This window comes from Epinephelus lanceolatus, chromosome 7, assembly GCF_041903045.1.
Source record: "Epinephelus lanceolatus isolate andai-2023 chromosome 7, ASM4190304v1, whole genome shotgun sequence".
Classification (NCBI taxonomy): domain Eukaryota; kingdom Metazoa; phylum Chordata; class Actinopteri; order Perciformes; family Serranidae; genus Epinephelus; species Epinephelus lanceolatus.
The window spans coordinates 21785841-21857929 of NC_135740.1; the positions used below are offsets into that span (position 1 = coordinate 21785841).

Below are 72089 nucleotides of genomic sequence, written 5' to 3' on the forward strand. Positions count from 1 at the left end.
CACCTTGTATGGCAGCCTCAGCCACCAATGACTGAATGTGACAAGTAGTCATCGAATGACTAGAAAGCACATTTACCATTCAAAAGTTGCCCTCACTCGTGAACAAGACCCCGACATACTTGGACTCCCTCACTTAAGGCAGTAACTCACTCCCAACCTGGCGGGGGAGATCCACCGTTTTCCGGCAGAGAACCATGGCGTCAGATTTGGAGGTACTGACTCTCATCTCAACCGCTTCACACTCGGCTGCAAACCGCCCCAGTGCATGCTGGAGGTCGCGCTGTGATGAAGCCAACAGAACCACATCATCTGTGAAAAACAGAGATGCAATTCTGAGGTCACCAAACCCCTTCCTCCCCCCTAGTTGTGCCTCAAGATCCTGTCCATGAAAATCACAAACAGAATCAGGAAGCCGACACCCACTGAGAACGTGTTTGAATTTGTGCGCAATTTGTGAACGCAACTCTCACTTGGGTTATACAAGGACCAGATGGCTCGTAGCAGCGACCCCAGTACCAGTATTCCTGCAGTACCTCCCTCAAGTCTCCCCTTGGGATGCGGTCGTAAGCCTTCACCAAGTCCACAAAGCACATGTAGACTGGATGGGCAAAATCCAATGACCCCTCCAGCGGCCTCACAGGGGTAAAGAGCTGGTCCACTGTTCCAGACCAGAACAGAATCTGCAATGTTCCTCCTGAATCCAAGGTTCAACAATCTGTTGGAGCCTCCTTTCCAGCACCCTGGAATAGACGTTCCCAGGGAGGCTGAGCAGCGACCTATGGTCATGAGCTCTGGGTAATGACTGAAAGAATGAGGTCACGGATACAAGCAGCAGAAAAGAGTTTCCTCCGTGGGGTGGCTGGGCTGATTCCTAAAGACAGGGTAAGGAGCTGGTATCTGATCAGGATGCTTCCTGGGTGCCTCCCGTTGGAGGTGTTCCAGGCATGTCCCACTGGTAGGAGGCCCCAGGGCAGACCCAGAACACGCTGAAGGGATTACATGTCGTCTGGCCTTGGAAAACCTTCAGGAATACCTGAATGCGTTGCTGGGGAGAGGGACACCTGGACTGTTTTACTCGGCCTGCTGCCCCCACGATCTGGCTTCGGATAAGCGGTTGGAAATTGATAGATGGACAGATTCAAAAGTAGCATTAACACACTATAATAATGCTCCATTAGAACAAGTAAAACTACTGCAATTAAAGTTTTAGTTAAGAAATAGCAACAAAATGTATCTGTAGTAACAAAAGTAAAAGTGCTCATAATGTCAAATACTCTCTGTTAGTGTCTGTTAGTGTTGCATTTAAGGGTGCAGGTGTTTTTGTCACCTTAGAACGAGCTGTTTTTATCTTCATATGGAGTGGGTCCTCTTCCATAGAGTCTGCCATGTTGTTTCTACAGTAGCTCAGAATGGACAAATCAAACTTTGGCTCTAGATAGGGCTATTTGTGATTTTGTGTTTTTGTGTTGGCCACCACAGTTCCCCTACACACTTGGCACGCAGGAGAAGTTTCAGTTGGTTGCAATCTGCAACACTTACCTCTAGATGCCACTAAATCCTACACACTAGACCTTTAAAAGGTAAGAAGTACATTTTCTGTCTCTCTGAGATGTAATGGAGAAAAAGGAAAACTTGCACCGAAAACACACCAAGCAGTGGTAAAGAGTGGCCTGTGGGGAGCTGCCACGCAATTTCTATGGAAAACTGCAGCAGCCACTCAGAGCTCAGCGAGCTGCAGCTGTTTGATTCTGTGGTGAAGTGCGGCCAAACTTAAAGTGGATGATAGTTTCATTTTTGGCTGCAAATTGCGGCCAGAGAATACCCACAGCCAATCAGAAAACAAAGTCCTATGACCCCTGACATGTTGACTTGCGTTGCAAAGGATTTCTTCCAACCTGAAACACATGAACACTTCTCGCAGCCGCAGAAGAATTTGTGGCGAACCACGCTTTGCCACTGCTTGATGTGTTTTTGCCATTAGTATAGTGCAAGTACCTAAAAGTTGTCCTTGAGGGCACTTGAGTAAATGTGTGCAATTACTTTCTGCAACAGTTGTGAAGAAAAGAAAAAGAAACAATAAAATGCTCTCCACATACTTATAGCAGCATTAAAATCGGACTCAGTGTGGCGCTGGGGTTTGAGAGCTGCTGAGGTGACTGAATAGGAAGCTGTGGTCATCTTAATAAAACATGAGTAAACAGCAAAGAGATGGTATATAATCTGCTCAGGTAGCACTGCAGCTTTAAAGCACACACACACAGAGGTTGGGGATGAGAGGAAAGAGAGGCAGGGATGTTAATCTCTCCAAAACACACCTGCATGCTGGAATACACCATCGCATTACAGACAAACTGCTTTTTTTTCTTATCTCGCCGCTCTCCTTAACGGTGTCCATGTAGCTGCCTATCTGCTCGACTCCTCGTCCCTCCTCCACATCACATCCACGGCTACACTTTTACCTGATTTCTCTTAGTTTTACACCCTGTGATGAATCAGTATGGTGGACTATATGTACCTTATGCCTCCCTATAACCACTTGGCAGTTAAAAGAGAAGCTGGCTGTGTGTTGCCCTTGGAAGCTTCGCCTGTTAAGCAGAACCTGTCTCTTGTTAACAAGGGCCCTCCTCAATTACTCTCCATCGAGACACTTGCTAAAATAGCCACAGAGCCCTTCTTCTCTCCACACCCCCACCCCCTCCTCCTCCTTCATCCATCCACCTTTATTATTTAGAACCATGGGGATCTGTGTTGCCATGGATTCTGTCGTCATGACTACAAACAACTACGCACATGTACAGGAAGTGTGGAGAAGGACGAATGAGAAGGGAGGGCCGGGGGGTTGATAAAGGGTCTTGGAGGAAGCTTAACCTCTGCGTGCTGGCGATCCAGCTGTGATAAGTCACGGGGTTCAGGGTGAGGGGGCAAAGATGGCGAGGCTGTCCATCAAATGTTCAATGACAGATGGAGGTCAGGGCAAAGCCTCAGAGGGACACGAGTGTGATTAAAGCACATGTGTAGTATTCCAGTTGGGTGTTTCCTTGTGTCAGAGGAGACATGTCAGAGCATTTTCTGCGCACTACAACAACAACAACACCTTTCCCATATTCCAAAAATACCTTCCTGCATTAATGCAGGATGGCACGAAGAGGCAAACTCTCTCCACATTTAAATCCTTCTCTGTACGTGTACAAACAGATAAAACATTGTGATTCCTCCAGTCGGTCTGTGCAGCCTTGAAGGACGCGGGGTGATTTACATAGGGTGCAGATAAGAGCGGAGTTTTATCAGCGTTGACGGACAACTGACTGTTCAATGCACCCGTGCAGAAATGAAGTTTGCAGCACGTCCTTGACTTGTGAAGCATTGCAGTGACACTCCAAGGCTCTCATGGAACAGTTTGTACCCAGGGCGTAGGTTTTGTTTCAATACTGGTAGGGGACACATATGAAACACAGGGTTTGGGGGGCTCCTCTGACACTTATTTTCCTGCATTTGCTGAATTTTTAGGCAAATATGTGTATTTTCTGATGCAAAACCCCTCTGCTACTTCCATGTTTTCATTCGGGCAGACAAATGCACATGTTCAAAATGTTGAGAAGGTTGTGCCGCCTGCATTCCCCCCTGATATCTAACCTTCTTCTCAAAATGAAGCACTGACAGGTGGCACGTGTGGTTAAACGACGGTTTGAGAGACGTCACTTCCTCCATGCTCTGTGCAGCCATTTGACTGGAGGGGATTTAAGGACAAACTGCTTGTATGGATGTTTCGTCTGATCAAGAGGAAGTACCTTTGATAGTAGTTCCTCCATTGCATCACGCTAATGAGGGAGTTCTTCACCGGGCTGTTGGATCAATGGTGGATCGATAAGTCATATCTGATCTTTATAAGGCTCCAACTAACTCTCTACGGCCCAAACACGGACTGAAAAGGATAGATAAAAACAGAAGTTATAGGCAATTAAAACATAATGCATGGGAGGCAAACACAATTACAATGATGTTATCTTAAATTTATATTTGAGCTGCAAATTAAATCACATTTATCGGACTGGTGTAGCTCTGAATCATCATCCTTGTCTCTACACCGCCCATTTACAGTACTTCAGCATGTTGTCTATAGCTCCACCTTGTGGCTTTATGACACAGTGACCATGACAGCATGAGGATTTGTGTGTTGTTTCTCCTCTCCCTCTGCCTCTGTCTTATGCAGACTCTTCCTTTCATCAATAAAAAGACACATTTTCCTCTCTACCACACAGTGGAGGTTAAATCTGCAACCTTTATGATTTGATAATACCAGGTGACACTATATGATTTGTTGCCTGGCTGCTGTTGTTGACAGCATTTCACAGGTTTAAGTGCTGAGCGGCTCTCAAAGGTAAGTGATAAATGCACTGCAGCAGATTCCGCGGGGTGAACTCTTTCTACAGTACAAGCACTTGGCTGTTAACACATCCTACAGTGTTAATGTAGACAGAGTGCATTACGGGAGAGAAGGGAAATCAATGGACCAGCTGAAGCACTGGCCCATGCAAGCAGTACACATTAAAAGTCAGAGTAATCCTGATCTGCACTGTGGAATTTCCTCAATGTTAACATTTTTATATTCAGTATCTGTGTCTGACAGATATTGAGTGCAGATTATGGGGTTCATTGTGTGTGCTTCACACTTTGTGCCTGTGGCCACTGTCTATTTCTGTGGTTGCAGTTATGTGTGACTGTCTTTAGGAATGAGCCAGACTATATTACACCCTGGTCCCTCCCTCAGAAGCTCTGCTAAAGTAACAGCTGATGTCAGTCCTGCTTAAAGACACACACACACACACACACACACACACACACACACACACACACACACACACACAGAACTGCAACCTGTCTGCCATTAGGCAGCAGCTTCAAGGGCACAGCCAAAGGGGAGGAGGGCTCCTACACCTTCCTCTCCCCACGACACATCAGCACTTGGCACAGGCGAGGCTCCATAGCTCGCTCACAAATCCACAATCCAAGGCTTGAATCCCAAGTTGCAGCAGACAGAGGAGGGGAGGGCAGTTATCTAAGGCTCTCAGCACCCCCATGTGCCTGCTTGGATCATGGAGCTGCACTGTCTTCCTACTGAGACCCCCACCTCAGCCAGCTCCTGCTCCACGGACCCCCTGTACGACAACTGCCCACCTTTTGCCCAGCGAGGGAGGGCCGGGGAAAGGGAAATGGAGAGTAGGGTTGTGTGCCCGGCTGTAACCAGACTCCCAGGCCCCTGCAGCCCTCAGCCTGGTCTGGCCCCAGCTGTGGCTGAGGTTCCCACACTAGTCGGTGGGGGAAGAGTGACTGGCCCCTGGCCAGATCACAGCTACTGCAGCTGGAGAGGAGGTCTGAGAAGACAGGGCTGGGAAACAGAGCTGGGCCCAGGCATAAACAGAACAAGAGGGGGAGAGAGAGGAGGAGGAGAACAGGGCGGTAGCTGGGGAGTTAAGGACAGAGCTCATCTGAACCAGAGCCCCAACCCATCACAAAGTGAGGAGCACAGGAGTGCTCTCTCTCTGTATGATAACCTCCCCGATGCTGTCACTCCTGACAGCCTCCAAGAAGTCTTTGACATGGAAACAAGCTTCCAGGAGCAGATGTACCAAGCATGGGCCCCTGACCAGATCCAGGGAGTGATGGACGGCGAGTGTGTGAGCGAAGACAAGAGCACATGGTCCTCCTGTGAGATCATCCTTGCTGAAAGCCGTTTCAGTAACCAGGACCAGAATCCAGACCAAGACAAGAAACATGAACAGGAGCCAGAGCTGGACTCAGGATCCTTTGGATTTAAGCAGGGGGACCCGATGCTGAACCTCCAGCTCCAGATGCCACCTCCTCAGCATCCTGCAGCAAGTTCCCCTCAGTTATCCCAAACTGCGTGCCAAGTTATGTGGCCCCCAGCTGAAGCCCAGCACCCAGAGCAGCCATCCTGGTCTCCCAGGGTGCCCCCTCCGGTTCCCTTGGCGGACCCCTCGGCCAGTGCCCTTCGCAGCCTCCTCACCAGCCTCCAACAGCAAATAGTCAGACAGAGGGAGGAGTACGAGGCACGCATACTCAGGTAATGTTCAATTTGTTTTGTCTTGCATTTCCATTTCAAACTACACAGCACGCGTAATCACGTTACAGAGATTAGGCACGCTGTGTGAAAAAAGACAAATGAAATGTCCTGAATTTAATGTGCTTTGCTCTCGGCTTCAGTATTACACTTTCAGTTCACTGATTCGCCTGTGAGATTTTCCCAGCCCTTGGTGTATTTGCAGCGGAGGGTGACACAATGTTCCCAGGCCCAGAAAGTGTGTGTGTGTGTCCGCTCAGCTGTGTTGCTCTGTTCACTCAGTTGACCCCGAGCTTCACCCGATATCCTGTTTAGTTCTAAGCTACAGACAACTGTTACTAGTTTGCTTTAAAGTTTCCCAAGACAGGAACATTAAGTCCTAATTATTCATGTTCTGTTTATGTGTTTTCACTCAACTATGGCAATCTCAGACTATCACAAATTTCACTTGTGCTATACACTGCATGTAATTTTTCCACTGACCTACACAAATTCATGTTTCCTGTTTCACAGACAAAATGCACAGCTTGTGTGGTTGACCTATAGAGACAGCTCATGGCACTGGAAAGTGAGCTAATTTAAGGGGCCATGCTGCTGACCTAGACACAACACATACCTCATTTATTACCAATATAGATAGAGCAAGTCTCAGTGTACTGGTACTGGTTGGCAAGGGCGACAGGAAAACGACAATTCTTTTGGCTTTAACATAGACTATAGGAAGCAGATAAATTTAATTATGTAAATTAACCCCACCTTCAAAGCAAATGCTGCCTTTTTTTTAACTATATTAGGCAAGAATCAAACCTACACACACCAAACAATCAGTGTCCAACAAATACACTACTCTCCTCTCCTCTTTCACTCTGTCCAACCCAGTTCTCCATCTTTTATACACACCTTGTCATTCTGATATCCTTTCCCTCTTCTTCCTCATGTCTTTACCATCAGCCTGGAGCAAAGAAACGAAGAGCTCCAGGTAGAGGTCGTTCGGTTGAAAACGAACCTCGCCCAGCAGCGGCACTGGTACCACGCTGTCCAGGCTAAGATTGCAGAGTCTGAAAGGGGCCGGGCCGCCGCAGAACTTCGCAATGCAACTCTGCAGAAGGAGATGGAGCAGTTCTTTGACACTTTCGGAGAGCTCAACAACGAGGCCAAGAAGACAGAATATATAGTCAAGAGCTTTTGAGAAAAGAACGTATGAAATGTGTGTGCTGATGTGAACAGTGTGTGCTAAGAGAAGTACAAAAGGCACAAGACTGGTTAGTCTTTAAACTCTAGTTAGGATCATGTTTAATAGTTTGTCACCACCTATTCAGAATACTTTCTTACCTAATTGGGAGAGGTTTAAAGGGACAGTTCAACCAAAAATATTCATATTTTTCCTCTTACTTGTAGTGCTATGTATCCGTCCAGATTGTTTTGGTGTGAGTTGCTGAGTGTTGGAGATATCAGCTGTAGCGATGTCTGCCTTCTCTTGAATATAATGGAAATAGATGGCACTCAGTTTGTGGTGCTGAAAGCACCTAAAGATAAATTTGGAAAAACTCAACAGCAATGTCTCTTCCCCAGGAATCATGACCCGGATACTAAAGATAATCCACAGACTTTGTTGTGAGCAGTTTCATCTAGGAACTATTTTCTTTCTATCTGACTACATCGGCAGACCATACCATTGCGCAGAAGGAAGGGTGCATCTACTGCTAGCTCTCCTAGCACCACTGAGCTAGCTAATGTTGCAGTTCAGCCAAGGAGGACGGCATTAATGTTTACATCTCGCACTGTCACAAGCAGGAGCCTCTTATCCATGAGTAGATGCACACTTCCTTCTGCGCAGTGATACGGCAGGTGTACTAGTTCAACAGAAAGAAAATAGTTCTAACATGAGATTACTCACTGTACCCGACTCAGAATTACGTCGATCAAATCAGATTTGGCCAATTCGTTGTTGTTTTTTACGAATAAGGATTTAAAGTTTGAACGGGCTCAGCGGGAGGTTCAGTGTGACAACAGCATTCATGTTATATAGTAACAAGCTAACTATGCTAACGACGGATCGGAAACATGCAACAATTTTTGCTGACACTGGATATTAAACAAAAGCCAGAGACTGTGTTGTATTAAGTATCAGTGAGCTGTAAATACACCACTTCAAAGCTGAAATGAAAAGATAATGTTATCTCAGAATCTTCCCTCTGTGCGTCTGCAGCTGACTGTACCAAAGGGTAGTGTGAGAGTCAAGAGCCCTTACACCACACCACACCAAAATCTGGGCAGCAAAACGTCCTCAGAAATGCACTGCACAACACACTAACTAGCAAAACAAACAAAAAACACAGATTCAACTTGAAGCAGTCTTAGTTGACTGAGGGATCTCCAACTGACGATTCGAATCTCCAACTTTTAAGGGGCAGTCTTAACAAGGTCTGGGGATTATCTTGAGTAACCAGGTCATGATTTCTGTAAAGAGACAGTGCTGTTGAGTTTTTCACATGCGTTTTTGGTACCACAAGCTGAGCGCCATCTAGTTCTATTACACTGGAGAGAAAGCAGACATTTTTACGGCCCATACCTCCAACACCAAAACAACCTGGTAAGAGGGAAAACATGCGTTACGTATTTTGGGGTGAACTGTCCCTTTAAGTGATGTGTGGTTATGTCTTCTTTAAGAATCTGAGACAGATACAAAACATCACTGAAAGAAAATGAATCACTGATGTCCACTTTATTAGTTACGTAAGGGCAAAAGATGTTGGCCGGGTGATTATATTGTGGTCATTGCAATCACACAGGACATCTCTGAAAACAAAAGGCAGAATAAACTGAACCGAAATGTGAGATGTACAATGTATACAATTGAGCTTTCTTTTAAAAAAACAACAAAAAAAAAAAAAAAACATGGTAAACATTGTAACAGAGGTTCTGAGCACTGTAACGCTCAGTCCTTATCTGATCAGATTTGTGGGAGTGAATTGGCCACTCCTCGGGTCACTTAAGGCATGGCTAAAAGAATATGGTCATGGTTTTAAAAAAAAAAATATATAGTGTACAACAATTCAGTCCTCTGTGACTCCATAGTGTCATATCTCTGCATGTCCATCACACTGTGCAATCAGTTCTGCAAAAAGCAGCTCCACAGTCCATTTCTCTCGTCTTTAATTTTCCATCTCAGGTTCCAAGGTCCGGATTTTCATTCACGCTGTCCACAGTCACATCCTCATTTTAAACCACGACATGTCTGCTTTTTGTTGAGGGGGGCAACTTCCTCCTTAGACTCTGCCCTTACAACCAGGCGACTGCTGTCTTTAAGGATGATTCAAAGGAGATTATGAAAGAGAGTGCCGCACAGCACATTGTCATAACACACACGCGCACACATATATAGGTTTACAATGCAAAAAAAAAAAAAATACAACATCTGCATCAAACAGGCTTTCAGAACCAAGAACATCAAGGTACTGTAGGTAAAAGAAACAGACCTGAACGAATTTCTCTTGATAAGTAGAACTACGGTATCTTATTGGCATCTTTAATGCCTTCATGCAAGTTAAACACCATTATTTGGGTTTTACTGCCTTAACATGTGTTCTATGTGATGTCTTATTCATGATGAATTGTGTGACTGTTCCAGTACTAGTGGAATGGTTTAGAAAAGGATCAGCCAATGCACTGGTTTGTCAATGAAATGCGTTGACGAGAGGCTTATTTTACACTGGCCTCGACGTGATCGTGTGCAACATTTTGCAAGAACACAAAAATAAATACATGTATCTTTTTTCCTCTCCAAAATTTACAGGATTACGATGTTCTTTTGATATACGCATTGTTAGTCGGTACCTTTTGTCCAATGGGGGTGCAATATATAGCTCTACAGGTATGTTGAAATTTTTAACAAAATGAGCACACCGTATCTATTAGTAATGAAATGGTCTACGGCCACTATGAGCGTCAGATCATCTTTACATACAGTACATTATATCAGGAAATAAAAGTGTAACACTGCAACCACAGCTTCCCCCAGCTGTCAGGAGGAAAAGCTCAAAATCCACATCACTCGAGGCAAATAATTAAAAAAACAAAAACAGTGCAGAAAGCACCACTGTGGAGATCTGCGTTTGATCGTCAGATGGACATCACGTGGTTGGCGCCATCGACTCACGGTAAGCTTTTGCTCTTATCGGCGTAACATGCATGAGAGCAGCTGGCAGCTGTGGTCTATGTTCAGTGCGCGTCTGCTTTGATTTGATAACCTCTGGACTCAACGTAATATTCGCTAAAAAAATAAAACTATTAAAATACAGGCATATGGAACAAACAACAATCCCCACCTACTCCTTGTAACCTGAAAATTAACATGGATGCATACATCATATGTACTTGATGAAGGTAAACAACATCCACAAAGAAGAGAAAGATAAACGTTTGACCCAACCGACAGAATCGACAGCTCTGACCACCAGGCAACAGTCCAAAACAAAGTTTGATGTTGAAGACGTTCGACAAGATCCGCAACATCACACATGGAAAAATTAGAAAAATAGACCTATTCGCTGACGTTAAAGAGGAAAGAAGAAAAACACAGGACAAAAAAGGGGGAAAAAACAAACAAACAAGAAAACGGGGGTCAGATGGCGTAAAGAGAAAAGGGAAGGTGATGGGTGATTGATATTTGGATACTGTAAATGGGAGGGGAGGACTGAGGCAGGCAGACGCACGTGGCCACGGACTGTGTTCACTGACTCTCGTCCAGCGGTCCCGTCAGTGTGTCGATGCTGCTGCTGTCTGTGTCCGAGGCTAAGGTGTGCTCCGTGGACATGGACGAGATGTCATTGGCTGATGAGGACTGTGAGGCCGAACCTGACACCACATCTGATGGATGACACGAGGTTTAGGTAAGTGTACAAGTAAGAATAACATTTAGAGTTAATGCAGTGCATCTCCTATATATTTTTGTGGGACTACGACAACATATTACAGGGAACTGGTTTTAGGCTAAAGCTAATTATGCTTTGACACCTCTCCTTACAGCAGTTAGGTGTCCAGTCCTGTACATACCTGAGCAGTCTTCTTTCATCAGTCCATTCTTGTTCCTCTCTTCCCAATCCATCACCTCTTCATAAATGAGTTCTGTAGAAAGGCAGATGCAATGTTAGGTGCTCTCAGTCTGCATTCACAATTGGGTTGCAACTTAATGAGATTTTCACGGAAGAATTACCATCTAAAAAATATCACAGTTTCACGGTATTACACTGCTATCACTATTATTGTTATTACTGTTAACTGCTAAATGAAAAACATCAGCTGTGAGCTTTCAAATTAATGTCCCATGATTAACAATTCACACTTACTGTAGGTACGCAACAGCACAACCAAACTGTCTGTATCTTTTACTCACACACACACTCACATATGCTGTCAGCCAGAAAGTGAAATTATTTACAATTCTTGCTTGACATACAACTTCAATTTCTCAATAGTCTGAGGTCCCTGTTGTCGTATTTTGTGCTTCATATCGTGTCACACATTTTCAATAGGAGGTCACACACATTCAGAATATGGCTCAGTGGAATAAACAGGGATGTCCCTGAAAAAGATGTTATCTGAATGGTAGCATATGTTACTCCAAAACCTGTATGTAACCCATGATGCCATGGGGCACTAACACACCCCCACAGCACTGGTCACAGATGCTGGCTTTTGAACTTTGTGCTGGTAACAATCTGGATGGTCCTTTTCCACTTTAACCCAGAGGACACTATGTCCATAATTTCCAAAGCAATTTAAAGTGTGATCTTGTCAGACCACAGCACACTTTCCCACCTTGTGTCAGTCCATCTCAGATGAGATTGGATCCAGGGAAGTTGGTGACATTTCTGGGTGTTGATAAATGGCTTTTCTTTCGCATGGTAGAGTCTTAACTTGCATTTGTAGGTGCATCCACAAACTGTGTTTACCGACATTGGTTTTCCAAGGTGTTTCCGAGCCCATGTAGTTATAGGCTTTATACAATCTTGTCAGTTTTTCATGCAGTGAAGCCTGAGAGACTGAAGGTCACGGGCATTCAATATTGGTTTTCAGCTTTGCCCCTGACCTGCAGATATTCCTCTGGATTCTCTGAATGTTTTGATGATATATGAACTGTGGACGGTAAAATCTATGAATTCCTGCAATTGTGCATCAAGAAAGGCTGTTCTTACACTGGTGGACTGTATGGCCACACAGTTTTCTGTGTCCGTCATTGCTTATGAACAACTGGGCCTTTGAGGATGCCATTTTCTTACCCAATAAAAACACTTTAATCTGTAATTAATTAATCTGTTGACCTGTGGAACATTTCAGGTGTTTTTTGAGCCTTAAAAAGTCTTAAACCTTTGCCGGCGTTTTGCTGTCTCTGTCCCAACATTTTGGAACGTGTTGCAGACATCAAATTCAGAATGAGTGTGTATTTCACAAAAAACAATAAAGTTTATCAGCCTGAACATTAAACATATCTTGTCTCTGTGCTGTATTCAATTGAATATAGGTCAAAAAAGATTTGCAAATCATTGCATTCTGTTTCTCTTTACATTTTACACAGAGTTCCAGCCATAAATGTACAGGGAATTCTGTGCTCATTGTATCAGCTCTTAGAAATGTCATTTAGTTAGGATCAGTCTGCTGTAACTTTATAATCTAAATGTGAAGGAAGTGAAGCTGCACTGCTGATAGATTTCCCTAGAGGGCAGTGCATCCTACCTTTCCACTGCTCGATGGTGTGCTCCCTCTCCTCCAGCTGCTTATCTGAAATCTGGGGAGGAGGCTGTGAAACAAAGAGAAATGCATATAAATATCAGCAAGGTCACACACAGCCAGCTGCTGCACTGGTAAAGAGAACCACCACTGGAACAGTCTCCTCACCGCGTCGGCCTCTCCAGGGTCGTACCACACGTGAATGTACGGGTGATTGAGGGCTTCTTCTACGGAGATGCGGCATTCGGGATCAATGACCAGCATTTTGGACAGCAGGTCCCTTGCTTGACCCGCTGTTATGGCAACAGAGGAAGGGCAGTGTTACTATGGAAACAGGCCCATGACATCATTTAAGCGGTCCTCATAAGAACTGATTACTTCCCCTTGCGGTGTTGGGCAGCATCTCTGGAAATGTCAAGATCTGTTCTCTTGTTTCAATGATATGATCTCTAACTCTAAATGCCACAGAGGAGAGCAGAGAAACTTTTGACCTGCATGGTCATTCTCTAAACTAGTTGTATAAGGGATCCAGTTTTCAGTCTCTGTGCCTCTAATTTTGTTGGGAAATGTCTTGTTACATCATCAGTATACTGCAGGCAAATGCCTCTGACTAAACTCTATTTTACATGGTACTGTCCCTAAAAAGATTTTCTTTTAAAAACCATGAAACTGGACAAAATGTAAAATATCTATGCAAGGAAACTGCAACTATATGCATTTAAATTTGTATTTTTGTTTTCTTACTCTTTAGTTTGTCATGTTCTGAGTCAGAGGGAAAAGCCCAGTCTGGGAAAAGCTCGGCAAAGCTGACACCAGGATACTGCGGCTTGTTCATCACATAGTTCCTCACGGTCTCCATCAGTCGGTTCATGAACTCCAGACTGGGCGTGCCCAGAACCTCAATCACCTTATTCCACTGGTCGATGTCTGGACAACACGCTTGTTAAGGGAAACTTAGCTGCATTATGTGCATATGCACGTGTCAGAAAATTAAAGGAACATTTGATAAGGCACAGAATCAAGAGACACATACATGAAATGGATGCACGTTACATAACATATAAATATCCAAGCAAGACAAAAGGTAGGCTCTAATTATGCACACTGGTGCTTTGAGCTAAATGCTAACATTAGCATGCTAACATGCTCAAAATGATGATGATGTTATGCAGGTATAATATTTACCTTGTCCACCATCTAAGGTTAGCATGTTAACTTGCAAATATTTGCCAATGAGCCCAAAACAATGTTGTTAGCTTGGCGGGTATTTGGTCATAAACCCAAGTATGAGCTGGAACCTGATGATGGTTCTAGATTACCAATGTCATCATAACAGGGTTCCTACAGCTTAAAGTAAGTTAGATTTAAGACTTTTTAGACTTTTTTAATGACAAATGGAGTGAAATTTACGACAAATTTGACAGTAAGAAAAAAAGGTTACTGTTACTTAGGGTTTGGGACCATTTTACTCAAATGCTTTTTATAACATAAAGCTTGACTCTTCTGTCTCGGAGGGGAGACAACGGTAGAACAGAACTAGGAAATACCTTTTGTTTCTTGGCGGGCTTTCTGTGGGATTCCACTGCCTTGATTCCCATCGTGCTGAGTTTGGAAAACTTTTTGCATAAAATAAATGTAGCCTGTTTCGGCCATGCTGCAAAATCTTGATTAAATAGCCAGCTTTCCTTAAATTTGCTCTTCTTCAGGTTGTCTAGGGCACAATGATGGCTAGCTGGCAGACAGTGGATCATCTGCTCTAAGCATCCCAGCTGGAAACAACATATAAGTGTTGTTGCTTCTGCTATCCAGATCTGCACAAACCCTACTTCCCTACATCCCTTAGAATTTTTAAACCTTTTGAGAGATTGATTCAAGATGTTTTAATACCAATTAAGGCCTAATTTTTACATGAACGCATTCAAAGCCTTTCGAGACTTTTTAAGGATCTGTGGAAACCCTGTATCATTCATTTAATTTCATGGAAATCTATCCAATAGGTGTTAAGACTTTTTAAAACACTAAAAATATAGATATGCACATTAGGCCAACCTGCTGCTTTACAGTCGCAGTGGAAGGCTATTACTTCCCTAGCTGAAAAGCAATCTATCCTTGAATCCCACTGCGCCCTGCGTCCATTCTCAGCTACTCAGGTGTAAACGGTGCCACTGAAAGGAGCCGGTGAGTGAAGAGGTGACCAAACCCATTAGAAACAGAAACAGCCAATATAAATGCAAATGACATGAATTGCTTCGATTTGATTTCCTCTATCAATTAAGGGGATTATCGCCATCTGAAAAACAACTCCACAGATTAATAATAATCGTCGAAGAGGGCAGGAAACACACAAAGCGTTCTGATTAAATTGGGGTGAGCTGGAAATCTTGAGTGGTTCTATTCAACAGATTGCATTTAGAGGACGTAACTGGGAAACGTCTGGGAGAGTGTGCGTGGGAGAACTATAAGACAACTGTGAAGACAAATGAAATGCTTTGTGTTAAATGGAGGTTTGATGGAGGGTGAAAGATGGACAAAGTGGAACGACGACAGTGACTGAGAGAGCGGTGAAGGATACGGTCGGTACCCTGGAAGATGACGCTGCCCTTCACCATCTCTCCCATGATGCACCCCACTGACCAGATGTCCACTGGGAACAGAGAACAAAAGCAAACATAAATACACACACAGACACGCACAGAAAATCTATCAAACAATGACCACGTGATATCAACCACATAATATAATGCACATTAAATATACAGTACGACGACATGTCAGATGTTGCCAGATGAACCACATGCTCCAAACACTGACATGCAGAACACTAGCTCTCGTTATTTTTGTCCATCCTCTGGCTGTGTCACGGCCTGATGCTTTCATCATATCCATCTTGAGGCTGGCTTTCTTCTTCTCTCTCTGGCTTGGAAACCAGACGCAGCCTTCCAGGCCTTTCTCCTCGCCTCTGCAGCTCTGCTTATCAGTTTACACAGCTGTTTCTCTCTTCATCACTTTCCCTGTGTGTGCGCGCTTAGCAGAGTAGGATGTATGCAGTTTCTCTCTCTCTCTCTCTCTCTCTCTCTCTCTCTCTCTCTCTCTCTCAGAGTTGTTTGCTTTAGAGCCGTGCATATGTGGCAGTCATTAGCAGCCATTAACTCCCCTCTTCCTTCTATTTCAGTTTCACTGAAGCTGAAAGGTCTGCATGCTCTGCTAACTTGCCCAGATAATCCAGACCATTTTAGGTAAAGTCTGCAAACACAATGCATATATCGCACATTTATACTTTGGACAGGTTACACTATTCATTGTGACTGCTTTAACAGGGTAGTTATGCTGATGACTGGGCAAACAGGCTTTCCTAAAAGCCGATTACTTCCTTAGTTCCTAATCCTACCTCTATATGATGTCTCATGTTTCATGCATCATCTTGTAATTAAGCTAGTTTAGAAAAGATATGAACAACTCCACCGTACTTTGTAGCACAAACTGACACTTGTAACTTACAATGGACCTATTGTAGACTTGCATGGCACACTGTAGCAACTGCTCTTGGCAGTAAAATGACTCTAAAAACTTAAACAAACTGAACAACTGATTTTTGTTCTTTTCTCTTACTGGGACATGCTCTAATGAGCTAAATAAACAATTCCTGATTTGAAAAGCGACAGCATATATGTCCCCTGAGGCTCTTCTGCCTCCACTGAGAAAAACTGAAAAGACTGAAAAGGAGTCAAACAGGGAAGGATACAGTCCTTTCCAGGAAAGAGGACTTTGTGGGAGATCATTTCAGCCATTATGCAGCCAACCGACCACAGGTCCACTGTAGCAGAGCAGTGCCATGGTAGGGACATTCAGTGTCATCATCAATAACAGATAAACACAAATTAAATAAAGCTTCAAGCAACGTCCAAACACACTGTCCGACATATGTGCACTCTACAGTTTTCAGAGCCACAGAGTGTGAACAGTAGGGTTGGGTACTCTTCACGTTTAAACCAATACTGGTACCAGTAGCTGGAATTCAGTACCAGTGCCCAACAGTGCCTTTTTTATCTTCACTGTAATGACAAAAATATCATTTCTGAAGAAGCTGCAGCAGTGACGTAGCAGACTAAAAATCAATTCTGCTCCTCTACTCTTGCCTAATCACACAGAGCTAATCTTCTGTCTCTGTCTGTCTATCTGCTTGTGTGTGCGTGTGTCTGCTTGTCTAGCAGTGATACTAGGCTATTACTAAAATACTAAAGAAAAGAAAATAGACCAGACGGCGAAACTATCGTGGCAGATCTGCACTGCAATGATAGTTCTGACATGCTGGGAAGCCGACGGAGCTGCCCACGGAGCTGCCCACGAAGCTGCCCACGAAGCTGCCCATGGAGCTGCCCACGGAGCTGCCCATGGTGCTGCCCATGGAGCTGCCCACGGAGCAGCCAACGAGCTCTGTGGGCGGTTTCCCAGCTTCTGGGCACTTCCACCTCCTGTCTTAACCCAGCATTCTCACTCAGATGTGCTCTACAGTACCGAAATATGGCACATATGGAGTTAACATGAATCTGTACTTGTTACCATCAGCCGAATTCGGTCACTACCCTTAAAAGTACCCAAGTCGGTACCCAACCCTAGTGAACAGATTGCACAGCAGAAGAAGAAACAGGAGGATGCACATATTAAGGTTTGTTAGCTGGCTTTGAACCAGTGACCCTGAAGTCACAGGTTATTTGTCTTCAGGACACCTCAGTCTTTTTGACAGCAGTCGACACTAAATACTGACTGAATTCTACATACAATCAGGTTACTTACTCTCCTGGACATTACCAATTACCCATGTGCTTGTCAGTTTGTCATAGTGACATTGAAAAAGGTTAACCTTTTGGGACTTTTTATGCCTTTTCTACTAAGTCAACAGAGGAGAAATGACTGAAAGTCAGGAGGAGAGAGATGGGGAATGACATTTAACAAAGGTCCCCTTCCGGATTCACAGACCTTATGGTTCACAATCAGTTACATATCTGCTAAACTACCTCCTGTACTGGGTGTCTTTGCTCCTGCAGGCTGATTTATAATATAACAGAGGTCTACAAGAATTGATGGAGCAGAGAGTTTGAATACTCACTGAAGTTTCACATTTACAGATAAAAATCTAAAATAAATTAGGTATGACTGTGATCAAAAAAGTAATGTTGGGGTGTCGGTGGCTTAGTGGTTAGAGCAGGCACCTCATGTACAAAGGCTCAGTCCTTGCTGCAGCGGCTGTGGATTTGCCTCCAGCCTGTGGCCTTTGATATGTGTCATCCCCCCTCTCAGGAAGAAGAGAAGAGAAGCCTCTTGGACCGTGGTGGTGATTTGTGATTTGATTGTATTGCTACATTTTAATAACTCACTAATAAAAACCACCCACTTTGATGAATCAAAAATAAGTTTAATCTGCTGACTGGGACATGACCATAGACCATGTCATTTTAAATTACAGAAAAACAATCCGTTTTTTGAATGTCCCAGGATACAAGCTCAGAGCTGACATCTGGTCAAGTGCACCAAATATGGTCTCAATAGCTTAAACAAACTCTGATTCACTGTAGCATATGCAAAATGGACCTTATCGACTCAACTTTAAAAATGCATGTACGACTAATAATAATCCGCTCCAAGCTGGATCCAGCCCCTGTGGTGCTGGGATCTCTAATAACCAGCTAGAGCCTGACTAATACTGGATCAAAGACTTGTGACTGTGCACTTATTATTCTTAACAGCCTGCACCATCTGTTCAGCTGTGATGTGCTTCTTTGTTTACTCCAATGCTGCTGTGTACTGTAAACAATCGAGTCTGTTGGACAAACGATGTAATGATGACACTGTTTCTTAATTACCTCATGCTGTCCTCTGCGTTATGTGTTATAATATCGTTTGTGCACTAGCTGACATACATGGGAGATTCAAACAAACGTATGATAAGCAAATATCCACCAGTTATGACGGTGTATTGGACAAAGAAAAGAGTGTTAGTTGGTCGCAAGGATGAATAAGTGATGTAAGAAGGACGTGACCAGTTCCAGAGTTACTTCCTGTACACACGTGACAGTATTACATTGGTATATACTGCAATTTTAATCAAATTATCACAATACCTTTGTTGTTAGTAAATTTTAAGATAACTGTAGTGGGACAGAGCAGTGTTACATGATGATGTGATTGAAACAGTGGAGCTTAATTCCTTCATCTACCCCTCTCATTTTGGAGATATAGGAACCTTTGAAGCGTGTCCTTACCATTCTCCTTATACTTCATGCCCAGTATGACCTCTGGGGCGCGATAGTATCTGGTCACCACGTAGGGGGTCATCATGAAGTTGGTGCAGGCTGTCCGAGCCAGGCCAAAATCCAAGATCTTTAGAGTGCAGTCTGACTTCACCACAATGTTACTGGGCTTCAGGTCCTAAGGGGAGAGAAAATATATAACTCTATATAAACATATACACAAAAATACAACCCTCAAAGCATTTATTTCTATGGAGATGATAGCTGCAGAAATATTAGAGTGGATGCTAGTTATTTAGGAGAAACTTATTTTATTTAAAGGTGCTGTATATGCCATTCAGAACATTAATATAACAGAGAAACTACTATTTGCTTTGTAAAGATATAGTGGTCTCCTGAGCACAGAATGAAGTCACACACTGTATGTCCCGCAATCTGAGCTTCTCTGTCCAATATTGTGGTACACAGTCTGGCCATGCACGCATGTTAATCCGTGTGAGTCTCTGTGAATGTATCATACTAGCTAGCAACTTGCCACCACTCTGCACTGCGCTCATACAACGGTTAACACTGATAACGCCTCCATGTTAAGAGCCATGTGCAGACAATCCTGGAATCATAGATATGCTCTGAATATCACATACAGCTCCTTTATACAATTGGTCCAAATTGGTTTAAGACCTCCACATTCCTTCAGAATTCACAAGGTACTACTATGAATAACTCTAAACAAGCAGATATTCTTTAAAAATTCACATTTTCTAAAGTCACGTTTTTACATAGCAATAAATATTTAGGACTGGATACTTGATTAAATGGCTAATTAATGAGCAAATTACCACCAGCTGCAAAATCTGCCATCTGGTGGTGCCTCATAGCAGTGATGTGTACATATTCTCCACGGTGTGCAAGTACACTGTGACATCATTGGTGAGTGTGGTTACAGGTGCTTCTGAAACCCTGCTTGTCAGTCTGATATTAAAGGGACAGTTCACCCCAAGGTCAAAAACACCTTACCTCTTGCCTGTAGTGTTATTTATTAATCTAGTTTATTTGGTGTAGCTGCAGAGGGTTGGAGATATCGGCCGCAGAGATGTCTGACTTCTCTCTAATATCATGGTACGATAATCGTCTCAAAAAATATCGTGGTTTCATGGTATCATGGTATACAGAATTATTATTACTATCAGTTACAATGACCCTCAAAAGAATGAAAACAGAGGGCTTTTTTCCTTTAGTTGAACAAATGTTTTATTACTATATTTAAAAACTTGGAACCATTATCGTGATGAAAGTGTGTGTACTTTTTCAGTACCGTAGATAAACAAATATCCACAATATGCAACCCTCACTCTTCATATCACAGTATACCTTGAGACTGGTATACTGCTGCAACCCTAGTTCCATTACAGTGGAGAGACATCTCTATGGCTAATATCTCCATCACTTGGCAACTCACACCATAAAATTAATAAATAGCATTCAGGTAAGAGGAACATATGTGTCATTGATTTTGGGGTGAAGTGTCCCTTTAAGAAACCGTACTGTCTTATAAACATTTAGCTCACAGCACAATCATTCCTTGTTGTTACCCTGTGGATGATGCCGGCAGAGTGCAGGTGCCTGATGCCACAGAGGATCTGGTAGAGCAGATACGACATCCTCTCATGGTCCAGGTCCATGTGGATCACCTGGCATAGGCTGGCATCCATCAGCTCCATCACCAGATACCTAAAAGCCAAGGAAGGGATGAAAAGGAGTGAAGCAGAAACACAAAATGGCAGAGTGGTAGATAAGAGATGCAATGGATAAGAGATAATAAGTGGAGCAGTCAGTAAGAAGAGGCCGAAAAGGTAGTAAAGGGGTTCATAAAAGGACGGTGACAAACTCCAGGAAGAAATTAAAGCTGAGAGAGCATATAAAAGCTACTCAGTACAATAGAAGACAGGTAGATAGAGGGATGCTAGTTAAATGCTAGCTTCAGCTAAAATCTTGCTAAAGCACAGAGTAGGTTGCTGCAGCCCGAAAAGACTCCACTGCCACTCACAGGTCCTGGAATTCCTCCAGGGACTTCTGAGGCGTGAACACATTGATCAGACGGATGATCTGCAAGCAGAGAGACAGGCCATTAGTCCACTCTTTTACTCTCCCATCTACGTCCACTTCACTGTGGAGAGTTAGCCAACTGAGGGCAGAGCACTCAAGTAGGTTTGTCTGGATTCTCTCATTCAAGACATCACATCCACACTGCACCCTTTCTTTTTCCCAAGTTTGTGCAAGACTTCAATATTCTTTTCAGAACAACACACAATTTAAGTCATTGTCTGCCAGTCATATTTCAATCGTACTGTAAATCACAATCAGCCAAAAAATAGAGTGGAAGGCATATAATTCTTAACTCAGATGTGTCTTAGTCTTACATTTTTGTGATTGACGCATTTAAGCAGCACCAGCTCCCTATAGGCACGCTTAGCATGGGTCTGGTTCTGGAAGGGCCGACAGAGCTTTTTCACTGCCACAGGTATACCGAGGTCTGTATCTAGAGCAGAGCTGGTCACACATGGTATAGAGGAGGGAACAGACAGAGACAGAGATTATCAAGGAGGGAAAAAAAGACATCCTGCAGAGCAAAGCTGCTGGTTGCCTTGGCATTAACGTGATGTGAAAAAACCTAGTTACGTGTCTTGTCATTTATCTTTTAAATTTAGGTTCAAGATAGGGCTGGGCGATATGACCTAAAAAAAATCTCCTATTTTTTCACAAAAAATCTGATTCACGATTTAAATTGATTTTCCCCCTCCTAGTTTAAAAAAAAAAAAATTGCGGCCTGGTAGCACATACCTGGGGTCCAAAACTTTCAGCATGTGAATAAACCCCAGCTTTTCCACGATAGCCTATATATGGGCACCATATCTCTTGCAATATACATGGCGACTGCATCTGTGATCGCTTTCCACCGGACCCCTTTCTTATCATACAGCTGTGTTTCCCCTACCATTATATTGGATCACAAGAGAAGTCATTGAAGGTTACCTTTGCTATAGAACAGGTCTATATCTTGTCCTTTTATTAAACAAACTAAATAGCCTTATGTTACAGGCTGAGCCTGATGTGCGTGGCTTGTGTGTGGCTTGTGTGTGTGTGTGTGTGTGTGTATGTGTGTGTGGAGCTGTGTATGTGTGTAGCTGATGTAGGAGGTATGAGACGTTAGCGCGCCAGGTGTGGTGTGTGACGTCAGACGAATGCGCCCCAGGAAGAAAGTGAGACATGTGTTATGTTGTTTACATGGAGCAGCCACAGTGAAGAAGCCTACGCAGTTCTGCATGCTGTTTTTGAGTTATTTCCCTCTATGTACAAGTCAGACACTGATGAGACAGGCCGTGCATCATCCCTGCAGTGCTGAAAATAAAGTGCCGTTCTTTAAGGCAGACGAAGTCCCGTTGTTTATGTGTTGTTGCCACAACGAGCTAACACAAGCTAAAGGAGCTAATGGTCTTCGGAGGTTCCTTTACTACGGTTCGGGGGTCTGCCAGCTTGGCGTTGGTAACACTTATATTTATCTTGTTTACGCAACGGCATGTCATTTATGTCCCTACACGGTGCGCGCCTAAAATCCTCTGCTCTCTGTGTCGCGCACAGCGTAGTTCGGCCCTGATGCGCACATGCACACACACACACACACACACACACACACACACAGGCACAAACATGCACACAAAAGCGCTGAAGAACTCGTTCCCTTTCTTGAGAACAAGTTCTTCCCCGCTTGCTGCCATGTTGTTTGTGTATCAAGCGCGCAGGGGTTAGAGGCTGACATTTTTTCGGGAATCCCACGGGTCACGTGATTCCCGTGGGATTCCCACGGGATGGGAATCAGTTTCACTATTCTTCACGTGATCGGGACGGGATGGGAAAAAATGTCAACGGGAGCAGGCGGGACTGGGAATCATAATTAGGCCTGTGGCGATATGCCAGTCGGTTAATTGCACGGTAAATTAAAAGGGATTAATTGCTGTATTCATGCATGTTTGTTTTCCTCGTCTCTCTCCACCAAAGAGACTGGACGACAAGAGCGTTCACTTCCGTGCATCGTCTAGCAGCCAGGTGAGTTGATTCATTAGCATAATGAACGGAGGGAAAGCTCTTGTCATCGAGTGTCTTTGTCTCTGTGGGGGAGGCGGGGCTATGGGCTACACACACACAGTGCGATATCCATGAGGGGGAGACGAGGCGGAGAAGAAAACAGAGAGTTGAGCATAAGAGAAAGACACGGAACTTGTTCCTAAACCAAATGCCACAGCCCCTGTGTGGGAGCATTTTGGATTTAAACCAAATGACAGAGGGCAGCCCAGTAATTTGGACGAGCCGGTGTGCCGGGTTTGTTCTAAAACCATCTCAACAAAAAGAGCGAATACGACCAACTTAACTGCACACCTGCTACAACAGTAACATGCTGCTCTAACACTGATGCTTCAGTATTAATAATGTAATGATGCCATATATAATCATATCAGTGAAACCAAACACTACTTCTACTGCAATACTTTAACTACATTTTTCTCTCTCAGAACTGGTTCTCATGACGTGTTGTCTGACCACATCAGAAATCAATTGTGTTTGTCATTCTGAACAGCATCAAGGTGGAGTGAATGTTAAAATAATTAGGCAATAAACATCAAAACACAACATTAGATGTCATATTTGGGTTTATATTCAACTAAGGTAGGCATTGTGTGATCCATGTACTATATATATATATATATATATATATATATATTTTTTTTTTTTTTTTTTTTTTTTTTTTTTCACGGTAACTGAAACACAACACAGGAGTGGGATGGGACGGGAGTCATTCTTGTGGGATTGGGACGGGACGGGATTTTTTTTTTCCTTTTTCATGGGATTGGGATGGGATGGGATTATTTTTGTGGGAGTGGTATGGGACGGGACTGAAAATCCACTCCCGTGTCACCCTCTAGCGGGGGTGAGGGGTGAGCCCACTCTGAACTACATGAGCCCAGCGTGGAGCGGCGGTGGCGGATTTTAAATAGAAACTCGATTTTCATTAAAACAAACTGGCCTAAACTACACATTCGAATTAATCACTAAAATCGATTTATCGCCCAGCCCTAGTTCAAGAGATTTTTTTTCTTTGCATTTAGGGCCCAGACACACCAAACCGACACTGAAGAACTAGTGCGTCGATGGCTAATTGTTGCATTGTCTCACATCACCTGTGTACCTGCGAAAAGTTGAACTTCAACACACCACAAAGACTACAGCCAAGTGCCAAATAGCATATACGTTCTGTGCCTGCATTATTCCAGTAGACGGCAGTAGTCTGTATTTGTCCTTCAAAAAGGGAAACCAGAAGACCAATAGGATGAATTCAAGATGCTAGTTAGCCAGTTCGCACATTAACAATACGACCCAATGCTTACAAGAGCAAAGAATATTAACTGTGCATTAGCAAACAATAACACAAACAATTATGAACAGTTTCTGCTAAAGAAATGAATGGCTAAAGATACTCTTACCTCATATAACAAGTTTGTTTCAATCTTACAGTCTCTTGGCTTTGGCCATTTGTTTACTTTCCTCACCTCCATTTGTCTTCTCAAGCACTGAGCTGAAGTGCCAGTCACTGATTTCATTTACAGAAGGGCTTCGCCAGCTCCGACACTAATTCAACATGCAAAATTGGCCGAAAAACAGGCATCAGGGCTGACCAGTGCCAACTGTTCCAGATACACCGCAAAAACTAGGGCAAAGAACCAACAGCCCAACACTGACCGACGGCCATGTTCATTACAAGCCACAATACAAAAATGTTGAACTGAAATAAAACATATGACGGTACTCAAAATTTTCAAAATGACCAAATGTGTTTGTCTAAATATTTGATCAAATTTGACCAAAATTATATATATCTAGCATATTCTCAATTAATGCAACGATACAGCTAAAAAAAGTGTTAGGTGCGAATATTTTACTCAATTAAACATCATATAGCTTCAACGAAGAGTGCGAACAAGTAAAGGCACTGACATATCGAGCCAAAAATCGGCTATCGGTCAAAGTTGGGCCGTTGGTGAGCATCTGCTGCCCTCGTCCGCGCTAGTTGGCCTATATTCCGCCAATTCATCATGGTAAATGAATGAAATCTTTCTGATTTGGCAGTTCAGCTCAGCGAACAACGAGAGAAATAAAATGGAAGTGAGGAATGTAAACAAAGAGCTAAAGTCGTGAGGGAGTGAGGTAGAAACAAACTTGTTATTTGTCTTCAGGTCCTGAGCTCTTTAGCGGATACATTTTGTGTTATTGTTCACTGGTGCCCGGTATACATGCTCTGTTCTTTCAAAATTGCATTGTGTTGTTAATATGCTAACTGGCTAACTAGCATCAAGACGGTTTTCCAGTTTCCCTTTTTGGATGACGATTACAGACTACCCCCATTTGCTGGTATGGAAGGGTATGTCCTCTCAGACAAGCATAGAAAATATGTTTGTTGGCATCTGTTTAGTGTGATCATGTGCAACTTTTTGACCAAGACACAGCGACAAAAGGCCGCGCAGCGGAGGGCTCTCGTCGCCGCTAGTTCTTTGACGTCTGCCTGGTTTGTCTGGGCCTTATCAAAGAATATAGAAAATATGTCACACTGCCAGACAATTGGAATAATGTCAACATTTCTAAATGGAAACTTTATCACTGCAGATACTTTTACTTGTCATAGTAAGAAAGCATAGCTGTTACTAATGTCATTAAGAATACATTACAGAAAGCACAACACCAGGTGCCTGAAACTGAAGCAGTTAAATGATATTCAGCCACCATCATTAATTTGATTATTTACATCTGTGCTTCTCTTGCTGTGACATGTCGAAACTGCCTGTGGTGAAAAAGGACTACTCTGGCCCACCACCAGCAGGACAAAAGTTTATTTTTAGTTTTACTTTGCTCAGTGGTTGAACTCAGAATATTAACTACAACCTGGGCTGGTGACAAAATCACTGAAATGCTAATAAAAGCGCAGCCTCTTACCAGACAATGCCCTGGGCCCCGGAGCCAATGGCACGGAGCTGCTGGTAGCGCTTGAGTACAGTGAAGGTGGAGTCTCCCACCTGAACGCTGTAGAACTGGCCCTCCGCCTCACTCATCCTGCTGAACAGTCAGGACCACCAGCGCTGTCTACAGGGGGCCAACAAAGCACACAGAGGACAAAAAAAGAACAAAAGATAAACACCCAAACAGCATGCCTATACACAAAATCATCTATCTCCTAATGGTGGTACAGAATGGTAAACAATTTAAAGCATGCTAATAGGCCTACGTCAGCATGATGAGGTTATTACGCTTATAAAAAGGAACCTGAAACCATTTTTTCCAGTCCACTGAATCACTTAAATGATCCACAGTGAATGGCAGGGCCTAATATGGTTCCATCTGTCAGTCCCTGGCATCACTCGCTTCATTTTCAGCCCCGTCCCACAGCCAACCAATCTATGACTGCTTTCTGCCCAGTTTGTTCATCTGACAACGGTAACAGTGAATTGGAGCTGAAGTCGAGGCTGTAAATGTTTTGGTGTGTGTGTAGTGGAGAACAGAGGCAGCTGACAGCTTGGAGTTCCCGAGGCTCTCACTGCCATCTCTAAACTCATGCTGACACACTCATGCTCAGTAAACACATACATAACACACACACAGATGTAGGCAGCGTGAGGCTTAAACATGTTCATCATTCTTTGAACGGCATCCAGCTCTGCGACAAGTGTGTGTACAGTCATCAGCATGACATGAGCACATGGTAACTGATACATGTTGATGTTAACACGTGATGCATTAGTGTGTTCATAAGAAAATGTCAGTATTTGCATTGATTCCTCAGGCAGGAAGTGGAGGAGGAGTATTATTCTTGGCCAGGGTTTGTGCGTATGTGTGTGTGTGTGGGCGAGGGCCCACAATTGTGTAGCTATGCAACAGCGAGCAGTCATGGCTGTTTGTCATTCCTTCAGAAAACAGCCACAGGTTAAATGGAGTATGATATTTTAGCCTTGTCTGTTTGACGGGCAACAAGGACACGAACACTCGCTGGTTTTCATGGTCAGGGAGACAAAGCGCTAAAAAGAAAGCAGCAGTGGGGGAGAGGTTAGAATCAAATAGAGCCAAAAAACACCTCCAGCCGCGTGAATTATAAAAGCTACTCAGTCTCAGCTTTGACACTGTGACAGCATTACAAAGAGCTGAAGTGGGTGAGCAGTGAGCTACATCGGTAAGTAGACGTGGACCAACTGGCAGCTACAGACTTCACTGTTAGTGACCTTTAATATAAAATTATTAATGGAGAGAAGGAACACTGCACAATGTACATTATTACCAAATTAACTGACAGTGTATATCACTATCACTATTATATCCTAAGTAGTAGCAGTAGTATAATTATAGCTGGTGATTAAAGTAGTCTTGAAGTTCAAACTTAAAGCTCTTATATTGGGATATGTGCCATTTCAAAAAATAAACGAGTAGTTAACAAATAAATTTTAAATTAATAAATTAATAAAACAAATATATTGTTGCAGCCAAGGATGATTAATTTTTCATAAATAAATCACTGTTGGCAAAATTAGTCTTAAAACTCTATGGCTTTTGTAGCAATTTTATAGAAAACATACAAATACTCTACGATTTTATCAAAATATATTATTTGCTTAACATTTTATTCCTTCCCATTTTGTACACATACCGAGTTCCTACAGCTCAAGGCAAATTAGACATTTGAAAACTTCTTTTAAATGCCACTCATAAAAATTTAAGACAAGAAAAAGGCACGCCACTGATTACTTAGGGACAGTTTTGCTCACATTTATTATATTAAACATGACTTTCTGGAGACATTTTGGATTCCACTGCCTTGATTTCAATTGTGCCAGTTTGAGCCTCATATGCATTGTCTTGTACCGGTTTTAGCCATGCCACAAAGTCTTGGCTAAAGGGCCCATTTTTATTTGATCTGCACTTCCCCATGTCTTCCAGGGTACAGTTACAGCTTACTAGCAGACAGTGGATCCTCTGCTTTGTGCATTCGTGCAAATGAGTTATTGGTTTTGCTATCTGATCTGCGTGACATTAATGCAACAGGCATTCAGTAAATTATTTTCATAAAGTAGATGCTACCAATTATTTTGAGATTTTAGAATGCATAGTCAGGAAAAAAAGGATCCATAAAACCGTTCTCCCTGTGTCTTAGCATTTTAAGACTTTTGAAAAATTGATTTAAGCCATTTTAATACATTATTATGTGAAGAATTTAATGCCTTTTAAGATTTTTTAAGGATCTGCAGGAAATCTGATATAAATAAATGCAATATAACAGAAATTGGCAAAGACAGGAATTAGAAACTATTGACAGTATTGTCAGTAATAGTTTAATAATGCTTATCTAATGTTTATCTATAATAATGTTTATTTGCAATCTCCATTTTGACCCTTTTCTTTGTATGTATGATTGTTGTTATTTAATAGAGGAGATATCTTCATAAGCAATTTTTGGCTTCTAACCTCTCCTACACAATATTTTAATTTATTTTTCCTGTATTTACTATGTATGTATGTGCTAATAAACTAAACTAAACTATCATGGTGCAGTTAAGTCTGTCACCATTGTCATTCAATCATTTCAATATTGATATGGTTAAATACTTAAATTAAAAAACAGTTAAATGAACTCCACACAGTCTCTCGTCTGCCTCTTCAGACACACACATTAGCATATGCAACCACACATACGCAAACTTCTTCATCACCCAGTTCATCTTCATTACAACAACAATCATTTCCCTTGTTATTTTATGCATCATGTTGAGGTATTTCCCACTGTGTTTATGACTTTATTTGATTGTGTTATCTAATCCCACAGAGTCTCTGCTTTTCATCTTGTTTATTTCCTACATTGGTTTATTCTGAACAGTTTGTTTTTAAATCTCTCTTGGACATGCCATCTCTCTCGCTGTCTGTGTTGCCTTGTAAATGCATAAAGACTGAATAAAAAAAGGGCTTTAGATGTAGTAGGTGTGGGTCTGCAACCACAAGCATTACTCAGATGAAAAATGAATCCTTCTCATCTCTATCTACTTTCTTCCTCTGCCTCCCCGGCTTTTTCTCCTCCTTGCGCGTCCAGCTGGCTCCCTCGCTACACCCAAAGGGAGAGCTGCAAAGACCTTTACTTTCTTTGTGCCTCGCTCACTATTTCCATTTTCCGTGGCTTTGTCTTTCTTTTATGCTCCTGACATTCCCTCACTCCTCTGCCCTTTCCTGGGCTTCTTCCATCTTCCCCGTGGCCTCCTCAAAGACATCCCCACCGAGGGACTGACAGATATATTTTTGATGAATATTTTTATCATGGCATGCGAGCAGAGCTTTTCCCGCTTGATTGCATAATTGTTTGAAATGCAGGTGCTGCAGAAACAACATGCTAAGGCCTTGGCTGTGCTTAATTTGAATAAAATTAAAGCTTCCCTTGACACGCAGGCAGCACGGATTTTAGGCCACAAATTTAACACAGCACATAAACACCTTGTGCAACAAATATCCCGCAACACCTTTCCCTCTGAGAAAAATACAGGCTCTGCTGTGTTAGCTTGGAGGCTGCCTTGGCTAACAGTGGCACTTTGATGTTTCTCTCCAGTATCTTTTTTACCTCACCGTCTGGTGCACTGATTCACAACACACACATCAAGCTAAGGAACACTATGAAGGGGCCATTAATCATAACCAAAACCCATTTCAGTTGCAGCAGGCACAGCGTATGTACGATCCTTCACTTGCTGCCAAGCTAGGCACGACTATAGGCTAAATGTACAGTTGACTCAGCACAGATATATGGACACTGACAGGGAACAACTGAAGTGAGGGGAAAGCTTTACAAAGGCAGACAGACACCAGCAGACACCTGTTATAGCTCTGGCCAGCAGGCATTGAGGAATTTGTTCAAATCAAAGGGGATTCGATTAGTGTAGATGAAAGTTAATGTTCCCAAGGGAAATCTAGGCCATTGCAGGTCAGGTAAAAGTGGGACACATCAAACACTAATAGGATATAAAGACAGAAAGTATAAACAGGCTTAATTCGAAGCATTACTGACATTTAGAGAAGAAGTGATTATAGCATTAATCACAGCAGTACAATCACATTGCTTGATCTCATGATACAGCTAATACTGCAATATTCAAGATCGTTATCTGCAACACATCATTCGGTAGAGGAAATCACACCAATACCACCAAAAAACAAAAAAAAAAAACAACACACAGATATCGCCAATCCTTGGGCAGATAATTAACTGTATAATAGTGATCACGGATTTGGCTTCCACAATTAATTAAACCTGATCAGTCACGATGTTAACTGCCGACTAAATTGCCAGCTTCTAAGGTACAGACTGCCTGATCATTGACGTTTCTTCAGAGAACGCTGTAATTAACCAGTCTGTGCTTCCCAAACATCATTAAGGCTGCATGCAAGAGCACTTTCACGGCACAGACAGACTGCCAGTGTAATGTGACAGTGTTTTCCATGGAGGAATGATTTAGCTGGTTGCTTTCTCTTTGGGAACACTATTGATCGAATATATATAGTTTCTGAAGACGGATAAATTGTAATCATTAACTGTGGTTTTAATATTACAGAACATTCAAGTCAATTTTTATTTATAGCGCCCAAAATAAATTGCGCTCATTTGGCAGGCGCTTTTTCCAAAGCAGATTACATTTCCCAGTACGCACAGATCTGAAGCAACCTGGGGGTCAATATCTTGCTCAAGGACATTTCAGGTGCACAATGGGAACCTGGGATCCAACCATTAAGACCTGTTTATACAGTTCCATATATTTCTGAAAAAGGGTATTTATCTTTGCGTTTGCACCTAGCATTTACACGTAACCGCCGTTTTTCTTGATGAAAACTGAGATTTTCAAAATGGCTTCCAAAGTGAAAGTTTTTTTAAAAAAATATCAGTTTCTATGGAGACGTGTAAACAGGATAAACAGAGATTTTGGAAAGCGATGACGTTGCAACCCAGTTCGCGCATGCCCATTAGGCGCCCGGGAACCATAACAACAATGGTGGATATATGCCAGGTTGTTTATGTTTTGTTAGCACTTTTGGGACTACTCACGAGCTGACAAATGAACTTAGCACTGCTGCATCAACATCACCGCTACATCGGCGCACAAAGACGTCTGCTGTGCCAAGTATTAGTGAGTGCATAGCAGCTAACTATGCTACATAAGGTTAAAAGGTAGTTTATCATTGTTTTTATCACTACCGCCAAGAGGAAAACAAATCACTGTGCATGCCCACAACGTTCTTCTATAGTATTTGACATATGGCGTATCGCCACCTACTGGCCTGGCATGCTAACTGCAGCAAAAAGCTGCCTTTTTTGCGTTTTTGTGGATACAGGGATATCGTTTTCACAACTGATCGTGTAAACCCGGAATTTTTGTAAGACGGCATGAATAAAAATCCGTTTTTATTTGTATCAGTATCCGTGTAAACAAGGCCTAAATCTACAACTAAGGACTTACCTGTTCCACCAAGATACAAACTAGGAATGTTCCTAACGACCAATTTCCCTGACATTTTAATGGAAGTTTAAACTTTGACTTGTCCACTCATCTTAAAGCAAGGAAACACGCGGAAAACAGTGAAACTTTAGTCTGTAGGGTTAAACATTGCCCAGAAAACTATCATGTATAAAGCCTTTGGAAATTCTTTAACTTCATATAACCAAATCAGATTTTAAATACCACCTAAATGTTTGGTACTTCACACTGCGCATTATGATCATTGCGCATTATCCTACAAAACATGATAACAACTTACTAAACAAAAGTTACTCACATTTGTTGAAAACTATATTCTCTAGGAAGATAAATCTTTAGGAAACCTGCCTCATTGTAGTTTTATTTAAGTTTAATTGACAAGTTGACTAATCGTACACATCCCTATTAGGAACTGAGCTACAGTCGCCCCAAAGTCAACCAAAACAGTTGCAATTCTCACACTTGCCTGAACTGTGGGGTCTTAATCAATTGATTAGTGTTTCTTTATTACAAAATATCCTGCTTTAAGTTTGACTGAGTTTCAGGTAATTGAGATAAGTGCACAACATTTAGGGCTAACTGGATTACTTCAAGGATTTGATCATTGCCATGGTAATCAACATTCAAATCTGTACTCGAATGCTCTGTTTTTATATACACACACGTATATTCATTTTAAAAATGCATTACCATCACCAAAATTCCCAGACAGTCCATAAATTAAGAAATAGTGATAAAATATTTAAACTTAGTAATAGTTTTGTGACTCAGCTCTGCTCTCATCTAATGTCAGTCACTTTTTTCTAGATATTATAGCTAAGGTTACAGCAACCTGCATGCTAACAAAGTGGCTAAGTGCCACATTATTTTAGGTGAATCGACTGAAAACTGGTGTTCAAAAAAAAAAAAACAACAACTCCAATTTATGTACTTGTCTCTCCCCGAAGCTTTGATTGAGCGTGAATATTTGTCACTGAAGCTCCGATGGCCACGTGTGGTGCCATATTTGCCACTAGTCAAATATTAAACAGATAAGATGACATCAGAGAAAACAAAACAATGTTAAAATAACACAATGCCTCAATAAGGCAAGACAGTATGTTGCCAGGGTGCTGAAAGTGTATGGCAAGAGACATAATGTTATGTGCATTAGTATGTGTCACCTTATTATTTAGAATAAATATGAATTAAAAGATGACAGGCAAGCATAATGCTCTCTTTTTCATTGCCCCTTAAAATCTATAGTTTAAAAGGCATGTAATTCATGACTTATTATATCAAGAATTTGATAAGAAAAGTGACCTTCACCATCCTCATCCCAAGCTCATCATGACTGTCCAGTTCAGTCCAGGGCAGCCTTGGGGTTCGCTGTGGCCTTGGCTCTCAGTTGGGAGCTGGATGGGAGTCAGTGAGCTGGCTATGATATCAGATTAGCATGGCCTGAAGCCTCAGCATCTCATCCTGATGTGGCAGAGTTATAAAACACACACAGGGGCGGGTAAAACTACATCCAGGCTGCTGCTGCACCAGAGATGTCTGCTAGGGGTGTAAAACCAGTCTCTTGAAGAGGATGAGGCGACGCTAAAGATGTGTTAATGGGAAGAAGGTGACACATGTGTTGCTCTTGACACAATCTTGTCATCCCTTCATGTGTGTACTATCCTGCACTCATTGTGTATGACCCCACTGACTAACACAACCCATGCCAACCGGTTTCTGCTTTGACATGCTTCAGATTTTAGACATGACAGATTAATCCCATCATGTACACATGGTGAATGATCTGTTGACACGCTGAAACCTGCCTCTGACATACCATGCCAAATAAAATATAGCACCGGCGTTAGCTTTCGTCACATCTACACCTGTTTTGTGGCAACTGAGGTTTTGGTTTGAAAACCTGAGCATAGTCGGCCTATATAAATGTCATTTATTTGGCTCAGAGTGGGTCCAGGGGGAAGCTACGTACACTGACAACCTTATGTTGTAATACAAAATGGGTGTAAAGCTGAGAATCTTCACGATTTCCTCAAGCAGCATGCCTACTCTAGAGTACACACAGATACACACACACACACAAAAGGTATGAAGTCACCCGTGTATGACACACCGCGGCCGCAGCACCGCTGGCACTCGGCGGTTTAACACAGTCAGAAACGGTCGGTTCACGCAGCCTTAGCCACGCTAACATAAACACCGGTAATATTCACGTTACGTTTGCTCGGTTATAAAGTTACCCAGGCCTACACTGCTCGTCTTTATCACTTCTGTCGGAAGCAATGCGGTAGTCGGGCCGGGGCTGAACTGAAAGCTCTGACGGACCAACGGACGGCAGAGGAGGCGGCAGCGGCGGCGGCAGCAGCCGCAGCGAGACCTACCTTCTCCCTTCGCCGCTCCCAGGGCACTCCCATGCATCGAAAACACCGATGAAACACTCTCCCGGTCTCTCAGACACAAGCCAGACTCGGGAAAGTTCAGGAGAACGGGCTGTCACGACAGATAGACCTTCCTCCGGTTCCTAGCTAACTCCAGCGACAGCGCGGAGGGACGGGGTGCGGAGGGAGGGAAGGAGGGAGGGAGCGCCACAACAAGCACAGAGCGAGCATGCGGGTGACGTCATCGCGCAGAGTTTACGTGGGCGCAAACTTTTTTTTTTCCTCAACAGGAACTTTGTGGAAAAAACTTTTTGTTCTCACTAATAATGATTAAATATCGGTATAAGAGCTGTATCATAAATAATCATATCCTTTTCTAAAAAAATAAGAATAAATAATATTATTTCAAAATACAAAATAAGTCTACCCCAAAGCATCAAAAGTGAAAGTACACAATCATACATATAATGTTGTGTTGTTATTACTAATACATTAACGTGTAAGTATTATTCCATAGCTGATAGAAGTGAAGCTTATTTCAACTATTTGCTTCATTAATGCCTCATAATTTCAAGATGGTGAAATGTACGATACACTCACCAGCCACTTTATTAAACACCTGTCCCACTGTCCACTAAGCAAATATCTAATCGGCCAGTCACGTGGCAGCAACTTGATGCATGTAGGCATGTAGACATGGTCGAGAGGACGTGCTGAAGTTCAAACTGAGCATCAGGATGGGGAAGAAAGGTGATTTAAGTGACTCTTAATGTGGCATGGTTGTTGGCGCCAAACAGGATTTTCACACACAATCATCTCTAGGGTTTACAGAGGATGGTCTGCAAAAGAGAAAATATCCAGTAAGCAGCAGTTCTCTGGGTGAAAATGCCTTGTTGATGCCAGAGGTCAGAGGAGAATGGCCAGACTGGTTCAAGATGATAGAAAGGCAACAGTAACTCAAATAACCACTTGTTACAACCAAGGTCTGCAGAAGACCATCTCTGAACCAACAACACGTCCAACCTTGAAGCAGATGGGCTACAGCAGCAGAAGACCACACCAGGTGCCACTCCTGTCAGCTGACAACAGTAAACTGAGGCTACAGTTCACACAGACTCAACAAAACTGGACAATAGAAGATTGGAAACATGTCGCCTGGTCTGATGAGTCTGGATTTCTGCTGCCACATTCAGATGGTAGGGTCAGAATTTGGTGTAAACAACATGAAAGCATGGATCCATCCTGCCTTGTATCAACGGTTCAGGCTGGTGGTGGTGGTGTAATGGTGTGGCGGATATTTTCTTGGCACACTTTGGGCCCCTTAGTACCAACTGAGCATGGTTTAAACACCACAGCCTACCTGAGTATTGTTGCTGACCGTGTCCATCCCTTTATGACCACAGTGTACCCATCTGCTGATGGCTACTTCCAGCAGGATAACGCACCATGTCACAAAGCTCAAATCATCTCAAACTGGTTTCTTGAACATGACAATGAGTTCTCTGTACTCCAGTGGCCTCCAAAGTCACCACATCTCAATCCAATACAGCACCTTTGGGATGTGGTGGAACGGGAGATTCATGTCATGGATGTGCAGCAGACAAATCTGCAGCAACTGTGTGATGCTATCATGTCAATATGGACCAAAATCTCTGAGGAATGTTTCCAGCACCTTGTTGAAACATATGCCACCAAGAATCAAGGCAGTACTGAAGGTAAAAGGGGTCCAACCTGGTACTAGCGAGGTGTACCTAATAAAGTGGCCTGATGAGTGTACATAAGGTGTAAAAACTGAAGTAACAGGCTAGGAGAAAAATTAGGGAGTGAAAAGTGTTTGCCTCTGAGATGTGGTAGAGTGTAAGTGTAAAATGAAAGAAGGCCCACTCACAAAGTTAAGCACAAGTAGGGGATTGTAAAATATAAACTTTTATCCTACAGTGGATTTTAAATATTTTTAACTGGCTCCAACACACTAATCTCTGACTGCAAAATGTCTTGTATATATGCACCCATAAATTGAACTAGCCCCACTTAATGCATCTCATAATGGATGAAATGAGTGAATGCCCATGTAGCCTCAAGAGTAAAAACTATACCCGCAGTTATTGTCCTCCTGTCATAGTAATATCGCATTAACATATCACTTACCATAACAAACACAGGCAGGTAAAAAGAGAAATAAGGAGTGACAATGGCACACTTTGAATAAAATGCTTTATCTATTTATTTATTGATTGATAGTGCCTGCTTATGTCTATAAAACATACAGTATAAAATACAATCACAGTTAAAGATATAAATCAAACCCTTTCTTAAGCCCCTATAAAATAAGAATCAGATAAATACAGAACATTATCATAAATCCATACAAATGGCTGACAAAATAAAAGCATTATTGAAAGTACTTTTTTTGCTGCATGAATGCTGTTTAAATAAATTTCACGTGTGTCTATGAAAATGCTCCACCCTGTGACAAGGATAAGTATGAAGAGCATCAGGGGGAAAATGCTTCATGTTCCACCATGAACTGACTTTGGAAACTGCAGTTATGTTAAACAGCCGTACAATGTATTTTAAATTAAAGGGAAACAACAATAAAATGGAGCGTACATTAAAAAAAAAAAAAAGAATCAAGTAATAATGTAAAAGTCAGATTGAGGAACTTCCTTCAGGTAGCTTTTGCTACAAAATGTCGAAGTAATGGGCGACAGGCCCACCAGGCACAGTGATGGCATGAATATGCAGCAAAGTAAAAAAAAAAAATGAGATTTTGGTAAGTCGACAACCCTCTGGAATAAAACCACATGAGTCTTACATTTCCCACAATGCAAAGGGAGGTAAGACGCCCCCAACAGATGTAAGAAATTCATCCAACAGAAAGAGAATAAATCACCTAACTCATGATTGTGTACATACATAATGCACATTTGGTCCCCATATTGCACAACTGTAAACACTTCAATACACCAGATCAATGTTTTTCTGCTAAGCCTGTTGTGTGTGTTTTTGGCTCATCTCAAGATAAGAAAAAAGGCACAGCATGTTGCTTTGGACGTGTGAATGTTGTTTTTCATAGATTGTTCTGAGAGGCCTCACTGGCACTGGCACTTCCTCAGCAGTGTATTGGTTGGACTTCACATTTCTCTTCTTTTTTTAAATAGATATTGTACCGTATCCCTCCCTCTGTCTTCTGTCATGTCCTCTCACTCTCACTCATTCACGCTCTCTTCTACACACACACACACAAAGTGCCCTACTTCACCCCAGTCTCGCAACACACACACACACACACAAACATACTGAACATTCAATTGCACTGTAAATCAATGAGCCTCCTTTCTCCTCTCCTGCTCTGTGTGAACTGTAATTACTCCACGGTCACAGATTTGGCCAAGTTTCTGGGAAAGTCGACCTGCAAAAAAGAGAAAGCACTTTGTTAGAGCAAACAACCTGTGGCTGTGTTGTGTCACATAAAGTGCACTCATCTAGAAACTGTTGAGTATGAAACGTACACTTCTCTATGCTGAGGCAAACACACATTAACAAGCCAAGAAAAGGTGAATAACAAATGGTGCTACAGAGGACGGGAAGGTGCAAGAAGAAAAACCACATTGCACACGACACGATGCCTGGCTCACTGACCACTTCCTGTCCTTATGATAAGAAAAGCCAGTGGTGGCGAGACATTACACGCACCATAACTGTGTAAACTACGTAAAGATGCCGTCCAAATTGGTAAGACAGAGATGAAATGTAAGCTACAGAAGCTGGGGTAACAAAACGAAACATATTGCCCACACACACATTCAGATACTGTGCACATCCGGCTTTAGCAAATGCAGCTCAGTAAACTGGTCTCCACAACCACTGTAAAGTTTGTTAATAATGAACTGACTGCAAGCAATAAATAGCCTCCCTGAGTCTTGTGCTGCATGCAAATTACATTCCACTGAAATGTTGAAATTCTACTCTGATTTGCAAAGTGATGCAAGCGAGAGCATTTGGATGGCAAATTATACAAGCACAAGATGTGTTTGAATATGTGCATTTAAATGTCGTATTCCTGATCAGTTTTGGGTTCCAAAAAATGTTAATTGATAAAATTTTTTTAGCAAAATGAAATTATCTGCTGACTATTTCAAAATCACGTGATAAATAATTAAAGTCATGTCCATCACAGTGAGTCAACTGTTGATAGTGTGTTTTAATAAAGCGTAACAAATGACATTTGCAGTATTTAGACAGTTAGGAGCTTTAACATCACATAAAATCAGATTACAGAATGATAGCGACCACAATATTTATTTGTTTATATGATCTGTTTCATATCTGGGGTTCAGATCAGTTTCACTCCAATTAGCAGATACAGTCTCACACATCTCCTTTAAGGTTTTGGTAGATAAAAAACACTTTAATTCTCTATACTTCATGTCCACTGAGAATCAGTACGGATAGCTAGATTCAAAACTTGTGTTGACTACTTACGTCATATCCTCGCAGGACGGCCAAGTGGAAGGACAGGAGCTGCAGGGGGATGACAGTGAGGATGCCCTGCAGACAGTCCACAGTTTGCGGCAGCTCAATAGCGTGGTAGGCATTCTTAGTCATCTCAGGGTCGTCCTGGCAACAAAGGATGATGGGCCGACCCTGATGGAGAGAGAGTCACAAATTACATTGGTTGCACTCAGAATGGGACATTTGTGTGAACGTGCATGTGTCCAGGTGTGAGTTTAGATCCCACGCCACTAAGGGTGTTTTTCAACTGATGGACGGCCTTGTTGGTTCGCTTTGGGTAATTTTGTCTTTTTTTTTGGATAAGCTAGAAAATCGTGACATAAGGAGTTGTTCATTTACCTAATCTTTGCTTTAACCACAAGATAAAACCTACAGGTGATGTCACACCTAACTGTAACTTGAAACAGAATGACTTTTACCTGACTGCTGATAAATTCTCAAATTGGCCATCATAATGTTACACTGGAAAATATGTACAACTAAGTCATGCTAAAATATACTGACATTTTGATGGACTAAATCAGTGTATCCCAACTGGTATGTCGCGGTCCAAAAGTGGGTCACGGGTACTCTCTGAGTGGACCCAAGTGACTCGCACGTGTCAAGTTTGTGAAACACATTTTATTTTGAAGTACAGAGAATTTCTGGCACAGAGCTCTTATTTTGAAGTGCTGTTTCCTGCTGTAGAGTGAGTCACTACTGGACAGTGACTTGACAGAGACAGCAAACTAGCTTGACGACATGGCGAACTGCAAGTGTGACACTGGAAATATTGGGAACCACTGGACTAAATTGTGACAAAGGGGTCTGTACTCTGAAATCGATGTAGTATCTTGCAATAAAGATGCCCAAACAGGTGTACAAGGCAGACTATCAATTTCCATATACATATGTGTAAGGCCAAATATACAAATCACCGGTAAACACGAACAGTATATTCTGTTTGTCTTCATACTTGGGTATTATTCAGTCCAGTTTGCCCTAATTTTCTAAGCTTTAGAAATATAACTAGGCCGTAATTTGCCACACAGTGCAACCTCTCATTTCATCACACAAAAATATGACAGGATTTTTGTTCTACAGTCTTACAAAGGTGCACACAGGTTATCATAAAAACGTCGTACGGGCTGAGACAATTGACAGAGTTCACCAAAGCATGTACTGCAGCGCCCTGCAAAACCACGCCCATCCAGGTAAAATACCAAGTTTTCAGGGAGTTCTGTTACAGTAGAGTTTTTCCAGGACCTACCGATCTGGCAGTGACTTGTTGCAGAGCATTCTGGCATTTGGTGTAGCAGGCGTCTTTCATGATGATCATGATGACCGGCATGTCTTTGTCGATAAGTGCCAGAGGGCCGTGCTTCAGCTCACCAGCCAGGATGCCCTCAGAGTGCATGTACGTGATCTCCTTGATTTTCTGCATTAGAGAAAAAAAGAATAAAATCTCTCTTATGTCATCTGATGTTTATACTTTGTCCTCATATTTTATGTTACTGTATGAGAAGTGAATTGCAATTTTTTGACAGGCTATGTGACATTCTCGACTCACCAGCGCCCCCTCAAGGCAGGTGGCGTAGTGGAACCCTCGGCCCATGACCAGAAGAGACCTTTGCTGGTACAGTTCATTGGCGATGTCCTTGATCTTCTTATCTAGGGCCAACACTGTCTTTATCAGCTCTATGAAAGTAAAAGAACAAGCAATGGAGTTATTATGGTAGCATTTAAAATATAAGTGTGCAATTACGCAAACCAAATATACTGTATTCTGTGAGTCTGATTTGTCAGTGATGGTCGAACATGGTTAAGCATCTCTTAAAGATGCTGTACGCTCATGTTGAGACCATGACAGCTTTATATTTGTGATTTACTGATGTCTGTTGGACTGACCAGGTAGCACCCTGAGGCCGTTGATGATCTCCAGTCTTCTCTGCTGTAGGGAGAGCCTGTCCTCGCTCATCATCAGGCCAAACATTACGAGGGCCACAAACTGACTGGTGTAGGCCTGGATCACACACACAAGAAACACTCATATAACCCCACGTGTTCCTTAACAGTGTGGCCTATCAAGCAAATAACACAGAACTCTGTATATCCTGCAGTCTATTTTGCATGCTGCTTTTGCAAAGATTTTATAAACTTACGGGATGTACATTGTAAACTATACCTTTGTGCTAGCCACTCCTATCTCAGGCCCAGCATTGACGTGAACTCCGCAGTCTGTTTCCCTGCAAATGGAGCTGCCCACAGTGTTGGTTATACCAACTGTCAGAGCACCTTGGCTCTTGCAGTACCGTAGTGCCATCAAGGTGTCTGCTGTCTCTCCTGAGGGAGCAGAGGGAATAAAGAGACATGCTTACAATGCAGAACTGCAGCACAGTAAGGCCACAGTTGGAGGTAAGACACCAAAAGATGATGATACTGTCAGGTTTGTCTTGGAAACAAAAGACCGTCATCTCAAATTTCTGTTTTTGAGAAATGAAATCCAACAAAACTAAGCTGCTGACCAAAAAGACAAACACATGAGCACAGACTGACAGCAGGGGCAGGTTTTGTATGTGTTTTTTGTGGTGTTTTCACCTGACTGGCTGATGAAGAAGCAAACGTCGTCTCTGAAAACGGGCGTGTTGCGATCCAGGAAGTCGCTCGCCAGCTCCACCATGACGGACAGCTCTGTCAGCTCCTCGAGGATCTGTCTGGTCTGAAAATTAGGGAAACAAAAGCAGCAGTCTAACCATCAACATCATCATCACGACTCTCCAGACAAACAGTAACCATGTCTTTAGAACTTTGCTTTCACTAATAAACACCGTCTTCATTAAAGAAGGGAGGTCATCGCGCTTATTTCAGTTTTTGATACTCACAGCCACTGCAGCGTGGAAGCTAGTGCCGCAGCCAATCACGAGTAGCCGTCTGCAGCGTTTGATTTCTTTCAGGTGGTCCTTCAGCCCGCCGAGAACCACTAAACATATAGATGATGGTTACATTAGTGAGCATCGAAATAAGGGACTGAAGTGATGCACAAATACATGTTTTAGTCTCTGACTACTCTTTGTCTTTCAATCCTATCTTCAAACACACAATGGTAAGAAGGTCACAACAACAAACAACAGATCCTGATCCTGAACTAGTCCTTGCTAATATTGACTGAATGGATCAGAGACCAGGTCAGACGCCCTATGCATCATTAAAAACCTGAAGGCCCTGCACGTTTGTAAGCTCACTAGTCACCTGTGTTGGTGTCAAAACATATCCGTCCTCTCATAGTGTTGACCACTGACTCCGGCTGCTCGAAGATCTCCTTCTGCATGAAGGCATCAAAATTACCTGCAAAGAGAGGAACATGTATGTACCTCAGATTATCAGATCCTCATGACACACGAGGACATGCAGAACCTCTTCAGAGAGATAAGACAGATAACAGAGGTATGTGGAGGAAGGGTTAGCGATTTAAAGAGGCTGAAAAACTGAGCAGCCATTTTACTTTTTCACTTTCAGCCAGCAGGGGGCGAGCAAGTATAAGTCTACAAACTAGACTGTGGTGGTGACACTGCTTGCATGTTACCAGTGTACTCAGTAGGTGTGGTGGAAAAACTTTTAGGTATAAAATATGAGGTGTATGTGTCTCTGCATTGTTGTGGTTAACTAAACCTGTTCTGTCTTACTTTGTCGGCAAGTTAAAATGTCCCAGGCCTGTTTAATCAGAGAGGTTAAAAGAAGTTGTGTCTGCTGGCAGCAGACAGGCACTGAGTTGTTTAGACTAGATAAAGAAGACGAGGTACACACGTCCATCTGTGACCTTGTTCTTGGGTATAATTAAGGCTGTAAAGATTGATTCTTTGAGGCACAACGGCTGTGTCTGGTCTGTTTAATGGCACCAGTGTTGTAAATAAATACATTCATTGCAAGACAATAAAGACTAATGAGAGTGTTTTTCATTCACTAAAATGGATAGTTGTCTAAGAGGACACTTGTTTATTCATTAGAGTAATCTGTTGGAAGGTCCAGTGTGTAGGATTTAGGGGGACGTATGAGCAGAGATAGAATATAATGTGATAAGTTTGTTTCTTAAATGTATAATCACCTGGGAATAAGAATCACTGTTTTTTCATTACCTCAGAATGAACTATCTTTATCTACAAAGGGAGTGGGTTCTTTGTCCTTCGTCATGTAGCTCAGAAGGGACAAACCAAACACTGGCTCTAGATAGGGCTATTGGTGTTTTCCTGTCAGCCGCCCCTCCACGATGAGAGTGTCATAAAAACACAGCTTTATTCAGTTGTTTTACCCATTTAAATCACCTGATCTGTTTGTTTTTGGAGAGGAAGAGACCTCTGCGGCTAATATGGCCCCCAATAAAATCCACCTGAACAATTAACACTAAAGGAAATCTAACTAAGAGAAATTCCAGCTGGTTGCAATTTGCAATCCTCACCACTAGATGCCACTAATTCCCCATAAATCCTACACACTGGACCTTTAATTCTAATGTGTTTTAACAATGTTCTTTTAAGCTAAACTGCTTAGATAAAATCAGAATGGTGTATTATCCTCATATTCATCGAATAATCAAGTTTTCTTCCTTCATTTTCTCACCTTTCATGATCTGTTGCAGCTCCATCTGCAGGGTCTGGATTGCCCTCACTGGATCCTCACCAGCCTGCCGGTTTAGCCTGTGGATGGAGAGTTTCCCGCCGGTCACCACTGCAATGTCATCATCCTCCATGTACAACACCTTGTTGGTGTGCTCGATGATGGCACTGTGGGTAGAGATAAAACGGATACATGTGATGAGCTGACGATTATGTCTGCAAGTCTGGTGTTTATTAAAGGCACTAAATGTGTTTCTTTTTAGAATATTTTGCTTGATAGGTGTGACAGACAGACACAGAGGAGATAAAGTCAGTGACTTAATTAATATGATAAATAAGAATTCAATGCTACTGTCCCATGTTGGATTCACCACAGACAATTGCTTTCTCACCTGGCGTCAGAGGCAAAGTAATACTCCACAGCTCTGCCATCTCCCACAGAGTTGATGGCGCTGGAGCAGTCGGGACGATTATGGCTGTTCTTCTCCTGGACAGCCTCCTTGTAGTGACCTACAGAGTCAAAAGTCAGAGGTCAGGAGTCAGAGGTCGCACAGTGTCTTTGAGCGACTAAAGCAATCAAGATGTGCTCATCACTTGAATTCTTCCTCTCAACTTCCAGATGGAGGAAGGTCACTGCTGTGGGAACTGGGTATGTCATGTCACGAAATTCTGATTTCGTGGTAAAATCAGAAAGCTTTCAAGGTGGAACATTCAACTGATAACAGTGGTTACCACAAACAGAATATTTACCACAGATTAAATGTCCATATTGCTTTTTGTAATCAGATTTGTTGTCTTAACTTGTTAATAATTATCAGCAGCGTGCATTTCTGACTGACACAGTGTCTTTCAAATCTGCAAGATTACTTTACAGCACAAGAGAGCACTTTTCTTTCCCTGAGTCAACATGGTCTTATTAGGTAATCATGGTACTTTATATATTGTTTGAACAACAACGGGGTTTTAAAGAAGCTGTGCTCTAAAAGAAATTGTCACGATTGTTATGAAAAGAGAGGTCCAAAAAGAAGTGAGAGGATTATTTTCAACCATTAAAAGGACACACCCTGCTTGTCTCCCTCCTGGCCTCAAACCACCTAACTCCTTGGACTTTGGACTGCTCTCACCTGAGCCATGAAGTGCCATAAATTTAGAGTGGACAGATAAGACAGTGAAGACACGGCCCTATGCGCAGTAGAGACGAGGAAGCAACAGCAAAATAAGCAGGCTGTTGTTAACAATAAATAATCCTAATAGTGCATCTAAAAGATTACAAGAGAAACACAATCATAAACTTTGTCTCTATTAGTGGGAACTCTGGGATCAAAAAAACACATTTTCCATTCAACATCCAGATAAGTTTTCAAATGACCACCACCCCCTGATACTAAACAAAGAAATCCCTGGCACCACTTTATGGAAAATTACTTTCTAAGAATGATTTTTAGCAGAATTATTGCACAATGAATAACAGAACCACAAAACATCTTGCACTACTTCCACAGTTAGCCAAGAGCGTCACTTTGTGGGATTTGTTACAGCACATCAGAGAAAATCAAGAGTTAGAGCAATATTATCCAGGAAGAAAGTAAAGAAGGAAAATGCTCCCTTGATAGGATACATATTTTCAGGCTACTGTGTAAGGCGACTATCTGCGTATCTTGCTGGATCAGATGTTTCCATGAAAACTCATCAATGAATTGATCCAATAACAATAATAACCGTGCCAAAGCCTGGTTGTGCTACAGAGCTCCATTGTTGCCCAAAAACTATTAAAAAAACATCAATGAGCCACGCTGTTGCACTGAGTGACACGTTCCTTCAGTGCAGTTTATTTTGAGTCGATCTCACGTACACCATCCTGCTGGCTGAAAATAGTCCCCAACAAATATTTACTCCTGTTTGAGTTTGCTCTAAACTACAGTGCCCGGCTGTTTTAGGAAATACTTAAGTCTTTTTTAAAAAAGTAAAATACATATTCATGGCCCATTTTCGGGATTTGCAATGCCAGTAGGAGTGAGTGGGGTTGGGGCTGAGTGCCACAGACGTTAGGGGAGTCTGAAAGTATTGAGTGATGGACTAATGCAGTGGCTCCCACTGGTCCAGCCATGGGGTCCAAATTTCTTCTTCATCATTAACTCCAGGTCCACATAGTTTAATACGGTTCATGCTTGCATTTGGCCATGTCGTCGAGTTAGTTTGCTGTCTCTATGTAGCTTTCTGTTAGTCACTCACTCTACAGCGAGAAAGGGCACTTCAAAATAAAAGCTCTGTGCCAGAAATTCACTGTACTTAAAATAAAGGCCCAATCCCAATAACCCCCCTTGTCCACTATCCCTTAGCCCTTAGCCCTCGAAATAAAGCAACGAGGGGTAGGGGTTGAAATCCTTCCCTAGGAATTGGGACACCACTCACTACGTCACCGCGTCGGTTATGTTCACGCATACCTAACTACATTTCCATCTACATTTCCAACCGGCATCTACAACATAACGGTAACGTTAGCTACTATTATGCTTGCTACTAACATACCATTAGAGTAATAAGATATGTACGACAGGGGACTTCTGCTAGCTAGCTAGCTAACCAGCTAACATTACGAGGCAGCATAGTTATACTAGCTGGTATGTTATCGTAATGTGAAAAATCTGACAATTTTGCAGAACGGGACAGATGACAGATGCCAGATAGCACGAGCTAGCAAGCTAGCTAACAAGCAACCCGACGACGGTAACGTTACCTAGCTGGCTAGACTTCGTGAATAGCAATAAAAACTTTTTTCCCCATCTCTTGCTCGGTGGTAGCCATGGCGACATCTACCCCTCGCTGGCAAGTCAGCATCTGACATCCCTCGCTCCGAAGGGCTAGTTTCATACCCACTACCCCTTGTTATGCCCCCTACCCCTACACACAAAAAAGGAATTGGGACACCCCTACCCCTCGCGGGAACGCGCAAATCTAGGGGTAGGGCCAAGGGGTAGGGCTAAGGGGGGGTATTGGGATGGGCCCAAACTTTACAAACTTGACACATTTGCGAATTACTCACGATCCATTCAGAATGGACCAGTGACCCACTTTTGGATCCTGCCCCACCAGTTGGGAACCACTGGACCAAATGACATTTGTTTTGGGTCTTCACTTGCCTTTTAAGACGTTTTTTAAAGTGGTTTTAGAACAGGTAAGAAATGTGATGACACACAAAGTGACGACTGAAAAAACTGCAGTAGCATTAAGCCACATTATAACTGGTTGTCGCCATATTCAACTAGGATTGGAGGTTTAAAGATGATCATTTTGCGACCTCCCATCAAACACTTAGATATTAACTATGTAAAACAATGTTCAATAAATCACTTGGCCTTAACTGGAGGGTAAGACAATGCACTTAATTACAATCATGAGGAGGATTTTCGTTGACGGGGACTTGACATGACATGCTTTTGCTAAATTTTAGGTAATGGAAAACTTTTAAGAATGTGCACTTTTGAAGATTGAGAGCCATTTTAATAACACTGATATATTGTGTGTTTGGTGTTTGGTGATGAAGAGATTGGCATGCCTTCATGGGTCATTACATTAACAACTGGTGCTGGCAGATCAGCTCAGCCTCTGAAATAAACCTCATAGTTTTAAACAAATCATAACTGATGTATTTGAGCAATAGCAATACAGTTTTTGAGCAGTATCGAAATCAAGCTGTTGAAGTTGTGCAGTATTTCTTAACTTCCTTAATGGGTCATTCGGGATCTAGTTACTGATTTAATTTCTCCATTTATTTTCATCCTTCTCTGCTGTGTTATGACTAAGCAAGCAGCTTAGCAAGTCCCTTTATTTCGCAACTTACATGAAGCACTGATTGCTGGAGTATCTTTTGCAGCTCAGACTGTCAGGAGCAAGATCATTTAATATGCTATTAAATTCAATATGCTAATGATTTATGAATACTCTCTGCTCTGTGTGTATTTACAGTATGTCGGTGTGCGAGCATGCAAAAGATGTGGGGGTGCAGAGTAAGCGGATAATGGCAGACAGAGACAGGAACAGAGCTCACCACTGTTGTACTGGATGGGGATGTTTTCGGTCAACAGCTCATGCTCGCTTCGCACACCAATGAGCAATGGACTTCCTCTCCTGCCGGGACAAGAATGAAGCAAGCAGGGAGGCAGAGACGGGAGGGAGAGGGAGAGGGAGAGGGAGAGGGAGAGGGAGGGAAAGTGTGGGTGAGGTGGGAGAAAGGAGAGGATTAGGCTTTTGTAGACACACAACAATGTCGGATACATACACCCTCACGTGGTGCTTTATACAAGTCTGACTGTTCAGGTAACCTGACATCCTGCCCTGCTGCGTTATTCCACACTAAACTAAAGTTCCTTTGCACTCTTAATGATCATTTTTTCTTCAATGAACAACCTAAAATTCAATCGAGTAACACTAGAGAGAGACTCACTTATTCCAGATCTCTTCTAACCTTCCTAATCTTTAACATCAGAAAGGTAAACTAACCCTCCATACGTCTACATCCCTCTAGGATTTGCTCACAGTTCCTGGAGAGAGTCACTGCTCTCTCACTGGCTACTGATTTCATGTGTGCTTCTCCTATTGGCAGTGGAGGCAGGGAAGGTGCAGCCACAGACATTTGACAGGTGAGGGAGGAGACCGAGCTTAAAATAGATGAAACCTTTGCACACTCATCCTGTGGCCACAGTACAAATATTATAACAAAACACAACCTCTTCATGGTGACTTTGTTATTATGACACCGACTCTTGAGAAACCGCGTCCAAAAGGCCTCTCCTTATTTCTTGTCTTTCTCTGTCTGGATCCCTCTTTTTTTTCCCCAAGTCTTTCTCTGGGGCTCGGCCGCGCTGACGTAAGATCGCTGGTTGTTTTAACGGGTGTGGGGCTTGAAAAGGGAAGGCTTGCAAACAGAAACATGTGGTCGCTATCCAATACATTATTTACCCTGAGGGAGGGAGAGAAGAGAAGAAGTGAAGCAAAGGGATGAAGAAATTAGGGGGTACGTAAGAGAGAGACAGGGTGGCAGAAAGAAAAAGAAAGGAGGATTGGGAGAAAGTTAAAGAGAGAGAAGCTGAGAAGGAGAGAGTAGAAGTTCTGCAGAGAGGTTAAGATCCTTGATGACAAAGGGCGGGTGGTGACTAGCATCTCTAGATAATTACAAACATTCCCTCAATCCCTCCATCCTGGGAGACAATGCTGACTATTCAACATATTAACCGCAACACTGCATCGAGTTAGCCAAAGCTGTGCAACACTCTGATATCAGGATCTTCTGAAACAAGCACACAATGGACAAATGAGATGCCAGAGTTTCCTGACTTTAGCAGCAGCGGGTGTGCCAACAAGCGGCCTTGCCAACAGTGGCACCGCCAGGCAACCTGTTTGTCTAAACCATAAGAAACGGCCCACTTATCTCTCTTCACTGATTGCCCTGCTGCCCTCCTCCTTTTTCCCTCCTTCACTCCCATGCTGCAGCAATCTCCCTTTTCCTCTGATCCATGACAGCTCATTGAACCAGGGAAGGTATAAAGTTAAATAAAATGATGTGATTAAACAGGAGTTTTTCTGGCAAGGGCATTTCCCGGAGCAGAAACAGGAAACTCTCTAGTCTCTCCTTTAATGAGTCACAGAGAAGCCGGCGAAGGGCCAGCTGCCCAGAGGCCAGAGGCCCAGGGGGGAGAAGGGGAACCTGAATTCAACCTCTGCTCTGCTCCCCCTCTCTGCCTGGGTCTTAAGACGCAGATAGGACTGACACATGCAGGCTAGCGGGAATTTATACATACTCACACACACACACACGCCTACGGATAAGATTTCAATTGTCCATTATCATAAGCAAAGCACGTTCGAGAGTCATAACATGTCACGTGAAATGGGTGCTAACTATGAAAAGCCGCAATGACTGAGACAAAGTCTCCTCAAATCATTTTTGGGATTGCTTCATAGTTGGCTGATTCATCTCATAAGTCTGGCTCACTACACAGACACTGGACCAAAATGTGAAGTGAAGTGTCAGCGCAGTGGGTGTGCATGTGTGTGTGCATGTGTGTGGTACAAACCTGGTGGATACAGCCTCTCCAGGGAAATGATGGCTTTTAAACACCAGAGCGAAGGCCCCCTCCTGAGACGGAAAGAAGCAGAGGAAACACTGAGTTTACACTGGCTTGATGAGAGACTGAAATACACCAGTGTTGCAGTAGACTTTTAGGGCAGAGGAGGAGAAACTATTCAAAATAAAATAATTAAAATGTAAAAGTAAAGTCAGCCGTGTATTCCTGGAAAGCATGTAACCTTTAGGAGAAACATATTCAGGACACAAACAAACATTTCTTCTGGCCATGTGGGATTTGGCAGTTGTGGTGGGGGTGTGAGTGAGTGTGGTAAGTAGTGGTGTGCAGGGGGGAGTGCGGGTTAAGAGAAATAAGACCTCTATTGTATAACATCAGCTGTGTTTCGAAAGCACTGACTGCATCGCTGCCTGCGGTGGTTCGAAGCAGAACTGGCTCGGAGTGTGTTTGTGTGTGCGTGTGCTGAAAGTGGGCGGATGAGGGAGGTAGACGAGGGGAGGGTGTCGTGGTTGTGACGCTGTTAGTGAATCTAACTATCTGGTTCCCATTACTCCAAATCCAAAATGGCTGCGTTTGCCTCCTCTGTTATTCCGAGGAAGGAGAACCCACTCCGACCAAAAGTGTGAAGCATGAAAGTCCCACAATGGAAAAAAAGAAGCTTGCTCAATCTCACCCCAAAAAAGCTGTTCCAAAAGGTGATGATGTCACTTATGATGCTGTTCAGGCGGTTGCTATAGAGACTGTTTTTGTGATGGTGTACATGGTTTTAAAAGGCAGGAAATTCAAGCACACTTTGTAGACTGAGTAAATGAGCGTATGTGTGTATGAATGGTCACTGACACATTTTATGACACAAAGCTACATGATGCTATCCTTTATAGTTAATCAGGAAGCTGGTTATAAAAATTTCCATTCCTTAACGTGGAGCTGAAACTATGGTGTGTGTCACTGGCAGAGGTGGAGGAAGTACTCAGATCTTTTACCGAAGTAACAGTAGAAACACCACAGTCTAAACTATGATAATCATCTAATTTATTTTTACCTGTCTTTACTCAGCTGTATGTCTGTTTCTGTCCTCCTGTAAATACTGTGTGTGTAAATACAGTGAGAGACACTAAAAGACAGAGTCAAATTCCTTGTTTACATTCACCTTCATGAAATATTCCATTACAGGTAAATAACAACTGTTACTTCATTAGAAGAACAGAAGTATTATATATTATATAGTATTAGTATATTATCAACATGCAGTGACTCCTTTAACAGTGTTAATTTAATATAGAATATTACATGTTTTATTTGCTAATGAATACATATAAGAGCATTTTAGTTTAGTTTAGTTTGGTTCAGTTTAATTTAGTTTATTTTTGTTTATTTTATTTTACTCTAGTTTAGTTTAGTTTAGTTTAATTTAGTTTATTTTTGTTTATTTTATTTTACTCGTTTAGTTTAGTTTAATTTAGTTTATTTTTGTTTATTTTATTTTACTCTAGTTTAGTTTAGTTTAATTTAGTTTATTTTTGTTTATTTTATTTTACTCTAGTTTAGTTTAGTTCAGTTTAGTGTAGTTTAGTTCAATTTATTTTACTTTAGTTTAGTTTAGTTCAGTTTAGTTTACTTTAGTTTATTTTAGTTTAATTTAGTTCAGTTTAGTTTAATTTAATTTAATTTAGTTTAATTTAGCTTAGCTTAGCTTAGTTTAGCTTAGCTTAGTTTAGTTTAGTTTAGTTTAGTTTAGCTTAGCTTAGCTTAGGGTTGTGTGAGAGTTTGTAAACAAATTTTAATAAAGTTTTGCTGTTTGTAAACCAGTCTCTGTTAACTTCAATTCATGAAAAATGTTTGCCTTGTTTGGATTCTTCGTTCACCCCGGAAGCATGCCAGAAAAATAAAGCTTTCCTCACAAATTCAAGGTAACAAGCGGCAGGTAAAAAACAAATGCTAACTTTGAAGTGAAGTGTTCTTTTCAAATATAATATTTGAGTAAATGTACTTAGTTACATTCCTTCACTGCTCACTGGCAGGAGGAATAACTAGATACAAACACCTGATATCTTGTAATTAGCATGCTAATACTGGCTATGTGTGTCTGTGTGTGAGCTACTCACCAGCTGCTGAATCACCCTCTCTACCAGCGTGGAGAAGGAGATGTTGTCATTCTCCCGGTTGTCGTAAACATATTTGATCAGTTTGGGGATCACTTCCGTGTCCGTCTCTGACTCAAACTCATATCCTTTGGTGATCTGAGGAAGGTGCGAGGCAGTTTATATTAATATGTACATAACTCAGATAAGTAAAGTACTTTAAACTTTAATTCATGGCCTTCAGGAGTTGCTTTTATTTATGACAAGCATATATCTGTGATGTGCTGTTGTGTGAAGCTCTGTGTTGCATGTCATGTTGTTTTGACCTGTTAAGAGACTACAGATACAAATATGCTTAAAGCTACAATCTGATATGGTGCGTTAAACAGTGACATTTATGTTTTCAACTGTAATATAAATACAGTACAAATATAAAAACTGTTGCTATGAGCCCTGGAAAAAATGCAGTAATATTAAATGAAGGTAAAAACATCCAGTTTTGATAACTTGAAAATACAGCTATTTTTGCTGAGCATCCAGAGTGACACTTTGTCTCATCTCACTGTTGTGTGTAAACAATTGCCTCCTTGATGAAATGAAAATGACCTTAACAGATCAGGGGAGCTCTCCAACACTGTATTTACTAAAGTGATTATATTACACACTAAAGTTGCATGGGCCGATGACGCAATTTCACTCTGAATGTTTTTATGTGCAGCAATCCAGTTTGAACAGACTTCACTGGCATTGTTATAATAAATGTTTGGCTATTTTAACAAGAAAAAAAAAACACTACCAAGGAACATGCTTTCTTTATTTTTTACCAATGCTCCCCGTGTGTATACTCCACTCATATCTGACTTTTGCCCAGGTATACTGTGGCAACAAGTCACTCCTTAGTTAATGAGTAATACTGAATAATGTTGTCTCAATAGACAGTTCTAGTGCTGACAGCTGAAGTGACTAAAAAACAAATGAAAACTAATAATTGTTTTGTGTGTGTGTGTGTTCATGTTATCGAATGAATTAGTTACACGACAGACGACAGAGTGACTTATAACGACACCCAGGTGGATGAACATTTGTCCAACCTGTTAACACAACAACATGGCAAACACTGCCACATTTACAGCACAGTGGCTATGATGATTTATTTCAGGGATGTTATGATTATCAAAGAGCAGGATGAGCGTAAACCTGTGAAGGTAATATAAGCTGTAACAGGACTCGGTTGTGTGCACAAGAGAAATTCCTGGTGATAAGGTAACTCACCAGGTACGCCTTCAGCTCTTTGTAGTTGGTGATGATGCCATTGTGGATGACGACAAACTCTGCGGAGAGTCAGCGAGAGTGAACAGATTAGACAAAGGGGCTAAAGGTCGAAACGCTAGGCAAGTTGTAATAATGCTCAGGTGCTCTCTCCAATTTGGATTCACACTCTTAAAAAGTGTTTGCATTTTGTCTAAGGTTTTAGAGCTGTAACATCTGCCTCACCTATAGACCCTGGCGCCTATAAATCTTAATGATAGTATGCTGCATGTATTTAAAGAATGTCAACAATGAAAGTTGATGCATGAAGACAAAGTGGCGGATTTAGCAGCAGGTAAAGTAACACGGATACAGGATCACCACAGTGATAGAGTTACACACAAACAAGGTGATACGTTATCATAAATGATAACCAAGTAACGATAGGTGCATACCAAATATAATACAATAATAAAGCTTAATACAATGCAAACATAAGTTACTTAGTGTTTCTCATTTTCTGTGATACAGACTCTCGTACTTAACACACTTAAATTACACACACGCCTTGGTTTAAAGCCAAGGTACATTATTGGCACGCCTCAGAACATGGTGCACCGGTGACAAAGAGATGGGTGTAAAGTCGGTTAGAACAGAAGGTGTGTGAGGGTGTGGTAAATTAACATATATATAGCATCTTGACCTTTAATTTTAATCATCTGCCAAGAGGCTTTTATAAGTGGTGGAAAGGAAGTGATTCAAAACATGGGAATCACAGGGTCACAGAAAAAAAGGTCAGAGTTAAAGCTACAGTGATTACATGAAAACTGCCATTGAGATTAACTTTGCGTCTGTATTAAATGCATGTATATATTGTCGTGTGTATGTGAACATGCATTAAAGTACTGGTTTTAGCAGATGACATCACATCACCTAAATCCTGGCTCCTTTCCATTCGGCTCCCTGTTTGTTTTAGAAGTGACGTTAAGATTTTAATGATCACTTTTAAGGCTCTTCTGGGTCTGGCCCCGAGCTACACAGCAGAAATGCCGACCCCATATGAGGCAGTTCGCAGCTTTAGATCTTCAGGTGCGGCCTTTGTGGCGGTCACAGAGTCAAAGCTAAAATCTAAAGGTGATAGTGCCTTTACCATCGGGGCCTCTCGACTTTAAAACCACCTGCCCAAGGAGATAAGACTCACAGAATCAGTGACCTCTTCTTTTAAATGTTTATAGACTTGCTTTTATGTGATGCTGTCTTTTTATTGCTTTTATTCTTCTTATTTGTATCCATTTATATTGATTTTTTGTCTTCTTGTGTTAACTTTATCTTAACTTTACCTTTATTTTGTCGCACCTTGGTATATCTGTTTGGCTTTCTGTTGCTATACTGACTTCTAAGTATCCTGATTTTGCTTTTGCTTTGTCAAAGCACTTTGTAAATTCTAAATTTAACTAAATAAAGGTATTATTATCATTATATTTAGGACATATTACCGTTATTCTTGTCAGAGCGATGAGGGTGGCTGTTGAGAGCGCTCGGCTCTCCGTGTGTGGCCCAGCGTGTGTGAGCGAGGCCAAAGTGTGTGTTCAGCTCCTCATCCAGGTCCAGCGAGTCCTTCTCTGAGCAAGCTAAACACAAAAGCCAATCCCTTTACTGACATGAACAGACTGCGGGGACTTTTTTAAGACAGAAACATGCAGCACACAATGTTCAATGAAGGGGGAAGGGTGATCTCTTCAAAAGGACACTTTCCAAATGGCGCACATGGAGGACAGTTTATCAGAATTAAAAGCAACACACATGAAAAATAAGACAAATCTGAATCAAATGTGCGTGAACCCACTGTATAGCTCCTCATCCAGGGCCTTGACCTTCCCCTTCTTCTTGATCAAGCAGATGCTGTTGTTGTTTACGTCACTGTCCTTCTTCTTAGGGCCATCCACAGCGACACCTGCATACAGACAGAAGGGAAATGATACTTTTACAGTGAGGTAAGAAAGGCAATAAGCACACAGAGAAAACAAAACAGGAAGTAAGACAATTCATAAAAAGGGGAGAAGACGTGAGAGATTCAGCTTCATTTGAAAAGGGGGAAGCGTGGTCAGGATTAAATATGTTTATATCTGAGGTGTTATTTATTGTGGGTGTATGCCTGTGTGTGTATGACGTGGTGTTTAACAGCTATGAAAGGACGTCTTATTTGTGCGGCTTCGGGCTTCATCTTGCTCAAATAGGATGAACAAACACAACGTGAGAGTGTGTGTGTGTATGTGTGTGTGTGCATATTTAAACAGTTTTAAATGTCCGGGTGGCAGGGATGTGCTGAGTCAGGAGTCGGAATAGCTAAAATATAGTCTGTATTTGATACCTCCTATAGGGTTTTATGGTTACAGGTGTGTCTGAATGAAGCCGGCCTCACTCCGTCAGACAATGACAGGTGGTAGCTGTTATACTAGTTTTGCTTCTTTTCATTTAAGATCGTTATGATAGTGCGTTTAAATTTAATGTCATGAAACACGTGTGAAGGAGGAAGCAGCTCAATAAAAAAAACAGTGCCAGGGTGTGCACGTACGTAGACGGTACAAATTCAAACACGAGATCACATTTGCTGACTATCAGGTGACTCATGTGACATAACAGTGATTCAATTCCAAATTACTGAAGTCCTCACAGATCATTCTTCCTCATGCTTCACTGTCAAATGTTGCTCAGATTTCTTTTTTTTTTCCTTAAGGGCACGACACACAGGTGCTGCCAAGGAGTACTATAAGCTTTTGTGCACAGTGTGTGTGTGTGAGTGTCTTACCTGCTGAATCGTACCCTCTGTACTCCAGTCTCTGCAGTCCCTTCACCAGCGTCTCAAATATCTCCTTTCTGGTGCGAGGCACTCGGTAATTTAGGTAGGCAAAGATCCCTTTTAGAGAAGGGAGACAGAGACACAGAAGCTTGAATCCCCTGAAACACTGTAAGCAGGCAGAGTTTACAGCTCTAAAGAGAACAGAGGCAACTTTTGAGCTGTGGGAGTTGACGGATTCATTTTTATGATGTGGGATATGACAACCAAAATCCACTTTTTTTTTGACTAAGTGGGTGAAGAAGGATATGCCTTCTTCACCCAAAGGCCCCAGTGAAGTGAGGCATTGCAGCCGAACACACACAAAACACACACACACTCTGGACTATGTCACCTATATTAACCATATTACCAATGAAAGCACTTTGAAGAGAGGACTAGAACTACATTATACTGCTCTTGTCTGGTGTCCAAGCTGCTATTCTGTTGCATATTTGCACCATTTGAATTGGTTGCATTGACATCTTTGCAATGCTGATCTGATCTATGAGGTCAGCTCCTAGCCTCCAGCTGTATTATTCTCCTTCACCCATCCCTCATATGCTTGGCTCATACAGTATGAGAACGCACAAATCTCATTACATGAATCAGTAAAGCTGATGCATCCTTACATTCAATTAAAACAGCTGTATGTACAGTGTGAAGTTGCTGTGTCCTACGCCTGCCTCTGTACGTGTGTGTGTGTGTGTGTGTGTGTGTGTGTGTGTGTGTGTGTGTGTGTGTGTGTGCGTGCGCTCAGGAATGTTCCGTGCAGCCCAGCTCCCGCAAGCACACAGCTGGCCATTGACGGACGCACATTGCGCTCAGTGTTGGAGCAGCCAGGTACAAGCAGGGTGCTGTAAACTCCCACCGCCTTCGCCTCTCTCTCTCTCTCTCTCTCTTGCAGACACGAAGAGAGGGCGGCGTGCTGTTAAAGATTTGCTTTAGGCTGTAAACGTCCCTGTTTTTTAGATGTATGATTATAAATGAGGTTCTCAAAAGGAGCTATATGTAGGAATGGTTCAACTTTAGGTCGTCAGGGCGAGTGGGATGTGATTCACGTCATGAACGTATTTTTACTGTAGTCCAACCGGTATAACTTGCCCTGTCAATATCCCTGTGTGGAAACGTTGACACGTCGCAGCTGCAGTTGAAGCATCTCAGGAATCCACGCAATTCATAAAACAGCCATTTATCCAGCTGTTTAAAGCCAGAGGTTCTATTTCCCTTACCACCAAAACTATAAAACGATCTCTTGACTAACTACACGAGACGATTTTGATGACAACTTTGCCAATCCCTGGCTTGAGAGAGCCTATCATCGCACCGGGCACTGCACAGCTCCGTGCGTAAAGGACTTGGGATTCCTTGCCACAAGTTTCCAAATACATCAACTGGATTTTTAAAAAGGCAAACTTACCACACATGACTCAAGCTCTGCCTTCTTTACTGGGTGTTCTTCTGTGAGAAAACAACTCGTAGATTCCCGACTGGAGTGATGCTGCTGCTGTGTCTGCCGTTAAATCCACACGGACTGCACACTCCCACTGTTCATTTAAGCGCTGTTTCCTGGAGAAGCAGCGGCCCCGCCTCCTCTGGCAGCGCCCCTGTCCCTCTCCCTGTCCCTGTCAGCACCGCCCTGCCCTGCCGCCTCACAGGCAGTCACCACTTCACCTGTCACAGATTGATAGGCGCCTATTAACGCAATTATTTGTGGACCCACCTGTTAACGTCAGCGGTATTCAGGGGTTTGTCCACTTTCAGTGACTTGATGGTTCACCCTTTTGATGCTGTCATATAAATGCTTGACATGTGTACAGTGTAGCTGAAAAAAATAGTTTCAGCTGTCAATCATTTATTTGGTAAAGTCTAGCCATGACTCTTTGGCTCTTGACCAGCCTTTTAGGCTGTGAATGAAGAATCAGAGTTTACATGAAACAGAGCCTGCAACATCTTGACAATGACGACGAGGTTTCCATAATTACCTCCAACACCAAACCTTCTCCTGGTACACTGTTTGGCTCCTCTGGCTTCCTGTCTCTGATAAAATAATATCCCAAAACATCTGAATAAAAGTATCTCTGTTCATCTAGTGCACTCACGGGTGAACTACGAGCCGATGGGCCCCTGGGTAGAGATATGCAAAAGGCCTCACCTACATAGAAGCTGTGGTGGTTTTGCTTATTTTTTCTTTTATTTTGCATCTTTTTCTGGTCGGTACGCATCTTTTTGTGCCTTCATGTCTCTTTGCGGACATTTTATGCCTCTTGTGATGTATATTTGTGTCTTTTTGGTCTGTTTGTGTCTCTTTCTAGTTTCTTTGCATCTCTTTGAAGTCATGTTGCCTCTCGTTGAGGTATATTTGTGTCTTGGTAGTTGTTTTGTGTCTCTTTGTAGTTCGCTTGCATGTCTCTGTAGTTGTTTTTGTCTCTTTGAGGTATATCTGTGTCTTTTTTGGTCCCTTTCCGTCTCTTGTAGTTCTTTTGCATATATCTTTGGTCATTTTGTGTCTCTTCTTTGAGGCATATTTGTATCTTTGTAGTCATTTTGTGTTTCTTTGTTGTTCCTTTGCATCTCTTTTTGGTTGTTTTGTGTCTCACTGAGGTTACTTTTTGTCTCTTCTTAGTTTCTTTGCATCTCTTTGAAGTTATTTTATGACTCTTTGAGGTGTATTTGTGTCTTCTTTGGTCCTTTGCATATATGTTTGGTCTTTTTGTGTCTCCTTGAGGTCATTTTGTGTCTCTTTGTGGTATCTTTGTATCTTTGTAGTTGTTTTGAGTCTCTTTGTAGTTCCCTTGTATGTCTTTGCGGTTGTTTTCTCTTTGAAGTCGTTTTATGTCTCTTTAAAGGAATATATATGTGCCTTTTTGTTCATTTTGTGTCTCTCTGTAGTTCCTTTGCATCTCTTTTTGGTTGTTTTGTGTCTCACTGAGGTTAGTTTGCGGCTCTTCATAGTTTCTTTGCATCTCTTTGAAGTCATTTTGTGACTTCAGAGAGACTGTAGTTGTTTTTGTCTCTTTGATGTGTATCCGTGTCTTCTTTGGTCCTTCTCTATCTCTTTGCATCTCCTTGTGGTCTTTTTGTGTCTCCTTGATGTTATTTTGTGTCTCTCTGAGGTATATTTGTATCTTTGTAGTCGCTTTGTGTCTCTTGTAGTTCCCTTGCATGTCTTTGTAGTTGTTTGTAGTTGTCTCTTTGAGGTGATTTTGTGTCGTTTTGGTCATTTTGTGTTTCTTTGTAGTTCCTTTGCATATATTTTGGTTGTTTTGTGTCTCACTGAGGTTAGTTTGTGGCTCTTCTTAGTTTCTTTGCATTTATTTGAAGTCATTTTGTGTCTCCTTGAGGAATATTTGTATCTTTGTAGTAGTTTGTGTCTCTCTGAAGTCGTTTTATGTCTCTTTGAGATGTATTTATGTGTTTTTTGGTCCTTTTCTGTCTCTTTTAGTTCCTTTGCATACATTTTTGGTCTTTTGTGACTCCTCAAGGTATATTTGTAAAATTTGTAGTCGTTTTGTGTCTCTTGTAGTTCTCTTGAATGTCTTTGTAGCTGTTTTTGTCTCTTTGAAGTCATTTTATGTCTCTTTGAGGTGTATTTGTGTCTTTTTGTTCATTTTGTGTTTCTTTGTAGTTCCTTTGCATCTCTTTTTGGTTGTTTTGTGTCTCACTGAGGTTACTTTGTGCCTCTTCTTAGATTCTTTGCAACTCCTTGTTGTCATTTTGTGTCTCTTTGATGTATATTTGTATCTTTGTAGTTGTTTGTGTCTCTCTGAAGTCATTTTATGTCTATTTAAGGTGTATTTGTGTCTTTTGTGGTCCTGCTCTGTCTCCTTTAGTTCCTTTGCATCTCTTTGTGGTCTTTTTGTGTCGTTTAAAGGTTATTTTGTGCCTTCTTGTGTCTCTTTGTGGTGTGTCTCTTTGTAGTCATTTTGTATCTCTTTGTTATTCTTTTGCATCTCTTTGTAGTCTTTTTGTGTCTCCTTGAGGTCATGTTGTGTCTCTTTGAGGTATATTTGTATCTTAGTAGTTGTTTTGTGTCTCTTTGTAGTTCCTTTGCATGTCTCTGTAGTTGTTTTTGTTTCTTTGAGGTGAATGTGTCTTTTTATCCCTTTCTGTCTTTTTTAGGTCCTTTGCATGTCTTTCTGGTCTCTCTGTGTCTCTTTGAGGTTTGTACCTATTAATTTGAGTGACATTTTATCAGTGACCAGGGGGCCGCATACAATTTTGGGCACCTGCATGGGCTTGTGCCCAGTAGGCCCGCCAGTAATCCATTCGTGGGAGCACTGTATTTTTACATTTGGGGAAATTAATGTAATATTTCTGTAGTGAAGTTGTACATTTGCTTCGACATGTATTTGTTTTATTGTACTGTTGCTATGTTCCGTGTAATTGTACTGCTCCTACCTAAGAATGGTTGAGTCGTTAGTAAGGAATGAGTGAGCAACAAAGGGGAAACTAAGTGGCAATTAATGAAGTGTCTTCCTGAATGACCTCATCGTGGATATGCAAATTTTCACTACACAGAGAGGAACACAAAAATAGAAAGTAATGAGGAAGTATTCAGTCATCATTTTTATGTCTGGTGTGGTTATGATCATATCTGAAGGTTCACATATTTCTGATGTAATCAGACTGGTTTGTGAACATGGTAGCTTTGATTCTGTTGTTTACTCATCATTATCCACTGGAACAACTTTTTGTATGAAGCCTCAGAGCTGCTGATCCACTTTGGGTGGCTCACTCAGGTTCACCAGAGCCCCACTGGCCAGAGCAGTGGTTCTTGGGGTCCCTGAGGGAGTTCCATATGTTCCCCAGAAGAAAATGGGCAATAGTTTACATTCACAATTTCATACACTATATAAGTGAGCCTAGTGTGAGTGAGAGTCATAAGAGTGACTGTTCTAAAGTTTAACATGGTTATTTCCTCACTTGTTAAGGGCTGTAGCTAAGGATTATTCACTGGTCATTGGTTTACTGGCTTACTGGTATTTACTGGTAGTAACTGGTTATGTTCACCTTGCAAAATTTGCATATACATTATGTTTGGATATGTACACCCTGTTTGCATTTGTATTTCTTTAGATATTCAGTTAACATTCCATATTTAATCGTCTGTCAATAGTGAAATAGTGATGATATCTTCAAATCATATGTGACTGACCAACAGTCCACTAATCCAAATTCTATTGAGTTTATTATCATCTATGACAAAGAAAAGCATCAAATTTTCACATCAAAGAAGAATGACATTTAGCAAATTTTGGCTTTTTTGCTTTAAAAAAATGACTAAAAAAATGGTCTTGATTTTTAAAAACAGTTGCAAACAGTTTTCTGCTGCAACGAGTGGTAAAATAATTGGTAACTTGATTATTTGACAACTTGTTGCAGCTCTAATTAACATCCACAGATCTGGTCTTAATCATATTTAACAGCCAGAATCTTTCAGATGGATGTCCCAGAAAAAAATCTCATCAAATGGGTGTCCGTGGCCTAATTTATATTAAGAGAGTTACCCACCACGCATCCCCCTGTCTGACAGTCCTGCACTTTGCATGGTTCCACCTCCCATCATGAGGTGATCAGTTTCATCATGTAGTCAGTCCTAAATTCAGTGTTATCCAGGAACTACTTATTACTTTAGTTAGTCATCTCTCAGCTAGTTCTTAATTTATTTAATACACACTTCCTGGTGTTAACTCACAAAAAGCGCAGCATACTTTTGTCAGGTGGAGATGCTCAGTTCAATAGAAGAGGTGTGACATCCACTAAAAGGGAAAATATCAAAACTCTAATCTCGAAACTTACTGCCTCCCTTTTTCATCTTTTCAAAGGAACCTGGAGGTGTGGCGGTAGCATCAGGGCTGGTATAGGAGTGGTAGTGACATGTACTCTGTGAGGAATAAAATGTTAATATAAAAACCCCTTTCACATATTTCACTTCCCAGTGGTGATAATCTGATGCCAAGCAAAACACCGAGCAACAAGGAAGCACAGAAACTGTTGATTCAGTTTGCCCCAAGTTGCTTCCTTATCATCGCTGAATGTCTCTTGGACTCTGGCATGTTTGTAACTTTAACAGCCTGTGTGGTGACATTGAAACTGTTTTATGTTAATGTTGATAAAAAAAATAGTATTCTATTGTATACTTCTCCTAAATGAATTCCAGGAGAATAGTTTTATAGAATTCTCAGGTATCACATACGCCCACATGACGTAACAACAGTAATGATAGCCTGGAGAAGTGCCACGCCTGATTTACATTACACAGACAATAAAAAGAGATTACAAAACAATTGATTTAACAAACAACTGGGTAATGCAGATTGATTTATTATTCATTCATTTAAAAAACGGCTTCACCACTTAGGTTGTATCACCAGGTCACAGAACCTCACCTTCCTGTGCTGAGGTCAGGTCTTGCACTTACTGTAATGTTTCAACATTATCGCTCTGGTTACTCCTACTGCTCCTTGTTTTCCCTGTGCGAAGGTCATGCCAGGGCTCAGATCTGATGCCAGGCAACGTTTAGAGCAGTAATGAAAGAAAGGAAGTAACTGACTTTGAACAGGTGTATATGGGCTTATTGCATGTGCATAACAACAGACACTGAGGGGAATTCTGGGATTATCTAGCTATAGTTTGATCATCTATTCAAACTACACGTGAACTGTAGTTAGCGTATTCAAAAACATATGAGAGATGCCAGTAAGAGTCAGAGCCGGAGGCGCTGCATGTCTCAGTCTGGATGGGAACCGACAGCCACTGAGTGGAGATGAGACAGGTGGTGAGAGAGTGTGTGAGATGGCAGACCTATAGAAATGACGATGTCACAAAACCGGAATCAGCAGTGGGAAATCTTTCTATAGGCGATAAAGGCAGTTTTGTTTTTTTTGTGGCATTCAATAACATAATTGAAATGGTGGAGTGGAGTGTATCATTACAGTGGGAAAAATAAAAAGGCAAAAGCTAGTTAGGACACAGTACTAAAACAAGACAAAATTTGCATATGCTGTATTCTCTTATTGTTTATTTTTAGCTATGTAATCTATTTGTGGTAATTTATTATCAGCTCTTGTTAGTAGTCACTGTTATGTGAGGATACGGTGGTTACTAATACAGACAGGTTACTAATACAGTTGTATTAAAACCTACGAAAATGTCAACTTTGAGGACAGAAAATATGAACTAGCGCCCCATGAATGACGCAACGTCCTTAAAGTAAAGTTACATAATTAATGTAAAGTTACGGAGGTTAGGTTTAGGCAAGGAAAGCTACTGTGGGTAGGTTTACAAAAATGGTCAGGCCCTAAAATGACTCAAAGTTTACACGGTCAGCACACTGGACTCCTGGGGAAAGTCCCTGGGGAAAGTCCTATCTTTTGTGACCATCCACCCCCTGAACTGTCTCCTACCTAGACCGCTCAGCACTGCTTCATTCTTTACATTGGTCACATGATCACTGCCTTCCAAAACACGTGGGATATCAACAAACTGGCTCATCATTACATGGGATATGTACCAATTTTGGTGCTTTATTTTCTGTAGGAAAACGTACAAACAATGCATGAGAAGAGCCTGTAGTAACAAATTCAACACTTATTTAAGATAATTATATTAATAGCATTACTACTACTACTTATAATAAAAATAAGTGGTAATAACAATTATACATTTTGGGAGGGTGGGGGGGGCTTGCCTAAGGGGGGCTTGTGCTCGGTCCAGCACTGACTATCAGAGAAGCATGAAATGGGTGCTCGTGTGTTTCTCTCTCTGACCACATCACGTCCGCTTACTGTTCACGTCTCTGCTTGAGGAATGTGTTAGCGTCTCGCCAAGTCACACGCCTCACCTCGCTTTGTCCAAACCACAGCAGCCCATATGTGATCATGACAAAGGAGAACAGGGGTGGACCACTTTACAAGAGGCCTACTATGAGTGTATAAAAAGAAAGAGAATCAAGTTTGTTTCAGACTGTATTACCAGCCCCACAAAAACACTAAACACAAATATCACTGTGTATTTTCTGCATGTATGTCCCCATGTATTCTCTGTAGGATAGTTTTCCTCATGTCGACCTGAAGTCCTCTTTGTACAGTCGAAAATTCTCTAATTTACATGTGATTATCTTTATTTTTAGATTACTATATGTTCACAGACACTCACCTGCCACTCACCAGGTGGCCTGTTCAACTGCTCCTCAACACAAATATCTAATCAGCCAATCACGTGGCAGCAACTCAATGCACTTGCCCATGTAGACGTGGTCAAGACAATGTGCTGAAGTTGTTGGTGATTTAAGTGACTAAATGCTGATTTACTGGGATTTTCACACACAACCATCTCTAGGGTTTACAGAGGATGATCTAAAAAAGAGGAACTACAGTTAGTAGCAGCTTTCTGAGCAAAAGTGCCCTGAGGAGAATGGTCAGACTGGTTCAAGCTGAAATGCAACATAACTCAATAACCCCCCATTACAACTGAGGTGTTTAGAGAAGGATCTCTAAATGCTCAACACTTTAAGACCTTGAAGCAGATGGGCTACAGCAGCAGAAGACCACACCATGTGCCACTCCTGTCAGCTAACAACAGGAAACTGAGGCTACTTTTGGCATGAGCTCACCGAAATTGGACAAAAGAAGATTGGAAAAACTTTTCCTGGCCTGCCGACTCGATTTCAGCTGTGACGCCCAGATGGTAGGGTCAGAATTTGGTGTAAACAACATGAAAGCATGGATCCATCCTGCCTTGTATCAACGGTTCAGGCTGGTGGTGGTGGTGTAATGGTGTGGCGGATATTTTCTTGGCACACTTTGGGCCCCTGACGGAGTATGGTTTAAACACCACAGCCTACCTGAGTATTGTTGCTGACCGTGTCCATCCCTTTATGACCACAGTGTACCCATCTTCTGATGGCTACTTCCAGCAGGATAACGCACCATGTCACAAAGCTCAAATCATCTCAAACTGGTTTCTTGAACATGACAATGACTTCACTGTATTCCAGTGGTCTCCAAAGTCACCAGATCTCAATCCAATAGAGCACCTTTGGGATGTGGTGGAACAGGAGATTTGTACTATGGATGTTCATCTGACAAAGCTGCAGCAACTGCGTGATGCTACCCAAAATCTCTGAGGAAGGTTTCCAACTCCTTGTTAAAGCTACGACATGAAGAATTAAGGCAGATCTGAAAACCCAATGATAGCAAGGTGTACACAATAAAGTGGCCGGTGAGTGTACAGTATGTTCAGGTGTGCTGTGGATGTGCGTGAGTGAGAACCAGTGACAGAAGCCAAAGAACTGCATTCCTCTACTGGCTTAAGGGATTAATAAGTATAATTAAGTGTGCTCCATGACTTTCTTATCCAATGAGATCCACCCCAGAGATCAAAGGTTCCTTAAGTACAACGGTGATAGAAAATGATGGCCAAACAGCGAGGTATTGCCACAGCTTATTAAGGAATCTCAGGGAGCTGTACAATGTTAAATGGTCTTTACTTTTAACTTATGAGCCTGAAACCTTTAACTTCTGTTGTCATGTTTGTCATTTAATTAATGGTTTCATTTCAATGCTACACTGGTGATTCATCTACTCTAATTTGTTATGCACTCATTATAATGGAATACCAGGTGATTACATAATTGCGGTGACAGTGTCAGAAGTATTTGTGAGGATACACCCGAGTGGGTGAGCCGAAACACCCACACTCGGCATTTTTTTTTTTTCATTAGATTTGATTTCGATCATGCTAAAAATAGATAAATGAATAAATTAAGAATATATATAAGTGAGAAAAGAAAAGAAAAGAAACATATTTAATCCTGAACATAATCATTTTATATCCAGAAAAAAGAGTAGGAGGAAGTGAGTGCTGCGTATAAAGTCCTACCCCTTTTTTATATTTCATTATTAAACGTAATATTAAACATGAATATTCCAACTTCACCATGAAAACAGTTGCATTAAAACAAATAAAATCAGTTCATTTTTTCATATTCACTCACTCAAAGAAGCTGTAAAAACTGTGGTAGATACACACATGTTGGCAACATGGAGGGATGTGTAAACTGTACACTACATTAATAGTTTATGTAAACATTAATAATAATGATACTGTTTGAATAATAATAAAACTAGTCAATAGCCATGTCATGGAGATAAATAGGAAAAGAGACACCTTAATCTTTGGCTCAGTTCCAAGAGGAAACATCGAAGCCTGGACTATGAGATTTAGATTATGAAATATTACGCACTTTGGCCAATTGCACAACTCGTGTCTTGGGTATTAAATTCCAAGTGATGAATCATCTCACACACTTGCACTGTTTCACTTTCAAGCACACACACGCAGACCGGACTTCGTAGAGTGGCGTGTGGTGGTGTTAAAAGCTTTCTTACATTTCCCTTTAAAGACATCAGTGAGTGTGTCGACCGGATGTGGCTCTAGTAAGCTGAGCACCTCCAGCTGACTGCTCAGACCTTGTTGTAGGGGATCTCCCCCTCCACATCTGCTTCATGTTAGGGCCTGGGGGCCAGTACAGGAGGGCCCAACAATATACTCTGCTTCTTGGTGGGGGATGGCAGGAGAATGCCTGATGAATAGCACAGAGACACACTGAGGCTGGAAACAGGGTTATACAAAACAGGTAACATTTTTAGTTCAACATATCCATCGATTTTCTCCCCTCTCCCTATCACCCCTTCATATACATCAAAACACAGAACAGTTAGATGTACAGTACAGGCCAAAAGTTTGGACACACCTTCTCATTCAATGCATTTTCTTTATTTTCATGACTATTTACATTGTAGATTCTCACTGAAGGCATCAAAACTATGAATGAACACATGTGGAGTTATGTACTTAACAAAAAAAGGTGAAATAACTGAAAACATGTTTTATATTCTACTTTCTTCAAAATAGCCACCCTTTGCTCTGATTACTGCTTTGCACACTCTTGGCATTCTCTCCATGAGCTTCAAGAGGTAGTCACCTGAAATGGTTTTCCAACAGTCTTGAAGGAGTTCCCAGAGGTGTTTAGCACTTGTTGGCCCCTTTGCCTTCACTCTGCGGTCCAGCTCACCCCAAACCATCTCGATTGGGTTCAGGTCCAGTGACTGTGGAGGCCAGGTCATCTGCCGCAGCACTCCATCACTCTCCTTCTTGGTCAAATAGCCCTTACACAGCCTGGAGGTGTGTTTGGGGTCATTGTCCTGTTGAAAAATAAATGATCGTCCAACTAAACGCAAACCGGATGGGATGGCATGTCGCTGCAGGATGCTGTGGTAGCCATGCTGGTTCAGTATGCCTTCAATTTTGAATAAATCCCCAACAGTGTCACCAGCAAAACACCCCCACACCATCACACCTCCTCCTCCATGCTTCACAGTGGGAACCAGGCATGTGGAATCCATCCGTTCACCTTTTCTGCGTCTCACAAAGACACGGCGGTTGGAACCAAAGATCTCAAATTTGGACTCATCAGACCAAAGCACAGATTTCCACTGGTCTAATGTCCATTCCTTGTGTTTCTTGGCCCAAACAAATCTCTTCTGCTTGTTGCCTCTCCTTAGCAGTGGTTTCCTAGCAGCTATTTGACCATGAAGGCCTGATTGGCGCAGTCTCCTCTTAACAGTTGTTCTAGAGATGGGTCTGCTGCTAGAACTCTGTGTGGCATTCATCTGGTCTCTGACCTGAGCTGCTGTTAACTTGCGATTTCTGAGGCTGGTGACTCGGATGAACTTATCCTCAGAAGCAGAGGTGACTCTTGGTCTTCCTTTCCTGGGTCGGTCCTCATGTGTGCCAGTTTGGTTGTAGCGCTTGATGGTTTTTGCGACTCCACTTGGGGACACATTTAAAGTTTTTGCAATTTTCCAGACTGACTGACCTTCATTTCTTAAAGTAATGATGGCCACTCGTTTTTCTTAAGTTAGCTGATTGGTTCTTGCCATAATATGAATTTTAACAGTTGTCCAATAGGGCTGTCGGCTGTGTATTAACCTGACTTCTGCACAACACAACTGATGGTCCCAACCCCATTGATAAAGCAAGAAATTCCACTAATTAACCCTGATAAGGCACACCTGTGAAGTGGAAACCATTTCAGGTGACTACCTCTTGAAGCTCATGGAGAGAATGCCAAGAGTGTGCAAAGCAGTAATCAGAGCAAAGGGTGGCTATTTTGAAGAAACTAGAATATAAAACATGTTTTCAGTTATTTCACCTTTTTTTGTTAAGTACATAACTCCACATGTGTTCATTCATAGTTTTGATGCCTTCAGTGAGAATCTACAATGTAAATAGTCATGAAAATAAAGAAAACGCATTGAATGAGAAGGTGTGTCCAAACTTTTGGCCTGTACTGTATATGGTTAATTTCTTATACAGCAAAAACAATACACTGTCCCCAAGTTATTTGGAAGTAACAGTTTGCACTCCAGTTTCATTTTCTTTAGTCTTTCATCATCTGTTTTTTTCCCAGCAGGACGCAGATGTGAACAACCTCATGACAGTTTCAGATTAACAGGAAAAAAACGAGATATTTTTAGCAAAGGTTTTTGCGCATATCTTTTGTAAAATTTTACAGAGACATTTTGAATGTATTCAGAAAAATTATTAAAATGAGACATTACAACTACATATAGTGAACTACATGTAATCATGTGAGGAGTTTAACTACATTTTGCTGCAGCTTGCTGATAGTTCAACTACAATCATATTTGTGTCATAAATCAAGTGGTTAAATTACTTTTCTGCCAGTTTTGTGTACTTAACTGAAGCTGCAAACAATCTGGGGCCATAAAATGAAAGGAATTATTTTTTATTTTTATCGTATCATTACATCTCCACTGTCATTGAACTGCCTTTGACCACAATTGGTCCTGAGTATTGAATATTGCTATTTATTAACCCTTTGAAACCTGAAAATTGGCTTGTTTCCTTCAAAAACATGGGAAGAAGGCAATGAGCAACAGCAGAAATGAGCCAAATAATAAGCAAGAAATTAGTTTAAAAAAAAGAAGAAGAAGAAAAAGAAAATTAAAAACAAAGAAAAACTTTTTTAAAAAAGAGAGAATTTAAAAACAATTTTTAAAAAACAAGGAAATGTCTTGGAAAAAATACCTTAAAAAAATTATTATAATTCTGTAACATTATTTTAAATATATAATAATGATAATCATAAATATAGTTTTCCTTAGCTTTTTCAAATCAAATCAACTTTATTGATCCTTTCCAGGAAATTAATTTGCTGCTGCAGCAACAACACAACAGCCACAACAACATGCAACTAAAAGGGCAACACAATACTTGTTCAATGCACCACTTCACTGATAAAATCACTAAGAAAATATTAAAATACTTAAAGTAACATAAAATAAAATTAATCAATTTGATTAAAAAATAAAAAATGATTTTCCAAATCTAAAAATTTCTTTTGCAATCTGTGGGACATTTACCAAGTTGCTCGTTGCCTTTTCCCCCCATGTTTTTGAAAGAAACTGCACCAATATGCTCAGGGTTCAAAGACTGAATACTTGCAAAAGGCTTCTGAACGCAGCACAAGAAAAGTGAAAAGGGTTAACCAATATTCAAAGAAGGTGTTGCATGCTATTTTAGGAGTTACCTGGCTAACTGAGCAATCTTGCTTGGTGCATGACCCTCACCTAGACTGTACTCTCTGGGGGCAGGTGTCTGACTGATTGATATTAACCAAAGCTGACATTTCTTGTGCATTCCCATGATTCAAGAGGGATTTTATTTTTTGGTTTATGACCTTTGAACAGTAAACTCAATGAGGTTAGCTTCCTCCGGTGTGAAGTAGCTTACAAAGCTACACTTCCCCAACACTGTCCCCTCGTCGATTCCCTCCACACTGTAGCTTCACAAAGAAGCACTCAAGTTCCGCTGGGGCTCTTTAGGGACATGGAGATGCTGTAACAGAGGTCACGTCTCCACAATTTATGAGGCACAGCAGCAGTTTGTTATTGCGTAACACAAAGCACACTGATTTGATTTGTAAGTGTGACCCACATCTGTATCCATAGCTGTAACAGTGTAACCCTATCCCCCAGGTAGAGGGCATGATTGATGTCGACTTTCACGGGATACAGTACCTGGAGACAGCCATCGGCTTTGCTCAGGTTGCCGTGTCCCTCCACCCCTGCGGTTCCCCCGAGCTCCTTTTCAGTTTTGGTGGGTTCACCTCCAGGCCAGCTCAGTGTGAATCAGCCCCAGATGTGTTCCTGGACCAAACAGGGAACCCACCCAGCAGCAAACGTCAAACGGGTCCCCCTTCAAATCCCCTGTTCGGTTTTGTCACCAGCTGAATAACTACTAGATTACTCTGACTAACACCACATTAATCACGGCTGTGGTTGGTGATGCTTGTTGCGTAAACAAGTTGTCAGTCTAATGGATAAGATAAACTGTATAAAGAACCTGGAAGCAGTAAATGAAACTCCAGTAATAAAGTCTCTTGTGCATATTACTATCTTATCAAAGCAGCTTTCTTTATTGTACCATAGCTTAAAGCTTAGTCAGTAGCATCTCATGTGCTGCTGATATAGAAACACAGGAGCCTCTATGACTCTGTGTAGGTCAGGTATCTGTTTATTACAAAACCCCTGTAACTGAATCGATGCACTCAGGAGCTGGTGGAGCATATTCCTGGAGTCGCCTTGACATAAAGTGCTCCTACCACTCCTACATGTATTAAATGAGAGTGTACACAGCGTCCCTCAAAGCTGACCTTTACACAGAACACATTGAGACTATGTTTGCCAAAACACTTACACACATGAACTTGATCACAGGAGCAACCTAGTCTGAAAAAAGAGGTGTTTCCCGTAAACTGATGTTGGTATTGTTTCCTGTCTGTGTGTCCACATCATGGTAGTTTGGCCAGACTGGCAAGTCTCAGCTGTGTCACAGGGGTGTGAGGAATTAAAATACAGCCCGCTGGGTGTAAGTCATTGTTTTGAGGTTGTTATGGAAGAATTTGGCCGGACCAGTTTTTCGAAATACAGATGAGTAAGTGAGTGTGTCGTGTCAGATTGCAGATGAGACCCTGGTGTTTGTTTTGGTACGCGGTCACTCTGGCAGGGTGGTGCTTGCCATTGCACATCTGTGAGTGAGTTTCGTGATTTGTGTGGGACTGGAGCAGAGGTGGGGGGCGGGGAGCCGAGAAGGGGGGCTAAGCAACCACGTCATGTCGGACCCAGAGAGGGAACCATCTGTATTATGTCATGGCTGCTGGGACACTCCACCCTTTGCTCTCTATTTCCCTGTGTCTCTCCCTCCCAGACTCCCCCACCCACTGCTTCTCTTGCCTTTGCTCTGCTGCTGTGTGTGCTTTTGCTTCAGTGTTCCTGACAGTCAGCGTTGCCATGTTGCCTGCCTCCTCTGAGACAAACATCTCCATCTGTGTTTGTGCTTTTACCCAACTTTAACACCACATTTTCATCCTGCTTCTTTCTGCCTTTCATCTTGTGACTGTCCATCCATCACTTCATCTGCCTCTAAAGACTGTCCAGCTCCAGCGTTTGAGTGACAGCTCCCTGTCTGCGCTTGTCTGTCTAATTTGATGCTCGCTGTCGCCCCTGTGGCTCCACCTGAAAACCAGACATTGACACTCAGCAGCCTGTAATTAAGTCAAGGGGTCGTTCACTTTAGGAGCTCCAGCTAATTTCTGAATAAATGAAAGTTTAAAGCTGGTGAGAAAGAAAGCCTTTGTTGGAATGACACCACCTACACTGTGAAGGCAGACACGTCATTGATTCACATTTTAAAAAATGAGTCAACACAGAGTATGTATGTCCTGTATGTGCATCCTGGTGCTTCTCTAAGTAACATAATGACAGCAACAGGCACGCCCTGTCATAAATCTACTACACACACACACACACACACACACACACACACTGAGTATCAGACAATAACTGCAGAGAGCTTTAACAAGGCTGTAAACCCTTCCAGTATGAGGCTGAACCTACGGGGGGAGGAGGGACTCTGCTCCCTACTGTTTCTCCCTGCTGGCTCATCGTTGGACGTCCTGCATGTTTGCTTTGATGTGGAGAGGAGGTTGGATAGTTAATAACACTCAGATATCACGTGTAAAATTGCTGTTACAACAAATCAATCTGTCAAACAATGGTAGAAGACGACTAATTAAATCAGTGTGTACACAGTAGATGACCTGAAGCAAGAGTCAACACTTTTATTCCCCTCCTGGTCCTTCTCACCTCTGCCCTTCATGTCTGTGTGGCAAAATTAATTTCCTTATCATCTGTTACACTTTTTATTTGGCGGGGAAATGATACAGCTATTTAACCCATTACACACTCCTTCTTTTTTTAAAAAATAAAAATAAAAATGAGTGGTTTAACACATAAAAAACATAAAAGCCAAACTTATTAGTATAAAACTTATGTTGCAACAGCCATGATTTTAATTTGAGCTTACTGCGCCATCTTCTGGCAAAAAACTGTACCTACAGCCTGTAGGCTACAGGTTGGTGGAAAATCTTTGCACATGATCACCAGGGGGGTCAAATTTCACTTCTGTTGACATGGCAGTGGAAAATTCATACTGCTGCCAGTTGTTTTTTGGCATGATAAGGAAAATTTGGAAATAAATGATTGCTGCTTTTACTGACAGGTACTGTACACAATTTATAAAAGTTAAATTACTGCAGATGACACCCCTGATTTC

At 41.9% G+C, this 72089-nt stretch overlaps 3 protein-coding genes across 4 annotated transcripts; 1 reads left to right on the plus strand and 2 right to left on the minus strand.

The window, feature by feature from the left end:
- Nucleotides 1–4661: 4661 nt before the first annotated feature.
- LOC117260762 (uncharacterized) lies at nt 4662–9494 on the plus strand. The gene is made up of 2 exons (XM_033632842.2): nt 4662–6082; nt 7031–9494. The coding sequence occupies exons 1-2, from the start codon at nt 5094–5096 to the stop codon at nt 7266–7268; spliced, it is 1227 nt and encodes a 408-aa protein (XP_033488733.2). The 5' UTR covers nt 4662–5093; the 3' UTR covers nt 7269–9494.
- mapk9 (mitogen-activated protein kinase 9) lies at nt 6776–34236 on the minus strand. Of its 2 annotated transcripts, none has more exons than XM_033632840.2 (12): nt 34034–34236; nt 26098–26244; nt 21477–21606; nt 21104–21162; nt 20649–20787; nt 19069–19234; nt 15381–15452; nt 13553–13735; nt 12977–13101; nt 12815–12878; nt 11135–11206; nt 6776–10948 (listed from the first exon to the last, which is right to left on the minus strand). In XM_033632840.2, exons 2-12 carry the CDS (start codon nt 26211–26213, stop codon nt 10812–10814), a joined length of 1263 nt encoding a protein of 420 aa, XP_033488731.1. In that variant the 5' UTR covers nt 26214–26244; nt 34034–34236; the 3' UTR covers nt 6776–10811. The 2 variants fall into 2 exon arrangements, with proteins under 2 accessions (XP_033488731.1, XP_033488732.1); XM_033632841.2 differs by lacking the exon at nt 15381–15452 and adding an exon at nt 16551–16622 and having other exon boundaries at nt 34034–34232.
- A 2000-nt stretch (nt 34237–36236) lies between these two features.
- Nucleotides 36237–56954, minus strand: gfpt2 (glutamine-fructose-6-phosphate transaminase 2). The gene is made up of 19 exons (XM_033632396.2): nt 56803–56954; nt 55356–55463; nt 54393–54500; nt 54043–54177; nt 52571–52629; nt 51323–51457; nt 49209–49270; nt 47183–47262; nt 43527–43644; nt 43139–43302; nt 41774–41869; nt 41407–41504; nt 41123–41243; nt 40710–40867; nt 40433–40547; nt 40095–40222; nt 39795–39962; nt 38516–38677; nt 36237–37442 (listed from the first exon to the last, which is right to left on the minus strand). The coding sequence occupies exons 1-19, from the start codon at nt 56807–56809 to the stop codon at nt 37398–37400; spliced, it is 2067 nt and encodes a 688-aa protein (XP_033488287.1). The 5' UTR covers nt 56810–56954; the 3' UTR covers nt 36237–37397.
- Between the last annotated feature and the right edge of the window lie 15135 nt (nt 56955–72089).

What these genes read in the sequence shown, in the direction of transcription:
- LOC117260762 (XM_033632842.2), top strand. Translation starts at nt 5,094, where the DNA reads ATGGAGCTGCACTGTCTTCCTACTGAGACCCCCACCTCAGCCAGCTCC. An exon ending in TACGAGGCACGCATACTCAG is followed by an intron (nt 6,083 to 7,030) that starts GTAATGTTCAAT and finishes CTTTACCATCAG; the next exon opens with CCTGGAGCAAAGAAACGAAG.
- gfpt2 (XM_033632396.2), bottom strand. An exon ending in CGGCCTCAGGGTGCTACCTG is followed by an intron (nt 40,223 to 40,432) that starts GTCAGTCCAACA and finishes TTACTTTCATAG; the next exon opens with AGCTGATAAAGACAGTGTTG. An exon ending in CCTGCCTTGAGGGGGCGCTG is followed by an intron (nt 39,963 to 40,094) that starts GTGAGTCGAGAA and finishes TCTCTAATGCAG; the next exon opens with AAAATCAAGGAGATCACGTA.
- mapk9 (XM_033632840.2), bottom strand. Translation starts at nt 26,213, where the DNA reads ATGAGTGAGGCGGAGGGCCAGTTCTACAGCGTTCAGGTGGGAGACTCC. An exon ending in AATGCGTCAATCACAAAAAT is followed by an intron (nt 21,163 to 21,476) that starts GTAAGACTAAGA and finishes CTCTGCTTGCAG; the next exon opens with ATCATCCGTCTGATCAATGT. An exon ending in CTGCCGGCATCATCCACAGG is followed by an intron (nt 19,235 to 20,648) that starts GTAACAACAAGG and finishes CTCTCCCCTTAG; the next exon opens with GACCTGAAGCCCAGTAACAT.